General features: G+C 38.0%; 1 protein-coding gene and 4 pseudogenes across 1 annotated transcript; 1 reads left to right on the top strand and 4 right to left on the bottom strand.

The window, feature by feature from the left end:
• Nucleotides 1–13,542: 13,542 nt before the first annotated feature.
• On the bottom strand, nucleotides 13,543–14,467 carry LOC139176135 (olfactory receptor 4A47-like; annotated as a pseudogene).
• Nucleotides 14,468–28,481: 14,014 nt separating this feature from the next.
• Nucleotides 28,482–30,254, bottom strand: LOC139176134 (olfactory receptor 4A47-like; annotated as a pseudogene).
• Nucleotides 30,255–46,306: 16,052 nt separating this feature from the next.
• LOC139187114 (olfactory receptor 4C46-like) lies at nucleotides 46,307–47,221 on the top strand. Its single transcript, XM_070803128.1, has one exon. The coding sequence runs from the start codon at nucleotides 46,307–46,309 to the stop codon at nucleotides 47,219–47,221; it is 915 nt and encodes a 304-aa protein (XP_070659229.1).
• A 6,185-nt stretch (nucleotides 47,222–53,406) lies between these two features.
• On the bottom strand, nucleotides 53,407–54,339 carry LOC139176133 (olfactory receptor 4C12-like; annotated as a pseudogene).
• Nucleotides 54,340–70,857: 16,518 nt separating this feature from the next.
• LOC139176132 (olfactory receptor 4C12-like) lies at nucleotides 70,858–71,768 on the bottom strand (annotated as a pseudogene).
• Nucleotides 71,769–72,089: the final 321 nt, after the last annotated feature.

Below are 72,089 nucleotides of genomic sequence, written 5' to 3'. Positions count from 1 at the left end.
ACCATTAATTTGACAAGACAAGATACAAAATCCTATACTTTATCAGTATTATATTTTATTAAAATAAATATATCTACTTCAAACACTTGGGATATTCTTCAAACTTCTTAATATAATCAATTGGAACAAATAAATCTTTAAAGAATTCTCAGAACATGTATATCCATGATAACTATCCCACAATGATAAATGAAATAAGATAAATTAAGTAGGTATACACAATGACACCCACTCCAGTACTCTTGCCTAAAAAATCCCATGGACGGAGGAGCCTGGTGGGCTGCAGTCCATGGGGTCGCTAAGAGTCGGACACGACTGAGCGACTTCACTTTCACTTTTCACTTTCATGCATTGGAGAAGGAAATGGCAACCCACTCCAGTGTTCTTGCCTGGAGAATCCCAGGGATGGGGGAGCCTGATGGGCTACTGTCTATGGGGTCGCACAGAGTCGGACATGACTGAAGCGACTTAGCAGCAGCAGCAGCACACAATGACAAATTCAACAACATAGGAGGAAAAACAAAACATCTACATGGATATGCAAAGTGTAAAATACTGAAAAACATTTTCATTCAGCAACATATTAGAAATTATAGACTGAAATTTCAGTTTTTGAAAATTTTGGTACATATTCTTTTGAAAAATGTGATTGCAATTCATGCCTAAATATGTTTCTCTTTAACTGTCTATATAGTAAAACCTGGGCTTCTCTTGTAGCTCAGTCAGTATCTGCCTGCAATGCACGAGGCCTGGGTTTGATCCCTGGGTCAGGAAAATCCCCTGGAGAAGGGAATGGCAACCCACTCCAGTGTCCTTGCCTGGGAAATCCCATGGACAGAAGAGCCTGGTGGGCTGCCATCCACAGGGTCACAAAGGGTTGGGCGAAACTGAGCGACTAACACTGCCGCTGTCTCTGTCATAGTAAAACCTGCTTCCCATGTGAGCTATAGTGACCATTAAAATGATGCAGCAAAAGTTTTGAGGTCCTAAAAAATACCTAACCAGTTCACTAGGTTTAAAAGAGATAAATTTTAAAGAAATATCACATTTTCCAAATCAGTTTCTTTATAATAAAAGTGTTACTTCTAAACCCTGAATATGGTTGAATAGACTTTGGAAACAAATACACACACACACACACAATAAAACTATCAGAGATGTCATATTGCCTAACATATATAATTATATAACTTTTGTTTTGTTTTATAAATATAAAATTTGTTTTATAAATATTGTGACCCTAAATGTCTGCAGTGTACTTTTTGAGAGTGCAGGTTCTAAACTCTGGTTTGGAATTTGAGCCTCAAAATCTGTACTTACAAACTTTGTGACCTGGGTAAATCATTCAACGTAATCTCTGTAATGAAACATAATAGAATCTAACACAGTAGGGTTTAAAGAGAATAATGTAAATGAAGACCTTCAAAATTGTCAAAAATTGTCTAGTAAATAATAGGTGTGAAATAAGTTCAAAATATGTTTTATCATTCGTTTCCCCATTCAACTTTAGTGCCACATCTCTATAATTAGTTTTACTTGAGTTTTCTCAAAATCTACTCTTTTATATAACTATCCAAAGATGCTTTCCTGAGGGATGGAGAGATTGACTGGGTCATTATCATATGCAGTTTTGGAAGATTTCCAGTTTTACTACTCAGATGATTGTGTGGAAATTCTCTTTTATGTCTTTCTCTATATCTCACTCTCCTCTTTGAAATGTACCAAGAATTTAAATTTAATTTGAGGGATCTTCTTTCCATAAATTATGAGGTCAACTGACTGCATAATGCTATGTGTCTTGTTTCATTCACAATATTCATAAGACCCTAAAAATGAGAAAATATCCAGTTCATTAACCCCCTGAAGATAGATGCTGACATTTTCTCTAAGACTTTAATATACCTTGTATACAACACAATTCATGGATTGTATTTCCACAGACACTAAAAGTCACTCTCCAGCTAGGTATAAGTACAAATTAATGAGTCTAACAAGTAATTAAAGGTCTCTGAATGTAAGTTTTTACATTTGAAGTTTTGAGTTCCCTTTTATAATAAGAGGCTATTGATTTACATATCAAAATGTTATTTGGGGTTTATACACAAAGGAATAGGAAGCAGACTTTAACATTTATACACCAGTGTTGATAGAAGCATTTTTCACAATAGCCAAAAGGTGATGACAACTCTAATGGCCATAAATTAGTGAATGTGCAAACAAATTATGGTATATACAGACAGTGGAATCATACAGCTTTAAATAGGAAGGAAATGCTGATACATGCTATCAGATGAATCTTGAAGAAATTAACAGTAACAGATGAAGAAATTAAAGTAACAGATGAATCTTGAAGAAATTACGCTAAGCACAATAAGCCAGACACAGAAACACTTATATTTTATGAGCTCCCCTTTATGAGGTACCTAGAATAGTCAAATTCAATGAGATGGAAAGTATACAGTACAACAGGGACTAGAGGGATGAGGAGACAGGGAATTACTTTTTTACGCATAGAGTTTCAGTTTGAGATGATGAAAAAAATTCTGTTAGATGGAGAGTGTTCTTGTATATTTTACCACAACTAAAAAAAAAAAAATTATGAAAAGGAGTTAAATATCTACACAAAACAAGAACATTAAAAATACCGTGTACAAGGTAGCAATTTGTAAAGAACTATCATAATCTTTGGGTTTCCCTCAGAGCTCAGAACCTGCAATACAGGAGACCCTGGTTTGATTCCTGGGTTGGGAAGATCTGCTGGAGAAGGAATAGGCTACCCACGCCAGTGTTCTTGGGTTTCCTTTGTGGCTCAGCTGGTAAAGAATCTGCCTGCAATGTGGGAGACCTGGGTTCAATCCCTCGGTTGGAAAGATCCCCTGGAGAAGGGAAAGGCTATCAAAATCTTTACTATCATTATCTTCAATATATGAAGATGCAAAATAAATAATTGTTTGATTTTCTAAATTATATGAAATATTATAAAAAATTATTGTGCAGACCATATGCATGTCCTGTTATATTTTGTTATGTTAAATTTAGACTCTATTTCTGTTTGAATTTAAACAATCTTAATACAAAATATTGGCAAACATTATCATCATTGGACTTATTCAATTAGTATTTTGTAAAATGGAGTAATACATACTATATTATTCCTGGAACTTTTGGCATAAAATACTTAAAGTCAAATGATAAATGAAACAGCTCCTTAAGAAAAATACATGATTCAGTTCAGTTCAGTTCAGTCGCTCAGTCGTATCCGACTCTTTGTGACCCCATGAATTGCAGCATGCCAGGCCTCCCTGTCCATCACCAACTTGTGGAGTTCACCCAAACTCATGTCCATAGTGTTGGTGGTGCCATCAAGTCATCTTATCCTCTGTCATCCCTGTCTTCTGCCCCCAATTCCTCCCAGCGTCAGTCTTTTCCAATGAGTCAACCCTTCACATGAGGTGGCCAGAATGTTGGAGTTTCAGCTTTAACATCAGTCCTTCCAAAGAACACTCAGGACTAATCGCCTTTAGAATGGACTGGATGGATCTCCTTGCAGTCCAAGGGACTCTCAAGGGTCTTGTCCAACACCACAATTCAAAAGCATCAATTCTTCAGCATTCAGCTTTCTTCAGAGTCCAACTTTCACATCCATACATGAGCACTGGAAAAACCATAGCCTTGACTAGACAGATCTTCAGTTCAGTTTAGTTCAGTCGCTCAGTAGTGTCCAACTCTTTGTGACCCTATGAATCACAGCATGCCAGGCCTCCCTGTCCATCACCAACTCCTGGAGTTCACTCAAACTCACGTCCATAGAGTCAGAGATGCCATCCAGCCATCTCATCCTCTGTGGTCCCCTTCTCCTTCTGCCCCCAATAGCTCCCAGTATCAGTCTTTTCCAATGAGTCAACTCTGCACAGGAGGTGGCCAAAGTACTGGAGTTTCAGCTTTAGCATCATTCCTTCCAAAGAAATCCCAGGGCTGATCTCCTTCAGAATGGACTGGTTGGATCTCCTTGCAGACCAGGGGACTCTCAAGAGTCTTCTCCAACACCATAGTTCAAAAGCATCAATTCTTTGGCACCCAGCCTTCTTCACAGTCCGAATCTCACAACCATACATGACCACAGGAAAAACCATAGCCTTGACTACACGGACTTTTGTGGCAAAGTAATGTCTCTGCTTTTCAATATGCTATCTAGATTGGTCATAATTTTTCTTCCAAGGAGTAAATGTCTTTTAATTTCATGGCTGCAGTCACCATCTGCAGTGATTTTGGAGACCAAAATAAATAAATAAATAAATAAATAAAGTCTGACACTGTTTTCCCATCTATTTCCCATGAAGTGATGAGACCAGATGCCATGATCTTAGTTTTATGAATGTTGAGCTTTAAGCCAACTTTTTTTACTCTTCTCTTTCACTTTCATCAAGAGGCTTTTTAGTTTCTCTTCTCTTTCTGCCATAAGGGTGGTGTCATCTGCATATCTGAGGTTATTGATATCTCTCCCAGCAATCTTGATTCCAGCTTGTGCTTCTTCCAGTCCAGCATTTCGCATGATGTACTCTGCATGTAAGTTAAATAAGCAGGGTGACAATATACAGCCTTGACATACTCCTTTTCCTATTTGGAACCAGTCTGTTGTTCCATGTCCAGTTCTGAATGTTGCTTCATGACCTGCATACAAATTTCTCAAGGCAGGTCAGGTGGTCTGGTATTCCCATCTCTTCCTGAATTTTCCACAGTTTATTGTGATCCACACAGTCAAAGGCTTTGGCATAGTCAATAAAGCAGAAATAGATGTTTTTCTGAAACTCTCTTGCTTTTTCTATGATCCACCAGATGTTGGCAATTTGGTCTCTGGTTCCTCTGCTTTTCTAAAACCAGCTTGAAAACTGGAAGTTCATAGTTGACGTATTGCTGAAGCCTGGCTTGGAGAATTTTGAGCATTACTTTACTAGCATGTGAGATGAGTGCAAATGTGTGGTAGTTTGAGCATTCTTTGGCATTGCCTCTCCTTGGGATTGGAATGAAAACTGACCTTTTCCAGTCCTGTGGCCACTGCTGAGTTTTCCAAATATGCTGGCATATTGAGTGCAGCACTTTCACAGCATCATCTTTCAGGATTTGAAATAGTTCAACTGGAATTTCATCACCTCTATTAGTTTTGTTCATAGTGATGCTCTCTAAGGCCCACTTGACTCCACATTTCAGGATGTCTGGCTCTAGGTCAGTGATCACACCATCATGATTATCTGGGTCATGACGATCTTTTTTGTACAGTTCTGCTGTGTATTCTTGCCAGCTCTTCTAATATCTTCTGCTTCTGTTAGGTCCATACAATTTCTGTCCTTTATTGAGCCCATCTTTGCCTGAAATGTTCCCCTGGTATCTCTAATTTTCTTGAAGAGATCTCTAGTCTTTCCCATTCTGTTGTTTTCCTCTATTTCTTTGCATTGATCGCTGAGGAAGGCTTTCTTATCTCTTCTTGCTATTCTGTGGAGCTCTGCATTCAGATGCTTATATCTTTCCTTTTCTCCTTTGCTCTTCACTTCTCTTCTTTTCACAGCTATTTGTAAAGCTTCTCCAGACAGCCATTTTGCTTTTTTGCATTTCTTTTCCATGGGGATGGTTTTGATCCCTGTCTCCTGTACAGTGTCACGAACCTCAGTCCATAGTTCATCAGGCACTCTATCAGATCTAGGCCCTTATATCTGTTTCTCACTTCCACTGTATAATCATAAAGGATTTGATTTAGGTCATACCTGAATGGTCTAGTGGTTTTCCCTACTTTCTTCAACTGAAGTCTGAATTTGGCAATAAGGAGTTCATGATCTTAGCCACAGTCAGCTCCTGGTCTTGTTTCTGCTGACTGTATAGAGCTTCTCCATCTTTGGCTGCAAAGCATATAATCAATCTGATTTCATTGTTGATCATCTGGTGATGTCCATATGTAGAGTCTTCTCTTGTGTTGTTGGAAGAGGGTGTTAGCTATGACCAGTGCATTTTCTTGGCAAAACTCTATTAGTCTTTGCCCTGCTCTATTCTGTATTCTTTTTTTTTTTTTTTGATAATTGGACTTCATCAAAATTAAAAATATTTGCTCATGAAAAGACACTGTTAAGTAATAAAAGACAAACCATTGACTGAAAGAAAATTTTATGTGACAGAAGACCCTGCTCTATTCTGTATTCTAAGGCCAAATTTGGCTGTTACTCCAGGTGTGTCTTGACTTCCTACTTTTGCATTCCAGTCCCCTATAATGAAAAGGACATCTTTTTTTGCATGTTAGTTCTAAAAGGTCTTGTAGATCTTCATAGAACCATTCAACTTCATCTTCTTCAGCATTACTGGTTGGGGCATAGACTTGGATTACTGTGATATTGAATGGTATGCCTTGGAAATGAACAGAGATCATTCTGTCATTTTTGAGATTGCATCCAAGTACTGTATTTCAAAATCTTTTGTTGACCATGATGGCTACTCCATTTCTTCTGAGGGATTCCTGCCCACAGTAGTAGATATAATGGTCATCCCAGTTAAATTCATCCATTCCAATCCATTTTAGTTTGCTGATTCCTAGAATGTTGATGTTCACTCTTGCCATCTCTTGGTGACCACTTCCAATTTGCCTTGGTTCGTGGATCTGACATTCCAGGTTCCTATGCAATATTGCTCTTTACAGCATCGGATCTTGCTTCTATCACCAGTCATGTCCACAACTGGGTATTGTTTTTGCTTTGGCTTCATCCCTTCCTTCTTTCTGGAGTTATTTCTCCACTGATCTCCAGTAGCCTATTGGGCACCTACTGACCTGGGGAGTTCTTCTTTCAGTATCCTATTATTTTGCCTTTTCATACTGTTCATGGGGTTCTCAAGGTAAGAATAGTGAAGTGGTTTGCCATTCCCTTCTTCAGTGGACCACATTCTGTCAGACCTCTCCACCATGACCCACCCATCTTGCGTGGCCCCACGGGCATGGCTTAGTTTCATTGAATTAGACGAGGCTGTGGTCCTAGTGTGATTAGATTGACTAGTTTTCTCTAAGTATGGTTTCAGTGTGTCTGCCCTCTGATGTCTTCTTGCAACACCTACCATCTTACTTGGGTTTCTCTTACCTTGGACGTGGGATATCTCTTCACGGCTGCTCCAGCAAAGTGCAGCCGCTGCTCCTGACCTTGGTCGAGGGGTATCTCCTCTCCGCTGCCCCTTCTGACCTTGAACATGTAATAGCCCTTCTAGGCCCTCCTACACCGGCGCAGCCACCCACTGCTCCTTGGAGGTAGGGTTGCTCCTCCCGGCCGCCACCCCTGGCCTTGGGCGTTGGGTAGGTCCTCCCAGCCGCTGCCCCTGACCTCAGACATGGGGTAGCTCCTCCCGGCCACCGCCTCTGACCTCGGACGTAGGGTTAGCTCCTCTCAGCTGTTCCTGAGCTGTCATAACTTGGCACTCTAAGCTGCTGCCCCTGACCTTGGATGTGGGGTAACTCCTCTTGGCCGCCTCCTCTCAGGCATGGGATCCTCCCGGCTTCTGCCTCTGACCTCGGATGTGGAGTAGCCGCCACAGCCACCCACGCTGAATCATGTATACATGATTAATTTCAAATAACTTTATTTTGCCCTCTTTTCATAACAAAGAGGATTTTTTTGAATGTGTTACCTGGGTATTCTCTTGTTCCAAATTCAGGCTTCTCCAATTTTATCTTTGGTTCTTGAAAATGGGTGTTTAGTTTGATGAAGATAAGGCAGGAGTGAGTGCAGAGAAAAAAATCAAGACACACTTAGTGCCTGCAACTGGAAGTGCTTTGTTATTTGGATACATCTCTCTGCCTGCACAAAGCATGAACATCTTGTTCAACTTTTATAACCTTTTCACACTTTGGATTGTAGAATTACTCAGAAATGGCTTCAAAATTATACAGTTGATGTCATTGAATTTGAAAGCTGTCACTGAAAATATATCAAGAACAAATTTAAAACTTCATTAACAAATTAATTGAATAATTTTAATAATGTTTTAGTAAAAACTGTAGAGCACTGGATTATTACAGAAATTGACTTTATTTTGGATATTTTAAAACATTTATTTGACCATTCTAATATGGTTCATGGTTAGTGAACTAACAGATTTTATTTTACATCCTGACAGTGACATTAATACCCAAGGAGAAATCTCCCAGGTAAGGGAAGATATGAATGGGCACTTAATCAACAATGAACAATAAGTCACTTCATTGAGTTGTTAAAAAAAGTTTGTCCCCAAGGTTTGTTCAAGATTAAATTCACTGAGGATCATGCTCTAGAGGACTGAGAGATTTTTTTCAGTGCACGGTATATTTTCAGAGGCTTCTCCTGGCCAATCATTTTAGGGGAATTAAATGAAAGGAGAGTCTTCTAATAGCAAAGAATAAGCCTCTTATTTGGGCTTCCTAGGTGGTGCTAGTGGTAAAGAACCCACCTGCCAATTCAGAACATGTAGGAGATGATGATTTCATCCTTGGGTTGGGATATCTTCTGGAGGAGGGCGTGGCAAATCACTCCAGTATTTTTGCCTGGGGAATCTCATGGACAGGGGAGCCTTGCACGCTAGAGTCCATAGGGTCGCAAAGAGTTGGACATGACTGAAGTGATTTAGCATGTATGCACATCTCTTATTAATAGAAAAGCAGTAAGGTTGCTTAAACAAGAATCCTTTATTTTCAGTTAGTCAGTGTATATATGAAACTCTCAAGTCTAATATGGCACTGGAGTAAAGTAAAAGTCTGTCTTTGTGTATGATAGACATATTTAATAAGATTCTCACTAATCAATTGACTTAAAGTACCATTTAACTTAGATAACATTCTCATGCAAAATTTCAAATCAAACTTTGTCCAGAAGAAATTAATCTTTCTCAAAAAGAAATGCAGAAATAGGTAACTAGGACTTACAATTTGAAAGATACTATTATAAATTACTATAATAAAGTATAGAAACCAAGCCCAGGAGTCTTTAATATAGCTATGGCAAGTCCTTAAATCTGAATCTCTCTACATATGGTCTTTTAAAAGAAACAATTCAATTGAATAGGCACATAAGATCACATATAACTAACACTTTATCCTAACTGAGACACTGAGAATAAACAAATTTCAAATTGATTATAAATAAATAAATAAGCATCAAATTCCATCAGGGCAATCTGGAGTTTATGGTCCAAGCTTGAGAGGAGAGTGAGAGAACTTGCAGAGAGTATTGAAAAGAAGAGGGAAGTAGCAATCCCAAGATACAACATAGCCATAATTGTGTAAAAGAGTTGATCATACTAATTTTTGAAAACTTTTTATTTTGTATCTGTCTATAGCCAATTAACAATGTGGTAATAGTTTCAGGTGAATAGTGAAGGGATTCAGTCATGCATATACACGTCTCCATTCTTCCCCAAACTCCCCTCCCATCCAGGCTGTGACGTAGCATTGAACAGAGCTCCATGTGCTATACATTAGGTCTGTGTCTATTATCCATTTAAATTATAGCAATGTGTACACATCCATCCCAAACTCCCTAACTGTCCCTTCTCCCCATCCTTTCCCCTAGCATCCATAAGTTTGTTCTGTAAGTCTGGGAGTCTTTTTCTGTTTTGCAAGTTCATTTGTATCATTTCTTTGTAGATTCCACTTACAAAGGATGCCATATGATATTGCTCCTTCTCTGTATGACTTACTTCACTCAGTATGACAATCTTATAGTCCATCCATGTTGCTGCAAATGGCATTATTTCATTCTTTTTAATGACTGAGTAATATTCCATTGTATATATGTACCATATCATCTTTATCCATTCCTCTGTCAATGGACATTTAGGTTGCTTCCATGTCTTGGCTATTTTACATTAGATGGCCAAGAGGGATATGAAAACATGTTCAATCTTGTCAATTATTAGAGAAATGTAAATCAAAACTATGAGATATGACCTCACACCAGTCAAAATAGCTATCATCGAAAAAACCACAAACATTAAGTGCTGGAGAAGGTGTGGAGAAAAGGGAACCCTCCTACATTCTTGGTGGGAATGTAAATTGGTTACAGCCACTATGAAGAACAGTATGGAGATTCCTTATAAAACCAAAAATTGAGCTACCATATGACCCTGCAATTCCACTCCTGAGCATATATCTGAAGAAAATCATAATTTGAAATAATATATGCACCCAATATTCGTTGCAGCAGTATTCCCAATAGCCAGAATATGGAAGCAACCTAACTGTCCATCAATAAAGGAATTCATAAAGAAGATATGATATATATACATAATGAAATATTACTAAGCCATAAAATGAACAAAATGTCACTTGCTGCAGCATGTATTGACCTAGTGATTGTCATACTGAGTGAAGTAAGTCAAATAGAGAAAGAAAAATATCATATATCACTTATATGTAGAATCTAAAAAAGACTACAAATGAACTTATCTACAAAACAGAATTTGAGTTACAAATGTAGAAAATAAACACGGTTATAAGGAGGGGTATAGTTTGGGAGGGGTAAATTGGAAGATTGAGATCGACACATACACTCTGTGATATATAAAACAGAAATGCAATCTCACATTGCATCACAGCAAAGCAATGGGCCCATAATCCTGAAATTCACTGAACTTATGTTTCCCTATAACTCAGAAACATGTTCTATTCCATTTGTTTCTTTTTTTTTTTTTTTCATAAGATGCTCAGCTTTTTTTAAAATTTTATTTTTTTTTAATTTTATTTTATTTTTAAACTTTACATAATTGTATTAGTTTTGCCAAACATCAAAATGAATCCACCACAGGTATACATGTGTTCCCCATCCTGAACCCTCCTCCCTCCTCCCTCCCCATACCATCCCTCTGGGTCGTCCCAGTGCACTAGCCCCAAGCATCCAGTATCGTGCATCAACCATTTGTTTCTTTAGCTTTTCCCACTTTTCTTTTTTTCTCTTGCTGCTGCATTTGTCTTTGTCTCCTTATATTCATTGTTGTAAGACGCATAACAGAAGAAACATCAAAAGTTTATAAAAACAACCTGACTGTATGCATCCTTGTTTATACCCTTTAGGACTTAGATAGAAAATGTTGAAAAACATAGGTAGTGGTATATACATTATATTTTAAATAACTCAAGACATAGTTTTTTTTTTTTTTTTTTTTTTTACTATTTTTTTCTTTTATTTATTTTCTTTAAATTTTAATTAGAGGCTAATTACTTTACAATAGTGTGTTGGTTTTGCCATACATCAACATGAATCCGCCACAGGTGTACATGTGTTCCCAATCCTGAACCCCTTTCCCACCTCCCTCCCCATACCATCCCTCTGGGTCATCCCAGTGCACCAGCCCCAAGTATCCTGTATCCTGCATCAAACCTGGACTGGAGATTTGTTTCTTAGGTGATATTATACGTGTTTCAATGCCATTCTCCCAAATCATCCCCCCACCCCCACCCCACACACAGAGTCCAAAAGACTGTTCTAAACATCTGTGTCTCTTTTGCTGTCTTGCATACAGGGTTATCATTATTGAAGAACTAATGAACAGGTGATATGTAGAAAATCAGTCTTCCATTGTTTTCTTCTGTGAAGAATCTGTGGATTTGTATTATATATTGAGCATTTACATTTGGTTTGTTTCACAGCTAAAATATGAACAATTAGTACAGTATTGAAATATTCAATGTGCTGGCATTTGTAGTTTGGATAAATCCCATTGCTGACAATGGAGTCATGCTAGAAAAATTTGATTTCTACTGAAAATGGGTTAGAGACTTCCCTGGTGGCTCAGACGGTAAAGCATCTGCCTACAATGTGAGAGACCTGGGTTCGATCCCTGGGTCAGGAGGATCCTCTGCAGAAGGAAATGGCAACCCACTCCAGTACCCTTGCCTTGAAAATCCCATGGATGGAAGAGCCTGGTAGGCTACACTCCGTGAGGTCCCAAAGAGTCAGACACGACTGAGTGACTTCACCCTCACTGCATATGAAGAACATCGATGGCTCATATTTCAATGTGGTGTGAGTATGTCTGAGTTGAAATTATTTGATGGCAAGGAAGTTAAAGGAACTTGTTTACATTGCCCGTGTTTGGGGCAGGGTTTTACTTCTTGTCCAATAGTCAAAATGTGAATGATAAGAACAAAAAGGATTGACCATTAAGGATACATTCTACATTTGCTTCTACAGATGCAATTCTAATCTTTGCAAGTTATTCTGGGCCCTAGGAATTTGATGCCTATAAAGTACTTCAATCAATCAGACTTGTCATTTTGGCAACCCACTCCAGTATTTTTGCCTGGAGAATTCTGTGGACGGAGAAGCCTGGTAGGCTACAGTCCACGGGGTCGCAAAGAGTTGGACACGACTGACCAACTTCACTTCACTTCTTCTTCTAGGTCCCACTCATGGGAGCAAATAGGAGATCTGAGAGTGAAAATTAAAATCACCAGTGTATTAATTCCCCTAGCACTTTCCCTTAAGAGCCATGATTTGGAATGATCATACCTCTCTAATCAAGCCAAGGCTCCTGTCAATGACCCTTATTCTTCAGTTATAGCTGTTATGACCAACCTAGATAGCATATTTAAAAGCAGAGACATTACTTTGCCAACAAAGGTTCGTCTAGTCAAGGCTATGGTTTTTCCTGTGGTCATGTATGGATGTGAGAGTTGGACTGTGAAGAAAGCTGAGCGCTGAAGAATTGATGTTTTTGAACTGTGGTGTTGGAGAAGACTCTTGAGAGTCCCTTGGACTGCAAGGAGACCCAACCAGTCCATTCTGAAGGAGATCAGCCCTGGGATTTCTTTGGAAGGAATGATGCTAAAGCTGAAACTCCAGTACTTTGGCCACCTCATGGGAAGAATTGACTCATTGGAAAAAGACTCTGATTCTGGGAGGGATTGAAGGCAGGAGGAGAAGGGGACGACAGAGGATGAGATGGCTGGATGGCATTACCGACTCAATGGACATGAGCTTGTTCAAGCTCCTGGAGTTGGTCATGGACAGGAGAGCCTGGTGTGCTGCAGTCCATGGGGATGCAAAGAGTCAGACAAGACTGAGGGACTGAAATGAGCTGAACTGAACTGATTCCATTAAAATGTCATTTTAAACACAAATGAAATTGATTGAAGAGGATAGTCTACATAATATTAAATATTTTATCTAGCAACATTTAAAAAATGAACATAAAAATACAAGACTGCTGACAAACAAAAACACTAAGAATGATAAAATAATAAAAATAAAAGCAGAAATTAAGTAAAAGTTAGTGGAAATATATATAAATTCCATAGACTAATTCATTGTATATGATTTATTGGCTGCCTATTGTGAATACATGCTACTTCTCTAGGTGCAGAGCCAAACCAGGCATTATGAAGTTTACAGTCTAAAAAAGAAATTTGCAGAGCAAATTTACAGTCCATTATTTAACTGTAAATATCATAACTCCTTTAGAGAAAAAGACGTTTGTATCACTTTGGAAACTTCTACAATCCAAGAAGATTGGCTCTAATGCTAAATTAGCTTCTTCATATTGGATTTACCACTTTATATGATATTTTTTTTTCCTCCTGAGCTTTTTCATAGCATTAGTCATCTCAGAATTTCTTAGACTGTAAATTAATGGGTTCAGCATTGGAGTTATGACTGAATAAAATGCACCCAATGATTTGTCAATGGGGAAGGTTTTAGCAAGTCTCACATACATGAAAATACAGGGAACAAAGAAGCAGACAACCACGGTAATGTGGGAACCACAGGTCTGGAGGGCTTTCTGCCTCCCTTCCTGACTCAGGTTCTTCAGAGAGTGCAGGATGACTCCATAGGAGATGAGTAAGAGCAGAAACACTATAGAGCAGATCAGTCCTCCATTGGCCACAACTAAGATGCCAATGACATAGGTGTCAGTACAGACGAGTTTTAATAAAGGGAACATGTCACACATAAAGTGATCAATGACACTGGGGCCACAGAATGGGAGCCCGTAGATAGTGCCAAGTTGAATTACTGAATGCAAGAAACCTCCAACCCAGGACACCATCAGCATCACAACACACACCTTCTGCCTCATGATCACCAAATAATGCAAGGGCTTACAGATGGCCACATAGCAGTCATAGGCCATCATCAGCAGAAGGATGATCTCTGATGCACCAAAAAAGTGCTCTGTAAACAGCTGGATCATACAGGATTGGAAAGATATGGTATTATTCCCAAAGAACAAGTCTGAAATCAATCTAGGGGAAATAGAAGGGCAAAAAACTAAATCTATAAATGACAAGCAAGAAAAAAGTACATTGGTGAGTTCAGGGTCTTACTGACTGTATAGTCGTGATAATGAGCAGATTTCCCACCATGGTCAAAATGTAGAAGAACAAGAACAGAACAAAAAGAACTTTTCACTCCTTTGGATTCTGTGTGAGGCCCAGGAAGGCAAAGTAAGATATATTGTTCCCTGGTTCCATCTAGTCTGGGCAGGAGCTGAGTTAACTATTAAAAGTTTACCTGTAAAACAAGGAGAAAAAAAAAATTAATGCATTATTGCATTTTTGCATGCTGTCACTTTAGTCATGTGAAACTCTTTGTGACCCTATGGACTGTTGTCCACCAGACTCCTCTATCCATGGGATTTGCCAGGACAGAACACTGGAGTGGGTTTCCATTTCCTTCTCCAGGAACCTTCTTCCTTCTCCTTCCTTCCCAACCTGAGGATTGAACTTGCATCTGCCTGCATCTCCTGCATTGTAAATGGATTCTTTACCCACTGAACCACCTCAGTTCAGTTCAGTTCAGTCACTCAGTCATGTCTGACTCTTTGCGACCCCATGAATGCAGCATGCCAGGCCTCCCTGGCCATCACCAACTCCCAGAGTTCACTCAAACTCATGTCCATTGAGTCAGTGATGCCATCTAGCCATCTCGTCCTCTGTCGTCCCCTTCTCCTCCTGCCCCCAATCCCTCCCAGCATCAGAGTCTTTTCCAATGAGTCAACTCTTCGCATGAGGTGGCCAAAGAACTGGAGTTTCAGCTTTAGCATCATTCCTTCCAAAGAAATCCCAGGGCTGATCTCCTTCAGAATGGACTGGTTGGGTCTCCTTGCAGTCCAAGGGACTTTCAAGAGTTCTCCAACACCACAGTTCAAAAACATCAATTCTTCTGTGCTCAGCTGTCTTCATAGTCCAACTCTCACATCCATACATGACTACTGGAAAAACCATAGTCTAGATGGACCATAGACTAGACGGACCTTTGTTGGCAAAGTAATATCTCTGCTTTTGAATATGCTATCTAGGTCGGTCATAACTTTCCTTCCAAGGAGTAAGCGTCTTTTAATTTCATGGCTGCAATCACCATCTGCAGTGATTTTGGAGCCCCCCCAAAAAATAAAGCCTGACACTGTTTCCCCATCTTTTTGCCATGAAGTGATGGGACCAGATGCCATGATCTTCGTTTTCTGAATGTTGAGCTTTAAGCCAACTTTCTCACTCTCCTCTTTCACTTTCATTAAGAGGCTTTTTAGTTCCTCTTCACGTTCTGCCATAAGGGTGGTGTCATCTGCATATCTGAGGTTATTGATATTTCTCCTGGCAATCTTGATTCCAGCTTGTGCTTCTTCTAGCCCAGCGTTTCTCATGATGTACACTGAGCCACTGGGGAAACCCTAATGCATTAGAAATTTCATTTCTTCATCCATTCAATTAAAAGAATATGTGTGGATTATAGATATAGTGATTACCAAGTAGAATAAGGCATAGCTCCCTACCCTCAGAGTCAGAAAATTCCAGACACACGTAGTAAGTACCATTATAAGAGTATATGTTCACACAAGCTAAGTGTAACTGTATAGGAATATATCAATGAAACTGAAATTGGAAAATGTTTCCCAAAGGAAGCAAATACTTTAGATGAACTTTAAAGGAAAATGGAAACAAGAAGAGAAGATGAGACGGGAACTCCTTAAAAAGGTATACCATATATAAAGTCAGAAATGTATAACACTTGAGATCACTTTAATTTATAAATTCACTGTGAGTAGATCAAATAAATACAACATTACCATCCTGAATTTTTTCAAACCACATTGAGATTCTTTAGGGTCTTTAGTTAGATATTCTTCCTTTTCCTGACCAATACATGCTAAAGCAAATTAACTTTGTATCTCGAGCATCTATCTGCCCACTTATTTCCCGCTTTGTGTAGGCAGCATGTCCAGTTTAGGACATCTACAATTGGATATCAACCTAGTATAAAAAATAAATTTTAAAATTTCCACAATATAAGAAATTAAATGGTACTATCTTTCTTGTGGAGAAGGCAATGGCAACCAACTCCAGTACTCTTGCCTGGAAAATCCCGTGGACAGAGGAACCTGTTAGGCTGCAGTCTATGGTGTCACTAAGAGTTGGATACAACTGAACATCTTCACTTTCACTTTTCACTTTCATGCATTGGAGAAGGAAATGGCAACCCACTCCAGTGTTCTTGCCTGGAGAATCCCAGGGATGGGGGAACCTGGGGGGCTGCCGTCTATGGTGTCACACAGAGTCGGACACGACTGAAGCGACTAGCAGCAGCAGCAGCAGCAACCTTCCTGTAATTGCTGAGAAAAAAAAAAAAAAAACTCAGAGTGTTCTTCATTGATATTACTCACAGATTGTTTATTGATGATTTTAATGCTGTTGTCTCACTTCCAAAATATGTCACAAATTTGATCATTCCCTACTAGACTTACTCCCCCACAGATTTTCTTCCTGGCTCACTGAAACAGCCTTCTGCCACATCTTTCCACTTTTATTCTGACCTCCAGAAAACTGTTTTATTGCAGAAGCTCATATAATCCTCTTTAGATCTTGTTCTGATTACATCAGCCACTTCTTAAAACTCTTAAAGGGGACTGCAAACATGCCCTCACAACTCAATATGTCAAATGAAAATTTATGGTAACAAGATATGTAGTCCCCATTTCAGTTGAAGAAACTAAGGCTCAGAACATCTAATTTTCCAAAGGTTGCACTTTTTAAAGTAATAAAGATAGAATTGAATCTAAGTTTGATTTATTTCAGAGTAATTTAGTTTCTTACATAATAAAGCCACACAATAGGGAAGCCCACTTCCCATTAGTTCTTTAGTCTTACCTTCTGGATCCTTGTTCACAATCTGAAGGAAGGATTTTTAACTCACTCATAGGACCTGAAATACCTTCTTTTATCAAGTTAGATGCTAGATGGTAAAATACCACATTATTACTTGAGGTTGATTTTTATTTCATTTCACTGTCTGTCCATTTTATTCATGGAATTTTCTGATTATTCAGAAGACTGTTTTTATTTGCACTGTACAATTTTAAATGAAATTCCATGCTTCATGAACACACACATACACATGCACCAACTATACACACAATTTGCCAGGTTGGGATAATTTATCAAAGACAAATAAATGCTCTTTTGACACAGGAAGAACAACTAACCATTTTCAGGAAAAGTGTCTCTAGTTACTTCTTTTCCTACTAATCTCAAGATAGAAAAATGCCATCCAGTTATTCAGGCATTTTCATTATATCATACAGACTAGCTGACTTGAGACATGAAAAATATTCTTGTCCTTTTTTATGGAATGCCTAAAGGCCTAACCAAGGACCTCCTAAAATTTTTATATCAGTTCTTACAAGGATAAGATCTTTTTCCTGATATGGGCAAAGATCAGGACATTTTATCCCGTTTAACCACATTTATGCTTGAGTCTTTTTTTTTTCCTTGTATTGAGTCTTAGAATTGGAATGTATCCAAGACTGACTTATGCTTAATTAAATTCACTGGGATTTTCCACAAAGTTTTAAAAATACATGTACTTGTAAAGATACTGTTGGGTCAAATCATGTAGATAGGATCAAAGAGCATAACATGAAGGAAAAAATAGTTTTAGAATCATTTTGAAGTTATTGCAAATTAGAATAAAATATTAGCCCAATTATCCTGCTCCAGTTAGACTTTTTAGAAACATAGTTTCTAACCACCTACAGCAACATTTTCTTTCCTTTTATTTAACACTAAATGTATTCTGCCTTGGAGTTTGGATAGATATATAAACAATTTAGATGTAATGATTATATATTTTTTTTAATTTAATGTATCTATTTAATGTCAGGAACTATACTATCAGTGAGGACACAGTAGATAGGGGGAAAATCATGTAAAAGTTCCTTCCTTCAGAGATCACCTATTTTTATAATAAAGTTAAACAATTCTAATAAAGTAAGTGAGGTCATTCAGTTTCAGTTCAGTCACTCAGTCATGTCTGACTCTTTGTGACCCCCTGGACTGCAGCACGCCTGGATTCCCTGTCCATCACCAACTCCCCGAGCCTACTCAAACTCATGTCCATTTCATCAGTGATGCCATCCAACCATTTCATCCTCTGTTGTCCCCTTCTCCTCCTGCCTTCAATATTTCCCAGAATCAGGGTCTCCTCCAATGAGTCAGTTCTTTGCATCAGGTAGCCAAAGTTTTGGAGTATCAGCTTCAACATCAGTCCTTCCAATGAATGTTCAGGACTGATTTTCTTTAGGATGGACAGGTTGGATCTCCTTGCAGTCCAAGGGACTCTCAAGAGTCTTCTCCAACACCATCATTCAAAAGCATCTATTCTTCAGCACTCAGCTTTCTTTATATCCAACTCTCACATCCATAAATGACTACTGGAAAAACCATAGCTTTGACTAGATGGAGCTTTTTGGTAAAGTGAGATCATAGTCACTCCTTATAAGACAGTGAATTACAAATAGTGAAGTGACAGAAACTTGAAAGGAGATTGAATCAGACCCACTTATTGATCTTAGAGAGAGTCTCCCAGAGAAGCAGGAAGCAATTGGGACTCACTTTGGGGAGACAGATGTTGATAGCAGCTATTTTGGGGAGCTATCCTACAACAGGACACTGGTGCTGGCAAGCTTTGTTTTGAAATTCTCCATCTAGCTTTTTAGTTGTAGAACCCAGTCCCATCCACTAGCCAGCCAATCTATAAAATTTAACCAAATTGATGTCTTCCTCCGTGTTATACATGATATCAGGAGGTGAAATGTATGCTATGCCCTTTGGGTGAACAGCAGTGTGTTGGAAGGAGAAACAGTGGATAGGAAAGAAGAAAGATTCAAGCAAGAAAAACCTGAGTTAGCATCTTATTTCTCCCATTTAACAGGTATGGGACTTTGGGCATACTATTTCACCTCACAGAAACTTAGTGTCCCATGGAAAATTGTTCATTTAATCTTAGAGTATTCTTGTGAAGATTAAGTTAGATACTACATGCATCCCCATCATGTTAGCCTTTTGTTGAAGTCTACTCCAAATATTTTAACTCACTGATGCTTACAGAGCTCATTTTTCAGCTTTAGGATTCCAGATGTCATCTTGGCTTGTAGATATGTCAATTGAACTGTCTTGTGACCAAATCAGTTATAGTACAATTTGCATAAAATGAAAATGGCACACATTTGAAAAAATACATAAGCAAAAAAAAAAAAAAACCCAAAATCTCTGAACATGCCCTTTAGATATGTGGATGACTGTATTTTTAAAAAATTAATTCAACATCACTCATCCCATGTGCTGTTAACACGATGTGACTTTGTCACTTTCAAATCACATGATATCATCTATTTCTCCAACGCCTCAACCCTGGGCAGGGTATCTGCCTGCTTTGAGTAACAGAAGATGGTGAAAATAGGAGTAAGCTAGTTTGGGGATAAGTTCTTAACTGGTGTGACACTTTCTACTGTCTTCCACTGGGATCCCTGAGCATCATATCAAAAGTCTGACTATTCTACTGAAGAGAACTAGCTGACCTGCATCTAAATGAATAGGGAGAGAAACCCCATAGGTCCCTCCCAGCCAGCACTTTCAAGATACCACGCATGTAGATTAAGTTGTCCTGGATCCTATTGGCCATCTAGTTATCAGTTGAATAGCACAGAGTGACTTCAGTCCATGACATCTGAAGCAGAAGAAATATTCAGTCAATCTCTGCCTGAATTCCTGGCCCACAAAATTTTGAGATAAATAAAATTATTGTTTTAAGTCAAGTAGTCTTATTCATGTAGCAAACGATAATCAGAGAAAAAGGGGAAAGTAAAGGGAAAGGTGCTTCCATAACAAAAATTTAAAGCATCTGACATTGGCTTGGTACCAGAAGACTGATAGCAGCTGGATGGGTTTTGAAGAGTCTGTAATTAAAGGCTTACAAAGGAACTATTATCTTTCCTGGAAAGGTTTGGCCATACCATCACCTACAGTAACTGGAAAATAGAAACAGGAACTTTGATCAAGATTTTCAAGTAGAATATTTAAAGTGCCAGCTGTTTCTTTTAGAGTGTAAGTTGTGATAAATAATGAGTAAAGAGAGATGAGTCACTAAAGTAACTTAAATTTTCAAGCAGAATTCAGGAAAAAAATAAATAAATAAAGGAGCCTGTACTTATTTTTCCATAAAATGGAACTGGTTCCCATTCCCAGTCATTCCAAAGAGTGAAACTCTCTTAGAATAAATGGCATCAAGATAACTGTTATCTCAATGTTGTAAATATAAGACTATTTGTTATAGTCAGAAGGACTTGGGGCTTCCCTAGTTGCTCAGATGGTAAAGTGTCTGCCTGCAATGCAGGAGACCTGGGTTCGATCCCTGGGTTGGGAAGATCCCCTGGAGAAGGAAATGACAACCCACTCCAGGATTCTTGCCTGGAGAATTCCATGGACTGTAGCCTACCAGGCTCCAGGCTACAGTCCATGGGATCGCAAAGAGTCAGACACGATTGAGCAACTTCACTTCACTTCAGAAGGACTTAAGGTGTGTCTCATAAACAGTTTAACTATATAAAATTATTTCTAAAAGGCTCAGGGTTATTATCCTACTGCACACAAACTTTAACCAAAACCTGATAAGGGTAATTCACAAGATGTTTGTGGATGTGGCCCTTGTTTAATGAAGTAAACTTCAATTTTGAAAAGTCTACAAAGTCTTTTTAAGAGGGCTACACTAAAAGAGTGGCTTCCCTGGTGGCTTAGACAGTAAAGCATCTGCCTGCAGTGCTGGAGACCTGGGTTTGATCCTGGATTGGGAAGATCCTCTGGAGAAGGAAATGGCAGCCCACTCCTGTCCATGGAGAAGTCCATGGACTGAGGAGCCTGGTAGGCTACAGTCCATGGGGTCACAAAGAGTCAGACATGACTGAGTGACTTCACTTTCACTTTCACACTAAAAGAAGCACCATAGACTTTCTTTGTGAACAAGAATATCATTTTATCCTGCTCCCATGCAAAAAAATTATATGTATGTTTATGTGGAAGAAATAGAATGTCTTTAGCTCATAAGTCTTCCCTTTTTAATTCATTATATATATATATATTTTTTTCCAGCTTTATTGAGATGCAATTGACATGTAACATTGTGTAAGTTTAAGGACCCTGGAGGAGGAAATGGCAACATCCTCCAATATTCTTGCTTGGAAAATTCCATGGACAGAGAAGCCTGGTGGGCTACAGTCCATGGGGTTGCAAAGAGTCAGGCACCACTGAGCGACTAACACACACACTGTTGTTTGTTTCAAACTTGATAATGATTTGATATAGATACATATTGTGAAATATATGTATGTGTATATTCCCAGCTGGCACAGTGGAAAAAGTATCTGCCTGCCAATGCAGGAGATGCAAGAAATGCTGGTGCAATCCCTGGGTTGGGAAGATCCCCTGGAGAAGGAAATAGCAACCAACTCCAGTACTCTTGCCTGGAAAATTACATGAACAGAGGAGCCTGGCAGACTGAAGTCCATGGGGTCACAAAGAGTCAGACATGGCTGAACACAATAACAACAGTATATATACATATATACAATATACATATGTATTATGAAGAGATTGCCATTATAAAGTTAGGTAATGCATCCATCTGGAAAAGGAAGTGGCAAGCCACTCCAGTATTCTTGCCTGGAGAATCCCATGGACAGAGGAGTCTGGCAGGCCAAGGTCCATAGAGTGGCAGAAAGTCAGACACAACTGAAGTGACTAAGCACACACGCATGCAATGCATCCATCACCTCACATAATTACAGTCTGTGTGCATGAGGTGAAAGCATTTAACATCTACTCTCTAGGAAACTTTCAGTATATATTACAATATTGTTAACTATTGTCACCATGCTGTACATCAGATGCCCAAATCTTGTTTATCTTATCAGTGGAATTATCTACCCTTTGAACAACATCCTCCAATTTCCGTCATCCATCAGCACTTGTCAGTCAACATTCTACTCTCTGCTTCTGAGTTTTCTTTTAAGTTTCACATATAAATGAGATCAAATAGTATTGTCTTTCTATTTCTGCTTATTTCACTTAGCATAATGCACTTAAAGTCCCTTCATTCTATATTGTCACAAATGACAGGACTCCCCTCTTTTATATCATTTAATAATATTGCATTATATATATACTATCCTATTATATATAATGTGTCATTCCATACAATGTGTGTGTGTATGTGTGTATATATATATATATATATATATATATATATATACATACATATATATATATGTATTATGGGGTATTTTTTTATCCTTTCATGAATCAACTGTCATTTAGGTTGTGTACACATCTCCTGTGTTCTGAATAATATCTCAACAGGTTCCTGATTTCATATTCTTGGATATAATCAAAGAAGTGAAATTCCTGAATCATATGGCAGTTTTATTTTTAATTTTTTGAGAAACCTTCATAATATTTTCCATAGTGGCTTAACACATGTACATTCCCATCAACAGTAGTGGGGTTCCCCTTTCTCTACATCCCACAAACATTTATTAACTTCTACATATCTCAGATATCTCATTTTTGTTACAGTTTGCATTTCCCTGATGATTAGTGATGTTGAGCACTTAAACACCTTCTAATGTTCCTGTTGGCCATTTCTATGTCTTCTTTGAACAAATATCTACTTGAGTTTGTTGCCCAATTGAAATTGACTTATTTGGAAGTATGTTAGTGAATTGTAGAGTTCCTTACATAATTTGGAAATTAGCTTTGCAAATATTTTCTCCCATCCCATGAGTTACCTTTCCATTGTGTTGATTGTTCTTTTGATGTGAAGATCAGTCTGAATTAAGAACCTTAGGTCTTGGATTCTGGGCTGATATCATGCTAGGATCAGACTTAAATGACTGTCTAGCTTTTGCCTCCTTCCTCTGGGAACTCTGAGCTGACATTTTACAAGGTTGACAACATCACTGGGCAGACACTCTACATAGTCATGTATCTACATGGAGAAGGAAAGATACCTGAAAGAACTGATTTTCCATCCATCCTTACCAAGACATCATTCATATAAGTAAACTTTCAACCTTCCTTAAAGTCCAGAAATTTGGCTTTGACTAACAGTGACTTCAGTCCATACCAATGGGATAGAACAATTGTTCATCAAGTTTTATCTAAATTTGTATACATTCAGATACAGGCCAATGTATAGCAAATTTTAGCCTGGTGTGTGGACAAATACAGGCCTGTGTGTGATTAAATACAGACCTGTAAATGGCAAGATAGAGCCCTGTATGTGCAGACAAATCAAGTCTGTGTGTGATCACATGAGGTTTTGATGAAACCTTGTGGATGAAAACACATTCATGGGTTTTAAGATGCAGCCTGTTGTGTGTTCACCACATACAGTTGTTGTTTAGTCATGCCCAACTCTTTGCGACCTTGTGGACCATGTTTTGCCAGGCTCCTCTCTCCATGAGATTCTTCAAGCAAGAATACTGGATTGGGTTACCATTTACTTCCCCAAGGGATCTTCCTGACTCAGGGATCAAACCTGTTTCTCTGCATCTCCTACATTGACAATACATTCTTTACTGTTGAGCCACCTGGAAAGCTCCTTCATGTATACAGACATACATGCATATAGTTACAGATCTACAAATCATTGATGATGTACATACACTGTGGTCCTACAAATTCACAGGAGATGGATACAGATCTGAAGCCATGATGGGACTTATTATGCATTTTTGGATTTGGGCCTATTAGTGTTTGAATACAGACATACACCTGTAGATTTGGGGTTGTGCTGTAATTCATTGCAGAATAAGACATTAAGTCCTTTCTGACCAGCTTACTGAAAATGTGAATCAGATATAAGTAAGAAAACTAAAAGGCAATATTTTATATACTCCATGGAGATGATTGTAAATTTTTATTAAATGTCAATCAGTTTTTCACAATATGTGTCTTTTTCTAGATGGGAAAACAAAATATTAAAGCATGTAATTTTCCTCAAAATAAAAATGCAGTCATAGTATTCTAAATATGTATTTATGGGATGTTTTCCATCTTTGTAAATAATCATAAATTTTAGAAGAGAAGGGAGAAGTAAGGTAGGAGGACAAAGAAGAGGATTTAATAATTATGGTGACAGATATTTTCACCTGTTTGGGGAAACTAGGCTTAGATATTTCTTCATCACAAGCAAAAATAAATTATTGATGGGTTTAAGGAGATCCAACCAGTCCATTCTGAAGGAGATCAGCCCTGGGATTTATCTGGAAGGAATGATGCTAAAGCTGAACCTGCAGTACTTTGGCCACCTCATGCAAAGAGTTGACTCATTGGAAAAGACTCTAATGCGGGGAGGGGTTGGGGTGGGAGGAGAAGGGGACAACAGAGGATGAGATGACTGGATGGCATCACTGACTGGGTGGACATGAGTCTCAGTGAACTCCGGGAGTTGGTGATGGACAGGGAGGCCTGGCATGCTGTGATTCATGGGGTTGCAAAGAGTCGGACACGACTGAGCCACTGAACTGAACTGAACAATAAAATATTTTGAAAAGTTATTTCAAGAAAAGCAAGAGGTTAAAATTTATAAAATCAATAGAAGGAAATGGAGTTTTCCAAGTGTAATGTGATAGAGGGAAGAAAAAAGTAAAATTATATATAAATAGCATCATTATATTAAAAACATCCATTATTATGGCGCTTCTGCTGCTGCTGCTGCTGCTAAGTCGTTTCAGTCGTGTCTGACTCTGTGCGACCCCATAGACAGCAACCCACCAGGCTCCCCCTGCCCCTGGGATTCTCCAGGCAAGAACACTGGAGTGGGTTGCCATTTCCTTCTCCAATGCATGAAAGTGAAAAGTGAAAGTGAAGTCACTCAGTCGTGTCTGACTCTTTGCGACCCCCTGGACTGCAGCCTGCCAGGCTCCTCCGTCCATGGTATTTTCCAGGCAAGAGTACTGGAGTGGGTTGCCATTGCCTTCTCCTATTATGGCACTAATGACATAATAAATAAATATATCAAGTGTCAAAGAACAGTAATTAGTTGTAAAAATATATGTAGTTAATATAAGAAGAGTTAATCAAATCAAATTTATAAATAAAAATACTCACTCCAATAGATTCATAGTTCAAGGAATTGACACACTTTATATGAAGTGGATTCTATTCCCATATATTGTATAAGGAACAGGGAACACAAAGACAGTTAAATAACTTTTTCTGACTTGGTGAACATGGTGATTGCAGCCATGAAATTAGAAGACACTGACTCCTTGGAAGAAAGTTATGACCAACCTAGACAGCATATTAAAAAGCAGAAACATCACTTTGTCAACAAAGGTCCCTCTAGTCAAGGCTATGGTTTTTCCAGTGGACATGTATGGAAGTGAAAGTTGAACTATAAATAAAGCTGAGAATAGGCTCCAGTTTCATCCACCTCATTCAATTCAGTTCAGTTCAGTCGCTCAGTCATGTCTGACTCTTTGCAACCCCATGAATCACAGCACGCCAGGCCTTCCTCTTCATCACCAGCTCCCGGAGTTCACTCAGACTCACGTCCATTGAGTCAGTGATGCCATCCAGCCATCTCATCCTCTCTCGTCCCCTTTTCCTCCTGCCCCCAATCCCTCCCAGCATCAGAGTCTTTTCCAATGAGTCAACTCTTTGCATGAGGTGGCCAAAGTACTGCAGTTTCAGCTTCAGCATCATTCCCTCCAAAGAAATCCCAGGGCTGATCTCCTTCAGAATGGACTGATTGGATCTCCTTGCAGTCCAAGGGACTCTCAAGAGTCTTCTCCAATACCACAGTTCAAAAGCAACAATTCTTCGGCGCTCAGCCTTCTTCACAGTCCAACTCTCACATCCATACATGACCACAGGGAAAACCATGGCCTTGACTAGATGGACCTTTGTTGGCAAAGTAATGTCTCTGCTTTTCAATATGCGATCTAGGTTGGTCATTACTTTCCTTCCAAGGAGTAAGCGTCTTTTAATTTCACGGCTGCAGTCACCATCTGCAGTGATTTTGGAGCCCCCCAAAATAAAGTCTGACACTGTTTCCCCATCTATTCCCCATGAAGTGGTGGGACTGGATGCCATGATCTTCGTTTTCTGAATGTTGAGCTTTAAGCCAACTTTTTCACTCTTCACTTTCACTTTCATCAAGAGGCTTTTTAGTTCCTCTTCACTTTCTGCCATAAGGGTGGGTGGTGTCATCTGCATATCTGAGGTTATTGATATTTCTCCCGGCACTCCTGATTCCAGCTTGTGTTTCTTCCAGTCCAGCATTTCTCCTGATGTTCTCTGCATAGAAGTTAAATAAGCAGAGTGACAATATACAGCCTTGACGTACTCATTTTCCTGTTTGGAACCAGTCTGCTGTTCCATGTCCAATTCTAACTGTTGCTTCCTGACCTGCATACAGATTTCTCAAAAGGTATGTCAAGTGGTCTGGTATTCCCATCTCTTTCAGAATTTTCCACAGTTTATTGTGATCCACACAGTCAAAGGCTTTGGCATAGTCAATAAAGCAGAAATAGATGTTTTTCTGGAACTCTCTTGCTTTTTCCATGATCCAGCAGATGTTGGCAATTTGATCTCTGGTTCCTCTGCCTTTTCTAAAACCAGCTTGAACATCAGGGAGTTCACTGTTCACATATTGCTGAAGCCTGGCTTGGAGAATTTTGAGCATTATTTTACTAGCATGTGAGATGAGTGCAATTAGAACTGATTCAAATGCATTCTTTTTAATAGCTGAGTAATACTCCATTGTGTAAATGTGCCACAGCTTTTTTATCCATTCATCTGCTGATGGACATTATACAGAGTGAAGTAAGCCAGAAAGAAAAACACCAATACATTATACTAACACATATATATGGAATTTAGAAAGATGGTAACGATAACTGTGTATGTGAGACAGCAAAAGAGACACAGATGTATAGAACAGTCTTTTGGACCCTGTGGGAGAGGGAGAGGGTGGGATGATTTCGGTGAATGGCAATGAAACATGTATAATATCATATAAGAAACTAATTGCCAGTTCAGGTTTGATGCAGGATGTAGGATGCTTGGGCTTGTGCACTGGGATGACCCAGAGGGATGGTATGGGGAGGGAGGTGGGAGGGGGGTTCAGCATGGGGAACACATGTACACCCGTAGCAGATTCATGTTGATATATGGCAAAACCAATACAGTATTGTAATTAGCCTCCAATTAAAATACATAAATTTAAATTAAAAAAAGAAAGAAAGCTAAATACCGAAAACTGATGCTTTTGAACTGTGGTGTTGCAGAAGACTCTTGAGAGTCCCTTGGACTGCAAGGAGATCCAACCAGTCCATCCTAAAAGAGATCAGTCCTAGGTGTTCATTGGAAGGTCTGATGTTGAAGCTGAAACTCCAATACTTTGGCCACCTGATGCAAAGAGCTGACTCATTTGAAAAGACCCAGATGCTGGGAAAGATTGAAGGAAGGAGAAGGGGATGACAGAGGATGAGATGGTTGGATGTCATTACTGACTCAACCGACATGAAGTTTGGTTAGGCTTCAGGAGTTGGTGATGGACAGGGAGGCCTGGAATGCTGAGGTTCATGGGATCACAAAGAGTCGGATATGACTGAGCAACTGAATTGAACTGAACAGACTAATGAACAAAGGTAATTAACAAATATTTTTAACTGATCATTTAAAATATCTCTACAAATTAAAAGATTAAATTTCTGTCTTTGATCATGTCGATTGCAAAACAGAACTTCTCCACTTAATGCAAAAATACATTTGTCCAGTTGGCAAAATAACTATGATTTGATTATTTTCGGCCTATATACCTTTTTCATTCAGATTACTTTTGTATTCTTAGCCTCTTTATGCTTAGTATTATACTGTTTGAAACATCACTGTTCTTCAATATTAAGATGTTAAGCTATATAAAAAATAAGATATGAAAATTATCTGACCAATACAAACAAAATATCTACTTCAAATATTTATGTGGGCTGTCTTTGAGTGGAGAGATGTGAATCAAGGTGTTAGGTCTTATTTTTTATTATTGCAAGCTATTAAACCTAAGAAAAAATTTACTACAGTTAAAAAATTATACAAGGCTTTCATGGAAAGAGCAATGTTTCATTGAAAATAGGTGATACACTTTCCTGTTGCCTCATTTTCTTTTATTAGTCCAGAGCATTTTCATGGCATTTTTCATCTCAGCATTTCTCAGAGTATTGATTAGAGAGTTCAACATAGGAGTGATAATTGTGTAATACACAGTCAAGGATTTATCAATTTAACTTCTATGCACAGTACATCATGAGAAATGCTGGACTGGAAGAAACACAAGCTGGAATCAAGATTGCTGGGAGAAATATCAATAACCTCAGATATGCAGATGACACCACCCTTATGGCAGAAAGTGAAGAGGAACTAAAAAGCCTCTTGATGAAAGTGAAAGTGGGGAGTGAAAAAGTTGGCTTAAAACTCAACATTCAGGAAACGAAGATCATGGCATCCAGTCCCATCACTTCATGGGGAATAGATGGGGAAACAGTGTCAGACTTTATTTTTTGGGGCTCCAAAATCACTGCAGATGGTGATTGCAGCCATGAAATTAAAAGATGCTTATTCCTTGGAAGGAAAGTTATGACCAACCTAGATAGCATATTCAAAAGCAGAGACATTACTTTGCCAACAAAGGTCCATCTAGTCAAGGTTATGGTTTTTCCTGTGGTCATATATAGATGTGAGAGTTGGACTGTGAAGAAGGCTGAGCGCCGAAGAATTGATGCTTTTGAACTGTGGTATTGGAGAAGACTCTTGAGAGTCCCTTGGACTGCAAGGAGATCCAACTAGTCCATTTTGAAGGAGATCAGCCCTGGGATTTCTTTGGAAGGAATGATGCTAAAGCTGAAACTCCAATACTTTGGCCACCTCATACGAAGAGTTGACTCATTGGAAAAGACTCTGATGCTGAGAGGGATTGGGGGTAGGAGGAAAAGGGGACGAGAGAGGATGAGATGGCTGGATGGCATCACTGACTCGATGGACGTGAGTTTAAGTGAACTCCAGGAGTTGGTGATGGACAGGGAGGCCTGGCATGCTGCGAATCATGGGGTCACAAAGAGTCGGACACGACTGAGCGACTGAACTGAACTGAAGGTGGAAGGAGGTCTCACATACATAAAAATACAGGGCACAAAAAAGAGGACCACCACAATGATGTGGGAACCACAGGTGGACAAGTCTTTGCACCTCCCTTCCTGACTAAGATTCTTCAGGGAGTGCAGGATGACCCCATAGGAGATGAGTAAGAGCATGAAGATGACCACACAGATCGCCCCATCATTGGCAACCACTGTGAGGCCAATAATGTAGGTGTCAGTGCAAGCAAGTTTCAACAAGGGGTACATGTCACAGATGAAGTGGTCAGTTACATTGGGGCCACAGAAAGGAAGGCTGTAAACAAAGAGAAGTTGAACTACAGCATGTAAAAACCCACCAACCCAGGCTAGGAGAAGAAACATAACACACACTCGCTGACTCATGATGGTCAAATAATGCAAGGGTTTGCAGATGGCCACATAGTGGTCATAGGCCATGACCACCAGGAGTAAAATCTCAGCACCACCAAATAAGTGTCCTATAAAAAGTTGTGTTATGCAAGCTTGGAAGGAAATGGTTTTCTTTTCATAGAGTAAATCTGTGATCATATTTGGCATGACTGTAGTAACAGCATCCATAAATGATAAGTAGCCAAGAAAAAGTACATAGGGGCATCCAGGGTTGTATTGAACACCACAGTCAGGACAATGAGTAGTTTGCCCACCGTGGTCACAATGTGGATGAGCAAGAACACAGCAAATAATATTTTCTGACCCTGGACACTCTGAGTGAGTCCCAAGAGGACAAACTCAGTTACATTTCTCCTTTGTTCCATAGATTTTTCTATATATCATATTTCAGAGCTCAGAACAGAATTGGCTGTAAATATAATTCTTACACATGGCTGCCTGAAAAATTAAAATAATTCATTTACTTATTGAACCAATAGGCAGTATGGTTATTATATTCTAATACTTTCAAAGATTATAATACCAGCCTGATTAAAATATCCTCCCTAACTTCAGCAATATTATAAGGAGGAGGCAAGTGATTAGATAAGTCAGTGAAGTTCTACAGATACTACATCATCTTCTAATGTTTAACATATTAAAAAACAATGCTTAGAGAACATTATCAGTTAAACCTATCAATTTAGACATTTAGAAATACCTGCCCTTTAAAATATCCCCAGATAGAGATATTTGAAGTTGGTTTCCAGGAACACTTGATATTAGAGAAGGTAAGTCTATTCTGGATCTTTATAATTTTAAACTATGTGGAAAAAGGACACATTACAAAATAAATGAATTTCCACAACTAGAACTAGCTTTCAATTTGGAAGCTAATTAAATTGTATATATAGCTAATACCTTACACAAAAATAAAAATTGATTAAAGACTCAATAAAAAAAAAGTAAAGCAAGATTTACTTCATATTTACATTACAGCTAGTAAAGAAGATGATTTTCTCCATTCTTCCGGTAGAAGAATCTTCTTAACAAATCACTGAAATTCCAAACAGATGTCTTAGAATTTTTCCATTATTTTTAAGGATTTAGGAAAAGATACCACAACATCAATAGATATAGGTAGTTACTGGAAATCATTTACATCTTATAAGGTATAATTGGAAATAGTATCTAAAATAGACAAAGATCTCTAAAGAATTAACTAATAAAATATAAATTAAATATAAAATATATGAATTAAAAACAAGCAATTAAAAAAGAACACATCTAAATGGCAAACACACATATGGTTAGATGCTGAAGCTCACCTGTGAAGAGAAAAATAGGAATTGAAGTAACAGCTTGCTTACGACAGTATTACTCTGGGTTCTTTAAAGCCACTTGATCAAGTTCTACAGATGTTATATCATCTTCTAATTTTTAACATGTTAACAATCAATGCTTAGAGAACATTATCATTTGAACTTATCATGAGATTTAGAAGTATCTGTCCTTTAAAATTCCCCCAGATGGATACACTTGAAGTTAGTTTCTAGGTACACTTGATTTTAGAGAAGATAAATCTGTTCTGGATCTTTAAAATTTGAAAGTATTCTAAAAAAGTATTACATAGTAAAACTGATTCCAAAAAATTTTAGCAATAGCAAAGGACTCCTGATTTGGCTGATCATGAGAATCAGATAGGAGAACTTTTAAAGGACTGAATTCTCACCCCACCAGTGTACTGTTGCAAAATGGAAAGCCTAGTTCAGAATCTTGTTTCTCAATACACTTCCTGAGTTACCTGCATAAGGAGAAAGATTTTCAATTGATGTTCTGGGCTCTGGTGCCTTCTTCTTTGTCCTTGAGGCACTGATGCCATCTCTTGGAACACAGAGAGCAAGATACATGCAGCATTACTGCACCTTGAACTGAACATTTTTCATGTTTGTAGAAAATCAGATTTATTTTCAGTCTTTCAGAAAAATATTACTCTTCAAATTGCTGGAATTTTCAGAATGAATCTAAATGTCCTGTTGCCCAAAGAAATTTTATTCTTGATTGTAAGCAGAGATTTAAAATATTTATTGCTGGCAGAATTTCTCCTTTTAAAAAGCAAATGTTAAATCAACATTTTGAGTAGAGAGAAAATTGTAAGTTCTGTGTGAATTCTCAAACAAAAATTGCTCTTTTTGTTTTATAACAATAAAAGTGAAACAGAGAAATAGTATTTACCACATTTTCATTCTCGATCAGTTATACTATTCTGTCTTCATTCAGTATTGCTGAATTTTGGGTTTTCTGAAAGATGGAGAATAATTTTATATACATACTTTATATATATATGTATTTATTATCTTTTTGAGTCCATCATTTTAATTCATGAAGAAGTCAGTCATGTGAGCACTGGTATAGGCTAATACTCTCAGAGGTAAGGGAAAATGTCTGTAAACACTTTATCTACCTTTAAACTACACCACATATAATTAAGGCATTCAATTGGTGCATCTCCAAGAGTGATTCTTTTCTAATTATATTCATTGGGACCTTAATCACAATTTTGACAATAGACTCTACCTCCAGAGATGCCACCAGATCACCGAGCAGATCTAGACTTAGAGAACTCTTTTGGGGAAAAAGCATAAAAGAAAAAATTGAAGTCAAACCACCAAAAGGGAAAAGTCCAATCTAGATAGAAATGAAATATGTAGAAACTTCTCTTTTAAATAATGACCTTCAAAGTCAGTTCAAGTTCATTCTTTGTCTTTGCACATGACATCTGATCTGATTTCCAGAAATGATGAATGGCAACTTCAGAACAAGTCATTTAAAACTTATTTCTGTTGCAGATGAAATTGTCGATAGTCTGTATTTGTGTGAGAGTGAAGAAAGAAAAAAAATTTGTGGGACTCTTCTATTTATCTCAAAGTGCGGCTCATGGAGACTCAGTTCAGCAATATAAACAGCATATGAGTGCTTAGTCACTCAGTTGTGTGTGACTCTTTGCCACCCTTTGGACCATAGCCCATCAGGCTCCTCTCTGTACATGGGATTCTCCAGGCAAGAATACTGGAGCGGGTTGCCATGTCTTTCTCCAGGGGATCTTCCTGGCCCAGGGATCGAACCTATTTCTCTTATGTCTCCTGCAATGGCAGGCAGGTTCTTTACCATTAGTGTCACCTGGGAAGCCACAGAAAATATACATATATATAATTCAATTGGAAGTTTATAACTAAAATATAAAATTTTCCAGATACTTATGAATTAAACAACATATCCAAATTACTAGTGTATAATTTTGAAAAATAAAATTTCAATAGGGATATAATGGCATACATGTATAAAAGATATATATAAGATATTTATGAAGAATATATAAACTATATTCTGTATTATATATATATATATGTGAATTGACTGGAGGCAGCTAAAGAAGTGGTTAGACATTTATAGCTTTAAAGGCAAGTATTAGAAGACAAGATATATTAAGAAATTAACTAAGCTTCATTGTCAGGAAATAAGAAAAAGAAAAAAGTGGTCCAGTTTCATTCTTTTACAAGTGGTTGACCAGATTTCCCAGCACCACTTGTTAAAGAGATTGTCTTTAATCCATTGTATATTCTTGCCTCCTTTGTCGAAGATAAGGTGTCCATATGTGCGTGGATTTATCTCTGGGCTTTCTATTTTATTCCATTGATCAATATTTCTGTCTTTGTGCCAGTACCATACTGTCTTGATAACTGTGGCTTTGTAGTAGAGCCTGAAGTCAGGTAGGTTGATTCCTCCAGTTCCATTCTTCTTTCTCAAGATCGCTTTGGCTATTCGAGGTTTTTTGTATTTCCATACAAATTGTGAAATTATTTTTTCTAGCTCTGTGAAGAATACTGTTGGTAGCTTGATAGGGATTGCATTGAATCTATAAATTGCTTTGGGTAGTATACTCATTTTCACTATATTGATTCTTCCAATCCATGAACATGGTATATTTCTCCATCTATTAGTGTCCTCTTTGATTTCTTTCAAAAGTGTTTTATAGTTTTCTATATATAGGTCTTTAGTTTCTTTAGGTAGATATATTCCTAAGTATTTTATTCTTTCTGTTGCAATGGTGAATGGAATTGTTTCCTTAATTTCTCTCTCTGTTTTCTCATTATTAGTGTATAGGAATGCAAGGGATTTCTGTGTGTTGATTTTATATCCTGCAACTTTACTGTAGTCATTGATTATTTCTAGTAATTTTCTGGTGGACTCTTTAGGGTTTTCTATGTAGAGGATCATGTCATCTGCAAATAGTGAGAGTTTTACTTCTTCTTTTCCAATTTGGATTCCTTTTATTTCTTTTTCTGCTCTGATTGCTGTGGCCAAAACTTCCAAAACTATGTTGAATAGTAATGGTGAAAGTGGGCACCCTTGTCTTGTTCCTGACTTTAGAGGAAATGCTTTCAATTTTTCACCATTGAGGATAATGTTTGCAGTGGGTTTGTCATATATAGCTTTTATTATGTTGAGGTATGTTCCTTCTATTCCTGCTTTCTGGAGAGTTTTTATCATAAATGGATGTTGAATTTTGTCAAAGGCTTTCTCTGCATCTATTGAGATAATCATATGGTTTTTATTTTTCAATTTGTTAATGTGGTGTATTACATTGATTGATTTGCGGATATTGAAGAATCCTTGCATCCCTGGGATAAAGCCCACTTGATCATGGTGTATGATCTTTTTAATGTGTTGTTGGATTCTGATTGCTAGAATTTTGCTGGACCACTTTCTAACACCATACACAAAAATAAACTCAAAATGGATTAAAGATCTAAACATAAGACCAGAAACTATAAAACTCCTAGAGGAGAACATAGGCAAAACACTCTCCGACATACATCACAGCAGGATCCTCTATGACCCACCTCCCAGAATATTGGAAATAAAAGCAAAAATAAACAAATGGGACCTAATTAACCTTAAAAGCTTCTGCACATCAAAGGAAACTATTAGCAAGGTGAAAAGACAGCCTTCAGAATGGGAGAAAATAATAGCAAATGAAGCAACCGACAAACAACTAATCTCAAAAATATTCAAGCAACTCCTACAGCTCAACTCCAGAAAAATAAACGACCCAATCAAAAAATGGGCCAAAGAACTAAATAGACATTTCTCCAAAAAAGACATACAGATGGCTAACAAACACATGAAAAGATGCTCAACATCACTCATTATCAGAGAAATGCAAATCAAAACCACTATGAGGTACCATTTCACACCAGTCAGAATGGCTGCGATCCAAAAGTCTACAAATAATAAATGCTGGAGAGGGTGTGGAGAAAAGGGAACCCTCTTACACTGTTGGTGGGAATGCAAACTAGTACAGCCACTATGGAGAACAGTGTGGAGATTCCTTAAAAAACTGGAAATAGAACTGCCTTATGATCCAGCAACCCCACTGCTGGGCATACACACTGAGGAAACCAGAAGGGAAAGAGACACGTGTACCCCAATGTTCATCGCAGCACTGTTTATAATAGCCAAGACATGGAAGCAACCTAGATGTCCATCAGCAGATGAATGGATAAGAAAGCTGTGGTACATATACACAATGGAGTATTACTCAGCCATTAAAAAGAATACATTTGAATCAGTTCTAATGAGGTGGATGAAACTGGAGCCTATTATACAGAGTGAAGTAAGCCAGAAGGAAAAACATAAATACAGTATTCTAATGCATATATATGGAATTTAGAAAGATGGTAACAATAACCCTGTGTATGAGACAGCAAAAGAGACACTGATGTATAGAACAGTCTTATGGACTCTGTGGGAGAGGGAGAGGGTGGGAAGATTTGGGAGAATGACATTGTAACATGTAAAATATCATGTAAGAAACGAGTTGCCAGTCCAGGTTCGATGCACGATACTGGATGCTTGGGGCTGGTGCACTGGGACGACCCAGAGGGATGGTATGGGGAGGGAGGAGGGAGGAGGGTTCAGGATGGGGAACACATGTATACCTGTGGTGGATTCATTTTGATGTTTGGCAAAACTAATACAATTATGTAAAGTTTAAAAATAAAATAAAATTAAAACCAAAAAAAAAAAAAAAAAAAAAAAGAAAAGCAAAATATACATGGATAATATGGTAAAGTGGAAATAGTAAACATTAGACAGAAATCATTGAAATAAATATTAATTGAAAAATAGGGAAATCTGTGAATGCAGAAATTGCTTCTTTGAAAGTTTGATAAAATTGATAAGCTCCTAGCAAAATGAGTTAAGAGAAAAATAATAGGAAAAACAAAATATCAATTGTTTGAAATTGAATTGAAATTCAATCAATTGAATTTAAAACGAAAGACTGTCCTCACTGCAGATTTTACTAATCTTAGAAAGATGAGAGAAAATATGATAGATGAACTTACGACAATATACTTGCCAATTAAAAGAAAATGGGCTGCTGCTGCTAAGCCGCTTAAGTCGTGTCCGACTCTGTGTGACCCCATAGACAGCAGCCCACCAGGCTCCCCCATCCCTGGGATTCTCCAGGCAAGAACACTGGAGTGAGTTGTCATCTCCTTCTCCAATGCATGAAAGTGAAAAGTGAAAGTGAAGCCGCTCAGTCATGTCCGACCCTCAGCGACCCCATGGACTGCAGCCCACCAGGCTCCTCCATCCTTGGGATTTTCCAGGCAAGAGTACTGGAGTGGGGCGCCATTGCCTTCTCCAAGAAAATGGGCTACTGCTAAGAAAAACACAACTTTCTCAAAACAGTAAGAAAAATAATGAAAAACAGGAATAATCTAATACTCCAGAAAAATGAAATTTCCATGGTGGCTCAGATGGTAAAGCATCTGCCTACAATGTGGGAGACCTGGGTTCAATCCCTGGGTTGGGAAGATCTCCTGGAGAAGGAAATGGCAACCCACTCCAGTATTCTTGCTGGAAAATCCCATGGACAGAGGAGCCTGGTAGGCTACCAGTCCATGGGGTCACAAAGAGTCAGACACAACTGAGACTTCACTTTCTTTCCAGAAAATTAATTCTTATAATCCTTCCCTTCCCAAAATGAAATTCTATTTTCATATAGCTTTGCAAATAAATTATATATTAAAATTAATCAAGAAATAGCACCAATCCTATATTAACACTTTCAGAGATGACCAGAAATTATACTGCCCAAGTTATTTCATGCAGGCAGCATCACTCTTACACCAGAATGAAACAAGGGCATCTCAAGGAAAATAGTGAGATCAATATCTTACATTAACACAGACACAGAATTCTGAACATAATAATAAGTTTGATTCTTTTGAATGTTTTCTTTTTGGATTATTTTCTTTGCTGTTATGGTTTATGAGGCAACTGCAGAGGAGTGCTCAGTCTTGGGCTAATTCTGTCCTACTACTTCTTTCATATTCATGAAAGATCATATTCATGATGCACAGCCTCCATCATATTCAACCCACTGCACAGGCCCTGTGCATTATGAGGTTTTCCAGCTGGTGAAAATAAGTGCTCTTTCTGGTTCAATGTGAGCACCAAGCTATCTTCTCTCTAATCCATCTGGATAAGTCTTTGCCCAGCCTGATGTAGTCTCCTCAAATGCATGAATAATTGAGGGAATGCTATCCAGATCTCCAGCATTTCCTTCCTCAGTCTCTCTGAATCTCTCTCACTGTATCCCAGGTCTATCGGTCTATCATTTGCAATATTCTGTCATCACTGTTCTAGCCGCCTTTGTCTTGTCAGAGCCTCAGCTTCATTTCTTACACTCAGGGGAACCATTCCACTCTACAGGGGAATCTTCCTGACCCAGGGATTGAAACCCAGTGTCCTGCATTGCAAGCTGATTCTTTACCATCCGAGCCACCAGGGAGGCCCTGACTGTGATAAGTTTGGAATGCTACTCAGTAATGAAATGAACTACTGACAAACAGTAATCTGTATAAATGTCAAATGCATTCTACTGGGCACAAGAAGAGATATTTAAAAGACTAGATATTAGAAATGATCTCACATATAGAAAATCCAAAAATTACATCAAAAATTATTAGAACTAATAGATAAATTCAAGAAGCTTGCAGGATAAAAAATCTACAAAAATTAGCTACATTTTCATATACTAACAATGATTATCAGAAATAATTTTAATTTTGTATATAATCCCATATACACTAGCATCAGAAAGAATAAAATACTTAGGTATTCATGTGAAGTGATGGTTTGCATAAATCAACTTGATTTTTGTAATCATATCACAGTGTATTTGTATATAAAAAACTGATTTAACACTTATAAACCTTAGATCATGGCATCCAGTCCCATTTAGTTCAGTTCAGTCATTCAGTCGTGTCCAACTCTTTGCGACCCCATGAATCGCAGCACACCAGGCCTCCCTGTCCATCACCAACTGCCGGAGCTCACTCAGACTCACATCCATCGAGTCAGTGATGCCATCCAGCCATCTCATCCTCTGTCGTCCCCTTCTCCTCCTGACCCCAATCCCTCTCAGCATCAGAGTCTTTTCCAATGAGTCAACTCTTCACATGAGGTGGCCAAAATACTGGAGTTTCAGCTTTAGCATCATTCCTTCCAAAGAAATCCCAGGGCTGATCTCCTTCAGAATGGACTGGTTGGATCTCCTTACAGTCCAAGGGACGCTCAAGAGTCTTCTTCAACACCACAGTTCAAAAGCATCAATTCTTCAGCGCTCAGCTTTCTTTATAGTTCAACTCTCACATCCATACATGACTACTGGAAAAACCATAGCCTTGACTAGATGGACCTTTTTTGACAAAGTAATGTCTCTGCTTTTTATATGCTGTCTAGGTTGGTCATAACTTTCCTGCCAAGGAATAAGCATCTTTTAATTTCATGGCTGCAATCACCATCTGCAGTGATTTTGGAGCCCCCAAAAATAAAGTCAGCCACTATTTGCACTGTTTCCCCATCTATTTGCTATGAAGTGATGAGACCAGAGGCCATGATCATAGTTTTCTGAATGTTGAGGTTTAAGCCAACTTTTTCACTCTCCTCTTTCACATTCATCAAGAGGCTTTTTAGTTCTTCTTCACTTTCTGCTATAAGGATGTTGTCACCTGCATATCTGAGTTTATTGATATTTCTCCCATCAATCTTGATTCCAGCTTGTGCTTCCTCCAGCCCAGCATTTCTCATGATGTACTCTGCATAGAAGTTAATAAGCAGGGTGACTGTGTACAGCCTTGATGTACTTGTTTTCTTATTTGGAAACAGTCTGTTGTTCCATGTTCAGTTCTAACTGTTTCTTCCTGGCCTGCATACAGGTTTCTCAAGATACAGGTCAGGTGGCCTGGTATTCCCATGTCTTTCAGAATTTTGCACAGTTTATTGTGATCCACACAGTCAAAGGCTTTGGCATAGTCAATAAAGCAAAAATAGATGTTTTTTTTTTTTATTGAAAAAAAAACAAAACAAAACTGGAACTCTCTTGCTTTTTTGATGATCCAGCAGATGTTGGCAATTTGATCTCTGGTTCCTCTGCCTTGTCTAAAACCAGCTTGAACATCTGGATGTTCATGATTCATGTATTGCTGAAGCGTGGCTTGGAGAATTTTGAGCATTATTTTACTAGCGTGTGAGATGAGTGCAATTGTGTGGTAGTTTGAGCATTCCTTGTCATTTCCTTTCTTCAGGATTGGATTGAAAACTGACCTTTTCCAGTCCTGTTACCACTACTGACTTTTCCAAATTTGCTGACATATTGAGTGCAACACGTTCACAGCATCATCTTTTAAGATTTGAAATAGCTCAACTGGAATGCCATCACCTTCGCTAGCTTTGTTTGCAGTGATTCTTCCTCAGGCCCACTTGACTTCACATTCCAGGATGTCTATCTTTAGGTGAGATTACTACAAACAATTTTATGCCAATAAAATAAACAACTTAGAAGAAATGGACAAATTCCTAGAAATGCACAATCCTGCAAGACTGAACCAGGAAAAAAGACAAGAAATATGAAAATATCAATTACCAGTAATTAAATTAAATCAGTAATTTAAAAAAATTAAAGCTTTGGTGTTTCAGTGGTTAAGAATCTGCCTTCATAGAAAGAGACTGGGGTTTGATTATTGGGTTGAGAATATCCCCTCAAGGAGAAAGTGGCAACCCACTCCAGTATTCTTGCCTGAAGAATTCCATGGACAGAGGAGCCTGGGAGGCTACAGTTCATAGGGTCACCAAGAGTCAGACATAACTGAGCAACTAACACACACTTTCAATTAAAAGTAAAAAAGTCCAGGACCAGATTACTTCACAGGTAAGTTGTACCAAATATTTAGTGAAGAGTTAGTACCTGTCTTTCTGAAACTATTTCAAAAAATTAACAGAGAAAGGGGTGGTTCTGAACTCACTCTATGAGGCCCACATCACCCAAAACCAGACAAAAATATCACTAAAAAAGGAGAAAATTACAGGCCAATATACTGATGAACCTAGATGCAAAATTCTTCAACAAGATATCAGCAACTAAATTCAATATAAGTCTAAAGGATCATACACCATGATCAAATAGGAGTTATCCCAGAGATATAAGGATTGTTCAATATCAGCAAAGCAGTCAATGTGATATACCATGTTAACAAATTGAGGACTAAAAATCATTTAATCACCTTAATATAGGCAAAGAAAGCTTTTGACAAAGCTCTTCACCCATTTGTGACAAAAACTCTTCAGAAAGTGGGAACAGAGGAAACAAATCTCAATGTAATACAGGCCATTCATGATATTCCCACAGCTAACATTATACTCAGTGTATAATGTTATACACAGAAATTATTTCCTCTAAGATAAGGAAAAGAGACAAGGATGTTCACTCTTGCCACATTTATTATTTGCTGGAAATTCTACCCATAGCAATCAGAGAAAAGAAATAAAAGAAATCCAAATTAGAAAGGAAGAACTAAAACTGTCACTGAATCTGATATGACAATATATATAGAAAAATTTTGAAAACCTACTAGAGCTCATCAATGAATTTGGTCAAGTTTCAGCATACAAAATTAATATACAGAAATCTGTTGCATTTCTTCAACACACTAGCAACAAATCATCAGAATTAGAAATTAAGAGAACAATCCAATTTACAATTACTTGATAAAGAATAAAATATCAAGGAATAAATTTAATTAAGGAGGTAAAAGATCTGGACTTGGTAAGCTGTAATAGACTGATGAAAGAAACTGCAAACTATACAGATACATGTAAATATATATCATGTTCATGAACTAGAAGAATTAATATTATTAAAATCACAATACTATTCAAGGCAATCTACAGGTTCAATGAAATGTCTTCCAAAATACCACTGCTATTTTTCACAGAACTAGGATAAATAGTTTAAAATTTATATGAAAATGTAAATACCCTGAATAGCCAGAACAGTCTTGAGAAAGAACAATGTAGAAGTAGCACACTCCCTGATTTCAAATTATACTACAAACCTATAGTAATCAAACAGTATGACTTAAACATAAAAGCATATACCATTATCAATGAAACAAACTAGAGAGCCCAAAAAAGGACCTACAGTTATATGATCAGTTAATCCATGACAAAGGAGGCAAGGGGAAAAGACAATCTCTTCAATAAACAATGTTGGAAAAACTGGAAAGCTACAAGATGGATCAAATTAACCACTCTCTCACACCATGAACAAAAATAAATTCTAAATGGATTAAATACTTGGATATAAGACCTGGAATGATAAAACTCCTAGAAGAAAATATAAACTGTACACTATTTGACATTGATCTTATCAATAATTTTTGGATATGTTTCCTTTGGCAAAAGAAACAAAAGGAAAGTTAAACAGATGAGGATACATTAAAGTAAAAACCTTTTGCACAGTGAAGGAAACTATCAACAAACCAAAAGGCCTACTCAGTTCAGTTCAGTTCATTTCAGTCGCTCAGTCGTGTTCGACTCTTTGTGACTCCATGAATCACAGCACGCCAGGCCTCCCTGTCCATCACCAACTCCCAGAGTACACTCAGACTCACATCCATCGAGTCAGTGATGCCATCCAGCCAGCTCATCCTCTATCGTCCCCTTTTCCTCCTGTCCCCAATCCCTCCCAGCATCAGTCTTTTCCAATGAGTCAACTCTTCCCATGAAGTGGCCAAAGTACTGGAGTTTCAACTTTAGCCTCATTCCTTCCAAAGAATACCCAGGGTTGATCTCCTTTAAAATGGACTGGCTGGATCTCCTTGTAGTCCAAAGGCCTACTAAGTGAGAGAATATATTTGCAAACAATATATTTGATAAGAGGTTAATATCCACAATATTAAAAAAAAAAAAAAAACTCATACAACTCATACATCAAGAAAACAAACATTCCGGTTTTTACCAAATGAGGAGAGCACCTGAATAGACATTTTTCCAAAGAAGACATAGTCATTCACATTCAATCAGGAAACACATATGCACTCTATGTTCATTGCAGCATTATTTATAATAGCCAAGACATAGAAGAACCCCAAGTAAATTAGTAACAGTATAAGTCGTGAACATATAAAATAGTTGATTGTGGCAATTACTTAACAAGGTATATTGTTGTTGCTGTTCAGTTGCTAAGTCGTGTCCAACTCTTTACAGCCCCAAGGACTGCAGCACACCAGGCTTCTGTGCCCTTCACTATGTCCAGGAGTTTGCTCAAACTCATGTCCATTAAGTTGATGATGCTATGCAACCATCTTATCCTCTGTCACCCCCATCTCCTCCTGCCCACACTCTTTCCCAGCATGAGGGTCTTTTCCAGTAAGTAGGCTCTTCATATCAGTTGGCCAAAGTATTGGAGCTTTAGCTTCAGCAGTAGTCCTTCCAATGAATATTCAGGGATGATTTCCTTTAGTACTGACAGGTTTGATTTCCTTGCTGTCCAAGGGACTCTTACAAGTCATCTTTGAATACTTATATCAAAATATCATTATATACCTTCACACACACAATTTTATTTCTCCGTGATACTTCAAAAAATGAGGCAGAGAGAGAAAAACAGTTTCAGATTCAAGAACTTCAAATGATTCTCATTAATTTTGTACCCTCATTGATCTGGATCTCAAGGAATTGGCTGTAGTTTCCAATAAGGATTTAGTATTCACAACAAAATAGGAACTCTTCCATGACTTGATTCAATGAGAAAATTACATCACAGGTCCACACACTGGGGTTGTGCCCCCTTGTTATTACATGATGCTCATTTTTCTTAACAATCCAGGTTCAGGCAAAGGGACTCCCATAAACTTAGTTTCCGGTGTAGAGAATTTAATTGTTTGCTAAAGAATGGGTGAATCTCTAATATGTCACTCCTGAATAGCTGCTTCTAAGGCAAAGCCTTTCCATCAGAGATAATTCTTCAGAGAGAAAGCAACAACTGCAAGACAAGGTCCCTGAACCTTAGGGAAATCTCTGTAAACAGCAATAAAGGACAAGGTGAAAATGACTGGTCTTGTAGCTCACTTCTCCAAAGCAAGATTCATCATGAGCACAGTGAACTGTTTGAATATGCTTTCTCCACACTCTCTGCCTCTTGCCCTGTGGGACCAGAGAGATTTGTTTAAGATCACTTTTCCATAGTGTTTTAACTGAATCTCTTCTAAATTCAAACAAGTGAACCGATTTCAACAGATCTTGAATAAATTTTGAGGCTTTAAGCTAGGTGGAAATGTTTTGATTTCTAAGAAGGCTTCCATTTTTTAAACAGATTTATTGAGGTATAATCAATATTCCTAAAAAAGTACATATATTGAAGATATACAATTTCTTAACAATTGCTCATTTCACAGTTGTGTGAATAGGCTCTGCTCAAGTGTGACATTTTTCATAATGAAAGTTACTTATTATACGAATCAGTCAGTTTAATATAGGATTTTTTTTCTGGGCACCTCAAACATCACTAAAATCATCTAAGAGTGCTGAGGTAAGTTTTTCAATAGTACCAATATTTATTATAGATTATTACTTGCCATGTATAATATTCATTATTTTTCAGCACTTTTCAGATATGGTCATAGAATATTTCATCTTCATTCCAATTTTTCAAAAGGTAGCTTGTGATATTATTAACTTAATTTGAAAGCTGGATATTTTAGAGGTTAAACAAATTGTAGGCTCCCAGCTCTCTGACATTGTGATCTAGGCTTTGTCATGAGACTTCTCTTTTAGTAAGCAAAACTATTGATGAGGATTAAAACAAAATTTAAATACATTTCACATATATAAAAGAGTAAATTACAAATATTAGTGACATAAATCATCATCAGTTTCATCAAACACAAATATGGAGGTTCTCGTGAGAAAAATTGCTAAGGATGAGATGAGTCTCCATTGTGTCTTTGAGAGTAAAATTGGTGGTGATTCTTCTGGAGCTCATTGCACAGTTAAACAGTTCTCTGCATTATTTCTCCAATTGTTAATTCTTCCTATCCCACAGGTGCATACACAGTTACAGAAGTAACTAAAAGCTCTTTTTTTGCATCCATGCACCATTGCATCTGTGGACATGTTCATACATATTCCCTCAATCATCATGATGATCTATGAGGTGGGTATCATTATTATAAATTTCTAGCTGAGAAAAACAAGGTGACAAAGAAATGTACCTTAGATGAAAGAGGTTGCATTCAGAAGAACCAGGATTTGAATCAGGTTTTTCTGATGCTCAAACAATATTTATTTTTTAACATTTCGCAGAGAAATCTGGGGTCCCAGTCTTTGGAGTGGAAGAATGGAGAGTTAGGCCTGAGGGAAAAGTCAATATGGAAGGACCAATCAATGAATGCAATATCACATTTTACTTATTTTTTGAGAGTTCAAAGATGTCATCGTGTGTGTGTGTGTGTGAGCTAATGAAATAATTCTGTATAAACTTGCTTCTGAAGTAGTATTAAAGTAATTTGAATTATTATCAAAATGAGATTACTAGCTCAACATTGTCTATCATAACTTAACAATGTTGGGTATAGGTTAAAATTTTGAAGAGAAAATTAATAAATAAGATTAACCTGAGACTTAATGTTGGCCCTGCCCATTGTTAACCACTTGGTGGTGGACAGAATCCTAAATTTCTCTATGCTTCTCTTTCCTAATGTATAAAATCAGTATAAAAATGATAGTAGTGAGGATCTTTTAAGTTTGGACTGAGGGTTACATGTCTGCATAAGCACTTAAAACCACAGTAAGTGTGCAGTTTTAGTGTAAGCATTATTATTACAACTGCTAACATTAGTCTATGACATTGCTTCTTCACCTGCAGAATGGATGATACGATACCAACCGCACAGGTTGTTATTGCTAAGAAAAGGAAGTGAGGGTATGAAACATGTGCTACTACACCATGCACACAGAAATCATTCATTCTTGTTGCTGTTTAGTCACTCTTTACAACCCCATGGTCTGTAGCCTGACAGTTTCCTCTGTCCAGGTGATTTACAGGTAAGAATATGATAATGGGTTGCCATTTCCTTCTCTAGGAGATCTTTCCAAATCTTCCCAGGGACTGAACATGGGATTGTCTCCTTCATTAGCAGGAAGATTTTTTACCACTAACCTACTAAGCTACCCAATCATTCATGGGCTTCGCTGGTGGCTCAGTGGTTGAGTATCTGCCTGCAATGCAGGAGACCTGGGTTTGGTACTTGGTTTGGGAAGATTCCCCTGGAGAAGGAAATTTCAACCCACCCCAGTATTCTTGAGTAGAGAATTTCAAGAACAGAGGAGCCTGGCAGGCTACAGTCCATGGGTTTGCAAAGAGTTGGACATGACTGAGTGACTAACTTATAAGACTTATATTATTGCTAAGTGATTAGATTTAGTCAACATGCATTATAAATACTTTTAATTAGATCTTGTATTCATTTTTTTAATATTCCCATCACCATCTTCCTGTTACTCCTTTTCCAACTCTTATAAGAAGCTTCTGTTGTTTCTGTCTCCATCTTTCATCCCTTTAGTGAAACTCAGCCAGCTTCATCTAAGATACATAAAGATCTTTACTAGAATAACATACAAGATTCCCTCTTGATCAAATTCCTTCCATCCCTCTACTCATATTAACAACCTTCCAAAATTTCCCGTTTATTAGAGAGTAAAAAGAAACTTCCTAAACTTTCTATTCATGGGTTTTATGTCCATTTTCTGACTCCTTTCAGACATATCTGCCATTATTTGGGAAATCTACTTCAGTTTAGTAGTAACTTGAGATATCTCAGAAGATAAAGCTCTCCCTCATGTGGTTACAGGAGTAATCTTAAAATCTTAGAATGTTTTATTTGTCAAATAAACTCAAAAGAATCCACACTCATTGTATCCTGGGCATTTATCACTTATTGGAATGGAGTGTAATAAATTCAAAGTTGCATGAATGAAAATTGCGGTTTTCTTTAAGGTAATGAAATGAACCGTTATGAAACACATGGAGAACAGGAACATGACAGAGTTTGTTCTACTGGGGCTCACAGAGAATCCAAAGATGCAGAAAATTGTATTTGCTATGTTTCTGGTCATCTACCTCACCACTGTGGTAGCAAATGTGCTCATTGTGGTCACTATAAATGTCAGTTCATCACTGAGGTCTCCCATGTACTTTGTCCTGGCCCATCTCTCCTTTGTTGATGCCTGCTATTCCTCTGTAAGTACCCCCAAACTGATTGCAGATTCACGGTATGAAAAGAAGACTATCCTATTTAATGGTTGCATGACCCAAATCTTTGGGGAACATTTCTTTGGAGGTGCTGAGATAATCCTGCTCACTGTGATGGCCTATGACTGCTATGTGGCCATCTACAAGCCCTTGCACTATACAACCATCATGAACTGGTGGGTGTGTGGGCTCCTAGTGGGAGTGGCATGGGTGGGAGGCTTTCTTCATGGATTCATACAGATCCTCTTTATTTTCCACTTACCCTTCTGTGGCTCAAATGTCATAAATCACTTTATGTGTGATCTGAACCCTTTGCTCAAACTTGCTTGCACTGATACAAACACTCTAGGGCTCTTTGTTGCTGCCAACAGTGGTTTAATCTGTCTGTTAAACTTCTTTCTCTTGCTTGTCTCCTATGTGGCCATCCTTTACTCCCCAAAGACCTACAGTTTGGAGGCAGGACACAAAGCCCTCTCCACCTGCATCTCCCACGTCACAGTGGTTGTCTTATTCTTTGTGCCCTGCACATTTGTGTACATGAGACCTGCAGCTACTTTACCTATTGATAAAGCAGTTGCTGTATTCCACACTATGATAACTCCCATGTTAAATCCCTTAATTTATACCTTGAGAAATGACCAGATGAAAAATGCCATTAAGAAATTATGCAGTAGGAAAGTTATTTAAGCTGACAGATAAATGTACCTAGAACTCAACACTGATTAGTGTTAGTCGCTCGGTTGTGTCTGACTCTTTGTGACACCATGGACTATGTAGCCCACCAGGCAAATGTCAAAATGACATGTTGGATGAGCTCAGTAAGAACTACTTAAGGGATAAAGAAATTAACTACATAAAATTATAGTATTTTTCATTGAATGGAACAGAAATAGCTGCACAAAAGGAGAAAAATATAACCCAGTACAATTTATTTCATACATAGAAAATTCTACCAAATTGACATTAAGTTTTACAACAGCAACCATGAATGTGAATTCATAGACTTTCTTTCTAATAAAATTTTTAAAATGCTAAGTAGTTTGGTTTTGAGCAGTAATCTTTACAGGAATCCTAAGAAGCAGGAAAGTGAGGAAATATGCAGAAAGGGTAAGATATTAAAACAGACATACTGAAGAGACAGTAATAAGAATATGATTGATTTTCCAGACCATAATCTTGATTGCACTCTCCTGTAATTATGATGGAAAGGTAATATAATTAATAGTTGCTCAGCTGGTAGAGAATCTGTCTGAAATGTGAGAGACCTGGGTTCAATCACTGGGTTGAGAAGATACCCTGGAGAAGGGAATGGCTACCCAATCCAGTATTCTGGCCACAATATACCAGTATAATACCCTCTAGATCCATTCCTATTGTCACAAATGGCAAGATTTAATTATTTTTCTTTTTGCATTAATTTTCACTAGTAACTCTATATACCATTGTTGACAGTGGTATGTTGACTGTCACATTATATAGTATATACTTATTTCATAGCTATAAAGGCAATGCATCATTGAACTTCTGTAACAGTTGAATGAAGATTGCACAATTTTTCCCTATTTTATTGTAGGTTTCAGAATGTCTAGTACTGCTCATGACACCACCTTAGGTTGAAAAACAATCATAAAAAATGATGACTCAAAAGAACATTTTGATACTAGACAGGAATTTTATTTATTATATATGTAGTTATATTATACAAAGTATTTGCCTGACATATAATAATCATCAAGATGTGGGAATACCAGACTACCTTAACTGCTTTCTGAGAAATATGTATGCACATCAAGAAGCAACAGTTAGAACTGGCATGGAACAATGGACTGGTTCCAAATTCAGAAAGGAGTAGGTCAAGGCTGTATATTGTCACCCTGCTTATTTAACTTCTATGCAGAGTAAATCACATGAAATGCTAGGCTCGATGAAGCACAAGCTGGAATTAAGATTGCTGGGAGAAATATCAATAACCTCAGATATGCAGATGACACCACCCTTATGGCAGAAAGTGAAGAAGAACTGAAGATCCTCTTGATGAAATTGAAAGAAGAGACTGAAAAAGTCATCTTAAAACTCAACATTCAGAAAACTAAGATCATGGCATCTGGTCCCATCACTTCATGGCAAATACGAGGGGAAACAATGAAAACAGTGACAGACTTTATTTTCTTGGGTTCCAAAATCACTGCAGTTGGTGACTTCAGCCATGAAATTAAAAGACACTTGATTCTTGGAAGAAAAGCTATGACTAACTAGACAGTGTATTAAAAAGCAGAGACATTACTCTGCCAACAAACGTCCAGAGAGTCAAGGCTATGGTCTTCCCAGTGGTCACATATGATTGTGAGATCTGTACCATAAAGAAGGCAGGATGCCAAAGAATCAATGTCTTCAAGCTGTGGTTCTGGAGAAGACTCCAGACTCCTAAAAGTCCCTTGGACAGAAAGGAGATCAAACCAGTCATTCTTAAGAGAGATCAATCATGAATATTCACTTGAAGGACTGATACTGAAGCTGAAACTCGAGACAACTCATTGGAAAAGTCCCTGATGATGGGAGAGATTGAGGGCAAAGAAGAAGAGGGCATCAGAGGATGTGATGGCTGTGTGGCATCACTGATTCAATAAACATCAACTTGAGCAAACTCTGGGTTATGATGAGGGACAGGGAGGCCTGGTGTGCTGCAGTCCATGGCATTGCAAAGAGTTGGACATAACTGGGTGACTGAACAATAACAAATATTCTCTATAATAAACCAAAGGAGGTATGCATAAAGATATGTGTGCATACATACATGCTCAATCCTGTACAATTCTTTGTAACCCCATGGAGTGTAGGTCCCTCTCTGTCCATGTGATTCCCAAACAAGAATAGTGGAGTGGGTTGCCATTCCTACTCCAGGGGAATCTTCCTGACCCAGGGATTGAAACTGTGTCTCTTGAATATCCTGCATTGTCAGGCAGATTCTTTACCACTGGCACCACCTGGGAAGCAGAAAAAGGAAAGTATTAAAAAGTGTCAAAAAGAGGAAAGCATCAAAGCAGATGTATTGGCAAGCCAGTAATCAAAATTGACTAATTTCCTAGGTCAGGCACTGAACATCAATTAACTTCCAGGCAATGATGACAGAATGTTTAGATAACTGTACTACTAACCATGTACTGAGCCAGGACCTGTGCTTAATAGTGTATATTTTAGATCATTATCACTAAAAATCTAATAATTTGTCATTAATAACTGTGCTTGTTTTTATATATCACAATTGATAGTCACATGGTACCTGCAATATTATAGTATGTAACTATTTAATGCTATAAATGCACTGGCCCTGTCTACCTCTGAGGGGTAGATAAGGAATATTACACCATTTCCAAATTTCCTTGTAGCCTTCAACACCATGTAGTATTGCTCATATAACCCATGCTCTGCTGGTAACACATCAGAAAGAGTAATGACTCAAATAAAATAACATTTTGATGTCAGAAAAGAATTTCTATTTTTGACATATACAGTCACACTCTGTAAAGTACCATAAAGTACATGCCTACTATATAGCAATAGTTTGTACAAGATAGCACAATATCATATGCATGATAAATATTGAATGTGTGGGTTAATATATAAAGGAAACAATTAAATTAGCTAAAATGAAGTCCAAAAAGTAGTACTAGAGGCTAGGGAATTCATTTATACTTAAAGTTGATTCACCTTCAAGGAAAAGTCTTGCTTGACCTCAGGGGGAACTACAATTTGCTTAATTCCTGTTTAAACTGAGGATGAGAAAGAAATTTAAACTACACTTCTCAGCATATGGATGAATAGTTTACCTTAATATTCTTTCTGCTCTGAGCAAGACATTTTTATCTTATTAATATGAGCTGTTTAAGCTATATTCTTCAGTTAACCTATTTACTTTTCAGTAACATTTCATTATTACAATCTGTTTTTAAAAATACATGGCTCTGTCTACGTACAAAGCAATTTCAAGATAAATGCACTCCTTTTATTCTTTTTTGTCTTAATTCATTAGGTAACAAACATTTGGGGCACACACAATGTATCAGACATTGATAATTGCTAGGGTTTCAATGGTTAAAAAAAAAAAAAAAAAAAAGAGAGAGAGAGAGACCTGGATTCTGCCTTCAAAAAGCTTAAGATTCATTGAGAAACTCCCAAGAGGGAGTAAAAAATTACAATAAGGTGTTATAAATTATAAAATAGTGGAAGGACAAGGTACCATGAAATGTGTGGGGAATAGAAATTTGTACAGCTGCTATGAAAATCAGTATGAGGTCCCTTAAAAAAACTAAAACTACCATATGATTCAGTGATCCAACTCCAAGGAATATATCCAGAGAAAACCACAATTTGAAGGGATGCATGCACCCCAGTATTCATTACAGCACTATTTACAATAGCCAGGACATAGAAGCAACCTAAACATCTATCAACAGAGGAATGGATAAAGAATACGTGGTATATATATAGACAATGGAATATTATAAAAAATGAAATAGTGCCATTCACAGAGATGTGGATGCACCTAGAGACTCTCATACAGAGTGAAGTCAGAAAGAGGAAAACAAACTGAATAATATCACTTACATGTGTAATTTAAAAAATGGTACAGATGAACTTATTTGCAAAGCAAAAATAGAGTCACACATATAGAGAACAAAATTATGGTTACAAAGTGGGGAAGGGGGAGTGGAAAGAATTGGGAGATTGGGACTGACATATACACTCTACTATGCATAAAACAAATAATAAGAACCCACTGTATAACTCAGAGAACTCTATTTAGTTTGGAAAGGAAATCCAAAAAGGAAGGGATATACGTATATGTATGATTGATTCATTTTTCTGTAGAGCAAGAAACTAACACCATATTGTAGAGCAACTATACTCTGATTAAAATTAATTTTAAAAAAGAATTATGAGGATTTGTAGAAATGTTTGTGCCAACTTTAATTTTTAAAAACTAATAAAATAAAGTGTTATACAGATTTATTTTAAAAATTAGAAGCCAAATTATATGATGTAAGTATTACATAATATGTTGCTGGCACCTTAACGTAAAGATACCAAAGTTTTCAATTATTATTTTCATAAATCAAAACTGTTCATAAAAATTGTAAATGTGAGTGTAGTTTTGCATAACCACAACTGTTGACAGCAATGACTAGCAACAGAACAAAGCGGAAAAACATACCGGTCTGAGGAATATGGGTACATGGATGCAAAGGAAGAGTGAAAAAGAACTGATAAAAGAATAGTTTTTTAACTGTTTTAAGGATAAGTAAAATTGTCTTGTGATATAAGAACTACAACTTTAAGAGAAAAAAGTTAAAGTAGCATAAGCAATGAAGTGCAATGTGAGTAGAGATCACTGTTACAGCTGATGAACTAATGGTCATCTCTGGGACCATCTGATCATGCTCAATGGGAAACTATGTGAAGTTTTTTTTTTTTTTTTTTTTAATAAATATCACCAGTTTAATTACCTCATTTCTGTCCAGACTGTCTGGAAAAGACACCCTAGAGTTGTGTGTAATGAGTAAACATATGTGGACAAAGAGTCATATCTCAGTATGTGTCTCAGTTCTACCACTAACTTGAAGTTTGGTCATCCATGGGCAAAATCTACACTTTCTCCAAAGAGTGAAGTCCTGGCCTGAGAAGGAAGTCCACATTCTAAATGAATTCCTTCCTTGGATACTCATTTCTCAGTCAAAGGGCTTTTTTTTTTACAGAGCTCATTACCCTTTTTGTAGTTAGCACCCTGACATAATTAATGATTTCATGTGAACTTTTTCAGTTCAAATCACTGCTCTGTTTTCTGACTGAAACCCACCTAACACAATATGGAAAATACATAATACAATGCTAGTCTTATAAGCATGTCATAAATAGTATTTCTTTTACTGTACAACCAAGATTTAATGAACAAGAAAATTCACACCAAAATATCTATATTGAGGCCAGAGTCCAAAGTAAAGGAATATCATTAGGCACTTTTTTTTTTTAATAATCAGTAGTAACTGACACATCTCCATGTTAGTTCAGTTCAGTTGCTCAGTGGTGTCCGACTCTTTGTGACCCCATGAACTGCAGCACACCAGGCTTCCCTGTCCATCACCAACTCCCGGAGTTCACTTAAACTCACATCCATCGAGTCGGTGATGACATCCAGCCATCTCATCCTCTGTCGTCCCCTTCTCCTCCTGCCCCCAATCCCTCCCAGCATCAGAGTCTTTTCCAATGAGTCAACTCTTCGCATGAGGTGGCCAAAGTACTGGAGTTTCAGCTTTAGCATCATTCCTTTCAAAGAACACCCAGGACTGATTTCCTTTAGAATGGACTGGTTGGATCTTCTTGCAGTCCAAGGGACTCTCAAGAGTCTTCTCCAACACTACAGTTCAAAATCATCAATTCTTCCATGCTCAGCCTTCTTCACAGTCCAACTCTCACATCCATACATGACCACTGAAAAAACCATAGCCTTGACTAGACGGATCTTTGTTGGCAAAGTAATGTCTTTGCTTTTGAATATGCTATTTAGGTTGGTCATAAATTTCCTTCATTACATAAGACCAATTCAAAACTCTAGATTTGTGCTTTTTAGCTTCTGAAGATATTTGCAGATTTCCTGTTAATAGATAAGTATTTATTGATTGAGAAGTATTAAGTTGTGATAAGGAGAGTGAGAGATAGGAGACAGTAAGTCTGGATTCCAACCCAAGCTTTAGTTCTTCTGCTTAAGTGGCTATCAGCAAGTATTATTCATTCCATTGTTAGATTTGATATATTAATCAAGAGGCTTGGATTAGAGTACCACTATTACTTCTATCTGTAATGTTTAATGATTCTATTTAACTATTTTCTGAAGTCAGTTTTTTCTTCCAGTGTTTCTTCATAGCATTTTTTACCTCAGCATTTCTGAGGGTATAGATTAAAGAATTTAACATAGGGGCCACCATAGTATAAAAGACAGCAACAGCTTTATCAATGGGCAGAGTGGTAATTGGGCAAAGATACACAAATATGCAGGCCACAAAGACTAAGCAACAACTGTGATGTGAGAAACACACGTAGAAAGAGCTTTGTGCCTCCCCTCCAAACTGTAAGTCCTTAGGGAGCATAAGAGGAACACATAGGAGACCAACAGGAGGAGGAAGTTTAACAAGCAGATGAACCCGCTATTGGCAGCAACAAAGAGATCAAGAATGTGAGTGTCCATGCAGATAAGCTTTAACAAAGGGTACAAGTCACACATGAAGTGGTATATGACACTGGGGCCACAGAAGGGCAGTCAGACTGTAAAGAGGACCTGAAGGGTTGCGTGGAGAAATCCTCCAGTCCAGGCCACCCCCAGCAGGAGGAGGCACAGCCTGTGGCTCATGATGGCTGTGTAGTGCAGAGGTTTGAAGATGGTCATGTAGCAGTCACAGGCCATCTCTGTGAGAAGGATGATCTCATTAGCACCAAAAATGTGTTATGTATAGACTTGAGCCATACACCCATTAAAGGAGATTGTTTTGATCTCCCAAAGTGAGTCCACAATCAACTTAGGAGCTGAAGAAGAAGAGTAAATTGCATCCATCAAGGAAAGGTGGGTCAGGAAGAAGTACAGGGAGGAGTTCAGAGACTGGCTGGTAGTTATGGCAAACACAATGAGCAGGTTGCCTGAGAGGGTTAACAAGACCAAAAACATGACAAACAGTATTTTTTTTTTGTTTTTGCATTTGGGGGTTCTATGTAAGACATAGTAGAATGAATACAGTCACATTCCTTTCATTTTCCATCTATGTGGTGTGGGTAATAAAAACTCCAGCAAAGAATGCCTTAAAAAGAAAAGAAAAAAGAATCATAAAAAAGTGAAATACACTGAAATTCTGCCTTTTAACAGTACTCATAAAGTCACAGATGAGTCTTGCTTTTCCCAAAACTCTGTAGGAATGGTATCTTAAAGTTCTTTTAGCTGACCTAGTCTTTTTTTATTCTGATCTCAAACTATTTTTATAAGACATAGAGTAACCAGAAGAAAGAAATTAAATTTCCCCGGCCATAGTGTCTGAAATATTTTAATGGAACATCAATTTTTTGGAATAATTTGGACATTAGAAGTAACAATTTTGGAGGATAATCTAACAGTCTATGTACAAAATAACATGAATAAAAAATCACAAAATGGTCTATTTTTACAAATTATATAAAAATAGGGGAAATTTAGTGAATATACTTATTGAATTAATATTTAAAGATTACAGATTTTATATGCATCTTTTAAAATAAAGTTCAAATTCAAAAATTTCACTTATAAAATGTTATATACTTTTCTGCTGCTACTGCTAAGTTGATTCAGTCATGTCCGACTCTGTGTGACCCCATAGACCACAGGCCACCAGGCTCCTCCATCCCTGGGAGTCTCCAGGCAAGAATACTGGAGTGGGTTGCCATTTCCTTCTCCAATATACTTTTTTAATCTATGTTAAAAAATATTATTTGTGTTAATCTATGTTAAAACATCATTTCAATGCAAAAAGATGGGGAAACTGTGGAATCAGTTTTTGACTATTTTGGGGGGCTCCAAAATCACTGCAGATGGTGACTGCAGCCATGAAATTAAAAGACACTTACTCCTTGCAAGGAAAGTTATGACCAACCTAGACAGCATATTAAAAAGCAGAAACATTACTTCATTCACAAAGGTACATCTAGTCAAGGCTATGGTTTTTCCAGTGGTCATGTATGGATGTGAGAGTTGGACTGTGAAGGAAGCTGAGTGCCGAAGAATTGATGCTTTTGAACTGTGGTGTTGGAGAAGACTCTTGAGAGTCCCTTGGACTGTAAGGAGATCCAACCCATCCATCCTAAAGGAGATCAGTCCTGGGTGTTCATTGGAAGGACTGATGCTGAAGCTGAAACTCCAATATTTTGGCCACCTGATGTAAAGAGCTGACTCATTTGAAAAGACCCTGATGCTGGAAAAGATTGAGGGCAGGAGGAGAAGGGGATAACAGAGGATAAGATGGTTGGATGCATCATCGACTCAATGGACATGGGTTTGGGTAGACTCAGGCAGTTGGTGTTGGACAGGGAGGCCTGGCATGCTGCAGTTCATGGGGTTGCAAACAGTCGGACATGACTGAGTGACTGAACTGAACTGATGTATAGAAGATTGGTAAGAAAAATAATTTAATACATTGAGGACATTTGCTTTTGAATGTGAGATTATGGTTGATATTTTATTTCCCATATTTTTCTGTATTTTCCAAATTTCTACAGCTTACATAACTAATTCTATGACTAGAAATTAATATAACCTTCATGTTTTGTCTTAGAGCTCTAAAGCTGTAATTATGTGGTTTTAAATTGATTGGAATATACATAAGAAAACAGACATAGGGAATTGTATTTTGACACATCATGGGACCCCAAGAAATATCTGAATGTCATTAAAGTAACTGCTCTAACGTATTCAAAATTGTTATCAATTCACCAGCTACACTTAGAGTAGGGGCAGGACTGGGTGCTCACTGCTTTGAGAAAATTACTGTGACAGGTGAGGCTTCTGTGACTGCATTATGGGTCACTTATAATTACCCTAAATCCCATCTTTATCCTGCTTCTGCTGCTGCTGCTGCTGCTGCTAAGTTGCTTCAGTCGTATCCAACTCTGTGCGACCCCATAGATGGTAGCCCACCAGGCTCCCCATCCCTGGGATTCTCCAGGAAAGAACATTGGAGTGGGTTGCCATTTCCTTCTCCAATGCATGAAAGTGAAAAGTAAAAGCGAAGTCGCTCAGTCGTGTCTGACTCTTAGCGACCCCATGGACTGTAGCCTACCAGGCTCCTCTGTCCATGGAATTTTCCAGGCAAGAGTACTGGAGTGGGGTGCCATTGCCTTTATCCTACCAAGCAAAAATTATTGACCTCTGCATTTAACTTATACCATTTATGCTTGTAGCCAATAAGTTCTCTGAATAATCAAACCTGCCGGGGACCAGCCCCGGCTGATCCAGGGTATTCAAAGGAGAGACGGTGTAGGTGAAGATCAGGAAACAATTGCTTAATTAAACGTTAATTAAGGATATAAAGAGTAATAGAATGAGGATAGCTCAGTGAGGAAATTTAGTGGAGAAAAGCGGCTGAAATAAGGATAGCTCAGTAGGAAAATTCAATGAAGAAAAGAGGCTGAATAAAATTCCAAAGCAGGGAATTAACGTCACCTACGAAGGCCGCAGGTGTCCTCCCGTTCTCCCGAAGGAGAGGAGACAATAAGGCCTCCCCAGTTGGATCTTAGAAGCCCAGGCAAAATTAGTAGGCTTGACGAGCTTCCCCACCTCAGAGGAAAAATTCAGCCAGAAGGTGAAAGAAAGAACGACATGGGGAGACCAAATTTCGGTGAACAAAAAAGGAGTGTACTTTATTTTTCAAAGTAGTTTATACCTTAAGTTGTGCATAGAGGATAATGGGGGAAGGGGTGGAGTCATGCAAGGACAGCAGTTCCTGATTCTAATCGAAACCAGGCTTTCAAACTTATCATATGCAAAAGTTCAGGTGATTTACATCATCTTCTGGCCAGGAGGCCTGTTAACATTTTAAGAAACTTATTTTTCTCTAAAGGTGATTATTCCAAAGTCAGGCGATTATTCTAAAGTCAGGTGCCAGCCTCCAAAAAGCATTGGATAGAGTTGCATTCCTATAGGGCAAAGGTGAGGTGGGCTCAATCAAGAAAAGAATTAACTCAAGCGTCCCAGGTTACAAACATTAAAGCTACTACTTACACCAATTATATTAATCAATACACTGCCAGGGACACAGCAGGTAAGGGATATGGAAACTTAGCAGCAAACATTGGCCCAACAAGTGAAAATCCCTTCACCAATAAGATTTCTAATCAATCTTTTAACTACTCAAAAGAATCTGTGTTTAGACAGTTTAGAACATCTCATGCCTCTCACAGTTGGGAGGCTCTGAACAATCACATGTGGCCGGAAAAACCTATTCAGGCAGGCTAGAGGATTTCCAAAGGAGTTTGTAGGTTAAACACTGTCACACCCAGGAATTATTAACTGGCGCTGTAAGCTAACTCTTTTTTCAGAGAGAGGTAGTGGGGGACAGCCCCCCGTAAAGTCAGAGGTGTAGGTGAAAGCACAAAGCAGAAAGTAGGCAGACTCTGGTTTTGGGGGTAGATGGGGGACTCCTGAGGCTCAATCCCGCCTTTGCGTATGCCAAGCCTCCTTCCTCATGACCTTTGTCATGGGCGGAGTTCCTCACTGGCTCCCAGCAGTGATAGAATTCCAGTTGAGCTATTCCAGATCCTGAAAGATGATGCTATGGAAAGTGCTGCACTCAATATGCAATATGCACTATGCACTCAATATGCAATATGCCGGCTCCCGGCATCACAAACCGATTAGTTTAATACAAAATCTTTTTCAATTTTCATTTTCATTCCTCATTTCACTTGATGGGGAATATGCATATTATTAAATTAAACTTTAAGGAAGCATATAAAACTAAGTTTTATATGACATTAATAATGACATTATTAATGTTCACTTTTTCCTGTATCTCAGACTCCATTATTCTCTTTATATATTCTTTTTTTTTTTAGTTTTATTTTATTTTTAAACTTTAAATATTGTATTAGTTTTGCCAAATATCAAAATGAATCCACCACAGGTATACCCGCGTTCCCCATCCTGAACCCTCCACCCTCCTCCCTCCCCTCCCTTCCCTCTGGGTCGTCCCAGTGCACCAGCCCCAAGCATCCAGTACCGTGCATCAAACCTGGACTGGCGACTCGTTTCATACATGATATTATACATGTTTCAATGCTATTTTCCCAAATCTCCCCACCCTCTCCCTCTTCCACAGAGTCCATAAGACTGATCTATACATCGGTGTCTCTTTTGCTGTCTCGTTCACAGGGTTATTGTTACCATCTTTCTAAATTCCATATATATGCGTTAGTATACTGTATTGGTGTTTTTCTTTCTGGCTTACTTCACTCTGTATAATAGGTTCCAGTTTCATCCACCTCATTAGAACTGATTCAAATGTATTCTTTTTAATGGCTGAGTAATACTCCATTATGTATATGTACCACAGCTTTCTTATCCATTCATCTGCTGATGGGCATCTAGGTTGCTTCCATGTCCTGGCTATTATAAACAGTGCTGCAATGAACATTGGGGTACACGTGTCTCTTTAAATTCTGGTTTCCTCAGTGTGTATGCCCAGCAGTGGGATTGCTGGATCATAAGGCAGTTCTGTTTCCAGTTTTTAAAGGAATCTCCACACTGTTCTCCATAGTGGCTGTACTACTTTGCATTCCCACCAACAGTGCAAGAGAGTTCCCTTCTCTCCACACCCTCTCCAGCATTTATTGCTTGTAGACTTATGGATTGCAGCCATTCTGACTGGTGTGAAATGGTCCTCATAGTGGTTTTGATTTGCATTTCTCTGATAATGAGTGATGTTGAGCATCTTTTCATGTGTTTGTTAGCCATCTGTATGTCTTCTTTGGAGAAATGTCTATTTAGTTCTTTGGCCCATTTTTTGATTGGGTCATTTATTTTTCTGGAGTTGAGCTGTAGGAGTTGCTTGTATATTTTTGAGATTAGTTGTTTTTCAGTTGCTTCATTTGCTTTATATATTCTTAAAGCAAAAAAGCAGTGAAGAGTAAAATGAGTTATCCCTGTTATACATCGTCAAGTTGAATAATGAGGTATGTGGAAAGGAAACCTCTTACAGATGATCCCATAAACTCTTCATTGAGAAGCTAGCTTTAGAGTTCCAAGCCCCAGAGTAGTGGTTTCCTTTATGGATAGCCCAGGGCATCAAAGAATCCTTTCAGGGAAGGGAACACCTGAGGAACAAGTGGAATGTACATCTAATTGCCAATTCTTCTCTAAAGAAGGTGGCCTTTGGGAGAACCAAGAACCTATAATTTCCTGAAGACCTGTACCCAAGGCTGGATTTTATGATCAAAATTGCATAGAAAATCTCAAACGTGACTCATTCATTTTTTTTCTTTTTTTAATTTTATTTTATTTTTAAACTTTACATAATTGTATTAGTTTTGCCAAATATCAAAATGAATCCGCCACAGGTATACATGTGTTCCTCATCCTGAACCCTCCTCCCTCCTCCCTCCTCATACCATCCCTCTGGGTCATCCCAGTGCACTAGCCCCAAGCATCCAGTATTCATTTTTATTATTTTACTAATTGTTTCAGCTTCTTGCAAACCTTGAAGTAATCAGGACATAAGTTAAAAATAGTTCTATCTTATCAGTGTCTTTGATATCCTGTATTAACAGACAGACTCAATCACATGATCATTTTCTTCCTCTGTACTAGACTTAGCTTTGCCTATTAACATTCAAATCCTCTATAATACATATTTTTGGAGAAATGAGAAATAGAGTGTTAATCTCACAGAGTAATTCTTATCTCTCATAAGGGCATTCATACTGCAGTTGATAGGCAAGAACTTAAACAGACAAACTTCCTTCCAAGCAGAGAAACCTTTATTACTTATTTAAATTCCATATACTCACACAGTATTAAATAGAAACTTTTACTATAAATCTGCTTTTTCTCATTCTTAATAGAATGCAGAGATTAATTTTCACCATATTATTCTTATAATAATCATTAAATGTTTTTGGGTTTTTGCTGTGTTCACACTATACTAACAGCTTTACATTCACTATTCCATTTACAGTACCTTCATAACAATCCTATGAGGTTGATAGACTATTACCTACTTTAAAAATAAGGAAATGTGGTTAGAAGGTAAATAACTTGCCCGAGCCATGATACAAAAATAAAATAGAACAGTCTGTATTAAAAATCAGGATGTCTGGCTCTAGCTCTTTGGAATTTAGCTTTCCAGTGTAGATCTAGTTTACTTCTTAGAATCAGCAATGTCAGATTTTGGACAAAGCCTCCACCTATGACCATATGTAATCCATGGCAGTTATTTGGCTAAACTGTGTGATGTACAGTCAGATGTTAATGAGTTCAGGATCTATTTAACAAGTTCAGAATTTTTGTGCCCTAAAATTCCTCCAGTACCAAGGGTTAGTTAGAGAGTTTGAGATGGACATGTACACACTGCTGGTGGATCAATACATGGAACTGTATAGCCATGGAACTCTGCTCAATGTTACATGGCACCCAGGAGGGGAGGGAAGTTGGGGGAGAATGGACACGTGTATATGTGTGGCTGAGCCACCTGAAACTATCACAACATTGTTAATTGGCTATACCCCAATACAAAATAAAAAGTTTAAAAGAAAATTCTACCAGGACCTTGCATTTTTCAATTTATATGCTCTTTAAAGATAAGGAAGCTGAGGCCTAGAGAGGAAACATGGCTGATTAGTGGTAAATAAGAATCCAAGTCTTTTAATGCCCAATGCAGTGATTTTTTTTTTTTTTCCCACCACAACTTACCTCTCATAAGATGACTTAAGTTCAGTGTGTACAAGGAGGCAGGGGTGGAAATCACCTTAAACTGATGAAGACAATTAACTTTCATCTCTTATTTTCAGCAACATGTGTCCTGACTCTCTAAGAGAAAGGTCTAAGTCTTAGGTCAGGGATGCAGAAGTTCAGTCACACTGCAGGGACCACATCCACTTCAGCAGAAATAAGATCTTGCCTGGTTAGAAGATCTAAGAAAGTTTGAAAATAATCAGAGTAAAAAGTGCCCCAGAGCTTGGGGCTTAATGTATATTCCCAACCACAGCAAAGGGTACGTTTTCCTTTGTAAATGCTATAAACTAATACATTCTCAATTTGTAATTCAATATGAGCTGACAAATTCCTTCAAAAAAACAGAATCTAATTGTTGACCTTCCCCTCAGTCCCATGCAGACTTAAAATTGTCTTTGCTACTGTTAAGTCACTTCAGTCGCGTCCGACTCTGTGTGACCCCATAGACGGCAGCCCACCAGGCTCCCCCGCCCCTGGGATTCTCCAGGCAAGAACACTGGAGTGGGTTGCCGTTTAAATTGTAATCGTATTCTGGAAAAATTATTGATAAATCCGTATACAGGGAGGAGGACAAATATTTCTGCAAAAGAGCCCAGGGCATCTAAAATTAATCCCCATAAAATATCAGAAAGTAAATTTTTAATGATTTTAATTGTAAAAATCCCTTGAAATAAAACGGAACAATAAAAACTTGATAAAAAAAAAACGAGAGAGAGAGAAATTCTAGTTCACTTACTGTGGTTTCCCCTGTAGTTAAGGAGAATGCCCAAAGTATTTAGAAATAAGAAATAAACATTACTTGCAATGTCAAATCATGTATATGTCTCAAGTCCCCACTGGTGGACAATTCTACAGGAAGCAAAGATGTCAAGATGCAACAAATTTATTTAAATGGATTCAGCATGCTCCAATGCCTTTGAAAATCAAGTCAAAAGAAAACCCTATGTTGAATTTGAAACCCAATGACCTAGGTGCTAAAATGAATCTTCTGATCTTCAGTACCTAGTCTATCGCTATAGAATAAGAGCCACAAATATATTACCTAATAAGCTTTTCTTATTCTCCTAAAATGAGAAAATATCTATTCCATGAATCTTAGTGTTTAGAGAGGATACTAAAAATGACAAAGAACCAACTTTTCTATCTAAGACATAATGCTCCTAGGAATTAATTATCTCTGTTTTTTTTTTTTAAGATTTTGCCTAGAAGTAGATATTTGGGAGAATTCATCCATGAACAAAGCATTTTCACCTGACTGATCCTTTCCCTGCACATTAACAGCCTGCATTCTTGGTCTGGAACATTATGTGATAAAAAACTATTCACACAAGCCCTTGGGTTTCGTGAACTGAGGCATGAAGGACTCTAAATGATGGAACCATGGGGTTTCTCCTGGGTGGAATATATCCCTAAGAACATTTACTCACTGACTGAGATCACCAGTGGAGGTTGAGATACATACAGGTTCATGATTATTATATTTCAAGGAACTGACTATTTAACCATTATAAAATGTCTTTCTTGGTCTCTAGCAATAATTTGTGGCCTGAAGTTTATTTTCTTCTATATTGGCTTTATCTGTTCTTTCACTACTTCTTTTGTTACTATTTCCAAAATATATATTTCTTGACATTTTCACTTTCCACTTATCTGTGTCTTTGAATATAAATTATGAATATTCTAGATAAAATATATATGAATCATGGTTTCTGTCCATTCTTCCAGTTTCTGCCTATTAACTGGAGTGCTAAACCATTTATATTTTATATAATTGTTGATAAGACAGGATTTACCATCTGAGCCACTAGGCCCTGGTGGCTCAGATGGTAAAGAATCTGTTTCCAATATGGGAGACCTGAATTTGAACCTTGGGTTGGGAAGATCCCCTGGAGGAGGGCATGGCAATCTACTCCAGTATTCTTGCCTCGAGAATCCCCATGGACAGAGGAGCCTGGTGGGCTATAGTCCATGGGGTGAAAAAGAGTTGGAAGGGACTGAGTGACTAAGCACAGCACAGCAAGATAGGGTTTACATCTTACACCCACTTCTGCTAATCCTTTCCCCTTTCCACTCCTTCATCCTTTTCCCTGTTCCAGGTTCATAAGACTATAGGAACCTTTGTTCAGGGCTCCCTCAACAATGAGTTGACTTCCACATCTGTGTTAATCCACTTGACTCTTGACTGTGCAATGTTCCATGAGTGATAATGGAACAGAGGGAAGTTGATACTCTAGTTTTAGCCTCTCACTTATAAAGTCTCACCCCAAGAAGAAGAAATGCAAAAAAGGCAAAATTGTTGTCTGAGGAGGCCTTACAAATAGCTGAAAAAAGAAGAGAGCTAAAGGCAAAGGAGAAGAGGAAAAATAAATCCATATGAAAATAAAGTTCCAAGGAATACCAATGAGAGATAGCAAAGCCTTCCTAAGTGATCAGTGCAAAGAAATACAGGAAAACAGTAGAATAGGAAAGACTAGAGATCTCTTCAAGAAAATCAGAGGTACCAAGGAAACATTTCATGCAAAGACAGACACAGTAAAGGACTGAAAATGTATGGACCTAACAGAAGCAGAAGATATCAAAAAGAGGTGGCAAGAATACAGAGAACTATAAAAAAAAAAAAAAAAGATCTTAATGACCTGTATAACCATTATGGTGCGATCACTCACCTAGAGCCAGACATCCTGGAGTCCAAAGTCAAGTGGGCCTTAGGAAACATCACTATGAACAAAGCCAGTGGAGGTGATGGAATTCAAGCTGAGCTATTTCAATTCCTAAAAGATGATGCTGTGAAAGTGATACACTCAATATGCCAGCGAATTTGGAAAACTCAGCAGTGGGCACAGGACTGGAAAGGTCAGTTTTCATTCCAATCCCAAAGAAAGGCAATGCCAAAGAATGCTCAAACTACTGTCCAATTGCACTCACCTCACATGCTAGCAAAGTCATAAGGAAAATTCTCCAACTTAGGCTTCAACAGTATGTGAACCATGACAGATATTCAAGCTGGATTAAGAAAAGGCAGAGGAACCAGAGATCAATTTGCCAACATTGGTTGGATCATTGAAAAAACGAGAGTATTCCAGAACAATATCTACTTTTGTTTCATTGACTATGCTAAAGTCTTTGACTTTGTGTATCAGAACAAGCTATGGAAAATTCTTCAAGAGATGGGAACACCAGACCTCCTTACCTACTTCTTGAGAAATCTGTATGCAGGTCAAGAAGCAACAGTTAGAACTGGACATGGAACAACAGACTGATTCCAAATTGGGAATGGAGTATGTCAAGGCTGTATATTGTCACTTTGGTTATTTAACTTATATGCAGATTACATCATGTGAAATGCCGGACTGGATGAAGCACAAGCTGGAATCAAGGTTGCCAGAAGAAATATCATTAACCTCAGATACATAGAGGACACTACCCTTAAGGCAGAAAATGAAGAGGAACTAAAGAGCCTCTTGATGAAGGTGAAAGAGAAGAGTAAAAAAAGCTGGCTTAAAACTCAACATTAAAAAAAATGAAGATCATGGCATTCACTCCCATCACTTCATGGCAAATAGAAGGGGAAAAAGAAGAAACAGTGACAGAGTTTATTTTATTGGACTCCAAAATAACTGCTGATGATGACTTCAGCCATGAAATTAAAAGACTCTGACTCCTTGGAGGAAAAGCTATGACCAACCTAGACAGCATATTAGAAAGCAGAGACATTACTTTGCCAGCAAAGTCCATTTAGTCAAAGCTATGGTTTTTCCAGTGGTCATGTTTGGATGTGAGAGTTGGACCATAAAGAAAGCTGAGTGACAAGTATTGATGCCTTTGAACTGTGGTGTTGGTAAAGACTCATTCCAGAAAAATAAATAACCCAATCAAAAAGTGGTCCAAGGAACTAAACAGACATTTCTCCAAAGAAGACATACAAATGGCTAACAAACATGAAAAGATGCTCAATATCAGTCATTATCAGAGAAATGCGAATCAAAACCACAATGAGGTACCATTTCATGCCAGTCAGAATGGCTGCTATCCAAAAGTCTATAAGCAATAAATTCTGGAGAGGGTGTGGAGAAAAGGGAACCCTCTTACATTGTTGATGGGAATGTAAACTCATATAGCCACTATGGAGAACAGTGTGGAGATTCCTTAGAAAACTGGAAATAGAACTGCCATACGACCCAGCAATCCCACTGCTGGGCATACATACCGAGGAGACCAGAACTGAAAGAGACATGTGTACTCCAATGTTCATCACAGCACTGTTTACAATAGCCAGGACATGGAAGCAACCTAGATGTCCATCAGCAGATGAATGGATAAGAAAGCTGTGGTACATATACACAATGGAGTATTACTCAGCCATTAAAAAGAATACATTTGAATCAGTTCTAATGAGGTGGATGAAACTGGAGCCTATTATACAGAGTGAAGTCAGCCAGAAAGAAAAACACCAATACAGTATACTAACACATATATATGGAATTTAGAAAGATGGTAATGATAACCCTGTATGTGACACAGCAAAAGAGACACAGATGTATAGAACAGTCTTTTGGACACTGTGGGAGAGGGCAAGGGTAGGGTGATTTGGGAGAATGGCATTGACACATGTCAATTATCATATGTGAAATGGATCACCAGTCCAGTTTTGATGCATCATACAGGATGCTCAGGGCTGGAGCACTGAGATGAACCAGAGGGATGGGATGGGGTGGGAGGTGGAATAGGGGTTCAAGATGGGGAACACATGTACACCCATGGCACATTCATGTTGATGTATGGCAAATCCAATACAATATTGTAAAGTAAATATAATAATAATAATTTTTTTAAAAGAAAATGCTGAAGCTGAAGCTCCAATACTCTGACCACCTGCTGTGAAGAACTGACTCATTGGAAAATACCCTTATGCTAGGAAAAGTTGAAGGCAGGAGGAGAAGGGAAAGACAGAGGATGAGATGGTTGGATGGCATCACTGACTTTATGGACATGAGTTTGAGCAAGCTTCAGGTGTTGGTGATGGACAGGGAAGCCTGGGGTGCCATAGTCCATGGGGTCACAGAGAGTCAGACATGACTGAGCAACTGAACTGAACTAATATTTGCAAGGAGATCCAAACAGTCCATTCTGAAGGAGATCAGCCCTGGGATTTCTTTGGAAGGAATGATGCTAAAGCTGAAACTCCAGTACTTTGGCCACCTCATGTGAAGAGTTGACTCATTGGAAAAGACTCTAATGCTGGGAGGGATTGGGGGCAGGAGGAGAAGGGGACGACAGAGGATGAGATGGCTGGATGGCATCACGGACTCGATGGACGTGAGTCTGGGTGAACTTCGGGAGTTGGTGATGGACAGGGAGGCCTGGCGTGCTGTGATTCATGGGGTCGCAAAGAGTCAGATACGACTGAGCAACTGAACTGAACTGAATATTTTCTAAAAGATAGCACAGTATTATATGCATAATAAATATTTAATGTGTTGGGATATATGTGTGTGTGTGTGTGTGTGTGTGTGTGTGTATATAATCAAATTTACTAAAGTGAAGTCCAAAGATAGTACTAGAGACTAGGGAATTCCTTTCTACTTTAAGTGATTCAAGTTTAAGGAACATTCTGGCCTAACCTCAGGGGGAAGTACAATTTGTTTTTATTCCTGTTTAAACTAAGGATAAGAAATAAATTGAAACTATAATTATCAGCATATGAGTGAATAGTTTGCTCTTAGTAAGACTTTTTATCTTATTAATGAGAGCTCTTTAAGTAATATTCTTTTGTTAACCTGTTTACTTTCAATTAACATTTCATTATTAACAGCTGTTTTTAAAAATACATGGCTCTGGCTACATAGAAACCGATTTCAGGATAAATGCACTCCTTTTATTCTTTGTGTTTTAATTCATTAATAAACATTTTGAGCACAAAGAATGTATCAATCATGTTTATCATTGCTGGGATTGCAATGGTGAAAAAAATAAAGAGAGAGAGAGAGAACCAGATTCTGCCTTTACAAAGTTTAGGATCCACTGAATGACTCCCAAGAGGAAGTAAAAAATTACAACATGGTGTTGTCAATTACAGGCTTCCCTGGTAGCTCAGTTGATAAAGAATCTACTGCAATATAGAAGACTCTGGTTAGATTCCTGGGTCAGGAAGTTCCCCTGGAGAAGGAATAGGATACCCTTCCAGTATTCCTGGGCTTCCGTGGTGGCTCAGATGATAAAGAATCTACAGGCAATGCAAAGGACCTGGGTTTGATAGTGGAAGCACAGGGTAACCATGAAATTTGTAGGGAATATAAATTTGTACAGTCACTATGGAGAATAGTATGGAGATTTCTTAAATAATTAAAAATAGAATTGCCATATGATTCAATGATTCCACTCCTAGGCATATATCCAGAGAATTTGAGGAGATCCATGCACCCCAATGTTCATTATAGCACTATTTACAATAGCCAGGACATAAAATCAAACTAAATGTCCATCAACAAAGGAATGGATAAAGAATATGTAGTACATATATGTAATGAAATATTACTCAGCTGTAAAAAATGAAATAATGCTATTTACAGAGATATAGACAGAACTAGAGGAGAAGGCAATGGCACCCCACTCCAGTACTCTTGCCTGGAAAATCCCATGGATGGAGGAGCCTGGTAGGCTGCAGTCCATGAGGTCGCTAAGAGTCGGACATGACTGAGAGACTTCACTTTCACTTTTCACTTTCTTGCATTGGAGAAGGCAATGGCAACCTACTCCAGTGTTCTTGCCTGGAGAATCCCAGGGACGGGGGAGCCTGGTGGGCTGCCGTCTATGGGGTCACACAGAGTTGGAAACAACTGAAGTGACTTCACAGCAAACAGAACTAGAGACTTTCATACTTACTGAAGTAAGTCAGAAAGAGAAAAACAAATATTGTATAATAATATGGATCTATAAAATGGTACAGATGGACTTATTTGCAAAGCATAAGTAGAGTCACAGACATAGAGAACAAACTTATGGACTTACAGTTACCAAGGCTTGGGGGAGAGGAAGCAGAATGAATTGGGAGATTAGGACTTACATATATACTCTACTATGTATAAAACAGATAAATAATAAAAACCTACCCTATAGCACAGAGAACTCTAAATGGAAAGAAAATCCAAAAAGGAGGGGATATATGTACATGTATGACTGATTCATTTTGCTGTTCAGCTAGAAACTAAGAAACATTGCAAAGCAACTATACTCTGATTAAAATTAATTTTTAAAAAGAACTATGAGAATTTGCAGAAATGCAAGTGCCAAGTTTAATTTTAAAATAATAAAACAAAGTGTTATACAGATTTATTCACATATGAAAAAGTTTTTACTTTAAAGATTGGAAGACAAATTATATGAAATACTTATTATATAATATGTTGGTATTTTAACATAAAGATACCAATGTTTTTAATTATTATTTTCATAAATCAAAACTGTTCATAAAAATTGTTAATGTGAGTGTAGTTTGGCATAACCACAACTGTTGACAGTAGTGACTAGCAACAGAACAAAGCACAAAAACATACAGGAATGAGTTTGTGGTGGCAGCAGACTGGTCTGAGGAACATGGGTACATGGATGCAGAGGAAGAGTGAATTAGAGTTGATAAAATAACAGCTTTTTAACTGTTTTAATGAGAATTAAAATTGTCTTGTGATATAAGAACTAGAACTTCAAGAGAAAAAAGTTAAAGTAGTATAAGCAATGAAGTGCAATGTGAGTAGAGATCACTGTTACAGCTGATGAACTAATGATCATCTCTGGGACCATCTGATCATGTTCAATGGGAAAGTATGTGAAGTTTTTTTTCTTTTTTTTAATAAATATCTCCAGCTTCATTACCTCATTTCTGTCTGAACTGTCTGAAAAAGACACCCTAGAGTTGTGTTTAATGAGTAAAAGGTATGTGGACAAAGAATCATATCTCAGTATGTATCTCAGTTCTATTACAAATTTCAAGTTTGATCGAATCATGCCATTAATTCATCCATGGGCAAAAGCTAAACTTTCTCAAAAAGATTGGAATCCCAGCCTGGGAAGGAAATCTACATTCTAAATGAACTCCTTGCTTGGATACTCATTTCTCAGTCCCATGGCTTTTTTAAGAGAGCTTGTTACCCCCTTTATAGTTAATATGCTGATACAATTAATAATTGTATATGAACTTTTTTGGTTCAAATTACTCTGTTCAGTTCCCTGATAAGACCCTGCCTAATAAAATACTGAAAATATGTTATACAATGCCAGTCTAATAGGCATGCAATAAGTAGTATTTCTTTTGTACAACCAAGATTTAATCAACAAGAACATTCACAAAAAAATGTCTATATTGAGGTCAGAGTCCAAAGAGGAGGAAAATCATTAAGCATTTTAATAATCAGTTGCTGTTGTCATTGTTCAGTGGCTCAATCATGTCCGACTCTGTGATCCTAAGGACTGCAGCAAGCCAGGCCTCCCTGTCCTTTACTATCTCCCAGACTTCGCTCAAACTCATGCCTATTGAGTCAGTGATGCCACCCAACCATCTCATCCTGTCATCCCCTTCTCCTCCTGCCCTCAATCTTTCCCAGAATCAGGGTCTTTTTTAATAAGTCAGCTCTTCACATCAGCTGGTCAAAGTATTAGAACTTCAGCTTCAGCATCAGTCCTTCCAATAAATATTCAGGGTTGATTTCCTTTAGGATTGAGTAGTTTTATCTCCTTGCTGTCCAAGGAATTCTCAAGAGTCTTCTCCAGCACCATCATTTGAAATCATCAATTCTTCAGCACTCAGCCTTTTTTTATGGCCCAACTCTAACATTCGTACATGTCTACTGGAAAAACCATAGCTTTGACTATACAGACCATTGTGGGCAATGTGATGTCTCTACTGTTTAATAAGCTGTCTAGGTTTGCCATAGCTTTCCTTCCAAGAAGCAAGCATATTTTAATTTCATGGCTGCAGTTACCGTCCACAGTGATTTTGGAGCCCAGAAAAGAAAACTGGTCACTGCTTCTACATTTTCCCCTTCCATTTACCATGAAATGATGGGACTGGATGCCATGATCTTAGTTTTTGAAATGTTAAATTTTAAGCCACCTTTTTCACTCTCCTCTTTCACCCTCATCAAGAGGCTGTTTAGTTTCTCTTCACTTTGGGCCATTAGAGTGGTGTCATCTGCATATCTGAGGTTGTTGATATTTCTCCTGGCAATCTTGATTCCAGCTTATGACTCATCCAGCCTGGCTTTTCACATGATGTACTCTGCACATAAGTTAAATAAGCAAGGTGACAATATACAATATGGAAAATATGTAATACAATGCTAATCTTATAGGTGTTTCATGGATAGTATTTTTTACACTATACAACAAAGATTTAATGAACAAGAAAATTTACAAAATAATCTATACTGAGGCCTGAGTCCATAGTAAAGGAATACCATTAAACATTTTTTTAATAATTGGTAGTAACCAGCATCTCAATGTTATATAATAAGACAACTTTAATATCCATCAAAAACAAGATTCATACTTTTTAGTTTTTGAAGATATTCCAGATATCCTGTTAATAGACAAATATGTATGACTAACAAGCATTAGGTTGTGACAAGGAGAGTGTGTGATGGGAGAGAGTAAGTCAGGATTCCAGCCCAAGCGTTAGATCCGTGCTTAAGTGTCTATCTGCAAGTATATTCAACCCATTGTTAGATTTGGTATATTGATCAAGAGGATTAGACAAGAGTACCTCTGTTATTTCTATCTGTAATATTTAATGATTATACTTAAGTACTATCTGAAGTCACTTTTTCTTCCAGTGTTTCTCCATAGCATTTTTTATCTCAGCATTTCTGAGGGTATAGATTAAAGGATGTAACATAGGGGCCACCATAGTGTAAAAGACAGCAACAGCTTTATCAATGGGCAGAGTTGTGACTGGAAGAAGATACACAGATATGCAGGACACAAAGACAAAGCAACTACTGTGATGTGAGAAACACACGTAGAAAGGGCTTTGTGCCTCCCCTCCAAACTGTAAGTCCTTAAGGAGCACAAGAAGACCACATAGGAGACCAACAGGAGGAGGAAGTTTAACAGGCAGATGAACCCACTGTTGGCAGCAACAAAGAGATCAAGAATGTGAGTGTCCATGCAGACAAGCTTTAACAAAGGGTACAAGTCACACATGAAGTGGTCTATTACACTGGGGCCACAGAAGGGCAGCCAGACTGTAAAGAGGACCTGAAGGGTTGCGTGGAGAAATCCTCCAGTCCAGGCCACCCCCAGCAGGAGGAGGCACAGCCTGTGGCTCATGATGGCCGTGTAGTGCAGAGGTTTGCAGACTGCCACATAGCAGTCACAGGCCATCTCTGTGAGCAGGATGATCTCAGTAGCACCAAAAATGTGTTCTGCATAGACTTGAGCCATACACCCATTAAAGGAGATTGTTTTGATCTCTCGAAGGGAGTCCACAATCAACTTAGGAGCTGAAGAAGAAGAGTAAATTGTGCCTATCAAGGAAAGGTGGGTCAGAAAGAAGTACATGGGGGAGTTCAGAGACTGCCTGGTAGTTATGGTAACCACAATGAGCAGGTTGCCTGAGAGGGTTACCATGTATAAGACCAAAAAACTGACAAACACTATTTTTTGCATTTGGGGGTTCTATGTAAGACCTAATAGAATGAATACAGTCACATTCCTTTCATTCTTCATCTATGTGGTGTGGTAATAAAAACTCAGGGAAAGAATGCTTTACCTTAAAAAGAAAATAAAAAAGAACCATAAAACAGTCAAACACACCAAAACTCTGCCTTTAAGCAGTTCTCTAATAATGTCACTGCTACTGCTAAGTCACTGCAGTCATGTCCAACTCTGTGCTCCCCCATCCCTGGGATTCTTCAGGCAAGAACACTGGAGTGGGTTGCCATTTCCTTCTCCAATGCATGGAAGTGAAAAAGTGAAAGTGAAGTCGCTCAGTCGTGTCTGACCCTCAGAGATCCCATGGACTGCAGCCTTCCAGGTTCCTCCATCCAT

This window comes from Bos indicus, chromosome 15, assembly GCF_029378745.1.
Source record: "Bos indicus isolate NIAB-ARS_2022 breed Sahiwal x Tharparkar chromosome 15, NIAB-ARS_B.indTharparkar_mat_pri_1.0, whole genome shotgun sequence".
Classification (NCBI taxonomy): Eukaryota; Metazoa; Chordata; class Mammalia; order Artiodactyla; family Bovidae; genus Bos; species Bos indicus.
This window is presented reverse-complemented; position numbering and strand designations above follow the sequence as displayed.

Coding starts and splice junctions, on each gene's coding strand:
- LOC139187114 (XM_070803128.1), top strand. CDS start 46,307: ATGGAGAACAGGAACATGACAGAGTTTGTTCTACTGGGGCTCACAGAG.